Here is a 72,089-nt window from a genome sequence, read left to right on the forward strand (position 1 = left end):
TCAGGCAGCATGAATGTAATGATAGGTTCCCTTTCATTTGGACCCTGAACCAGACTGTACATTCACCCCCCCAATCCTCGCGGTCTGAGGAAAATAAATCTCCAGGAAATCCAAATCTCTGAGGAAAATTGCATGCTCCAATTTCATTCGATAGTCGGATCACACTCAGTCATGCAAGTAAATTAGTTCATGGGAAATATTGGACTGCACTGGGAAGACATCTGAATGCAGTCCGATTTCTGCGCACTGACACAATGGAGAAGATGGAGAAATTTTGTTTTCCATCTTCTCCTCAGTGTGTTCAGATACTCTTATCAGAGAGAATTGGGTAACACTATGCTGAGTATCAATTGTATAATCGGCCTGATTTTCGCAGATAAGAGAATGAGAGAATCTAGGGCAATCTGCATGAGCCCTTACAAGTATCCATCACTTCATCAGCCAAGACAGCGACCACATTTGAACAAAAGTCACATGATTCTGTACTATTAAAGTGTGGTACGAGAGATGAGGGGAGTCATATTCATTTTGGGACACTCTATGGTCAAGAGGGCACAGCTAACCCTCTTCTGGTCATGTGGTGGAACTACAGGTGACAGCTTTTCCTGCTGACTTCAGGTGAGGCAGTTGAATAGCACAGCATACCAAGGTTTAATGATGCACATGGCTTCATACACAATCTAGGCTTCTGCTGCTGACGGACAAAAACAACACTAGATCCCACCAGGTATGTGGTGCCATCCTGCCCAGTGACCTTCAGTGTGGGTCTGTCACTCTCTACCTGCGCTTTTTATATTGCTGGGTCTGTTACTCTCTACCTGCCCACCATGTGTAGAGCAGGGTCTGTCACTCTCTACCTGCCCCCCATGTGTAGAGCAGGGTTTGTCACTCTCTGCCTGCCCCCCACGTGTAGAGCAGGGTCTGTCTCTCTCTACCTGCCCCCCATGTGTAGAGCAGGGTCTGTCACTCTCTACCTGCCTCCATGTGTAGAGCAGGGTCTGTCACTCTCTACCTGCCACCATGTGTAGAGCAGGGTCTGTCACTCTCTACCTGCCCCCCACGTGTAGAGCAGGGTCTGTCACTCTCTACCTGCCCCCCATGTGTAGAGCAGGGTCTGTCACTCTCTACCTGCCTCCATGTGTAGAACATGGTCTGTCACTCTCTACCTGCCCACCATGTGTGGAGCAGGGTCTGTCACTCTCTACCTGCCCACCATGTGTAGAGCAGGGTCTGTCACTCTCTACCTGCCCACCATGTGTAGAGCAAGGTCTGTCACTCTCTACCTGCCTCCATGTGTAGAGCAGGGTCTGTCACTCTCTACCTAACTACCATGTGTAGAGCAGGGTCTGTCACTCTCTACCTGCCACCATGTGTAGAGCAGGGTCTGTCACTCTCTACCTGCCCACCATGTGTAGAGCAGGTTCTGTCACTCTCTACCTGCCCACCATGTGTAGAGCAGGGTCTGTCACTCTCTACCTGCCCCCCATGTGTAGACCAAGGTCTGGCACTCTCTACCTGCCTCCATGTGTATAGCAGGGTCTGTCACTCTCTACCTGCCCACCATGTGTAGAGCAGGGTCTGTCACTCTCTACCTGCCCACCATGTGTAGAGCAGGGTCTGTCACTCTATACCTGCCCCCTTGTGTAAAGCAGGTTCTGTCACTCTCTACCTGCCCACCATGTATAGAGCAGGGTCTGTCACTCTCTACCTACCTCCCATGTGTAGAGCAGGGTCTGGCACTCTCTACCTGCCCCCCATGTGTAGAGCAGGGTCTGTCACTCCCTACCTGTCCTCCATGTGTAGAGCAGGGTCTGTCACTCTCTACCTACCCCCCATGTGTAGAGCAGGGTCTGTCACTCTCTACCTGCCCCCCATGTGTAGAGCTTTCGATCACGCTGAAGATACTCTGTGTTCGAGTCGCCGTGGTTGCATGCTTTACGGCTGTTCAACAGCTGCAACACATGTAGGGATTCCCTAACAAACAGGCAATCCCTGCATGTGTTGCGGCTGCCGAACAGCTGTGAGACATGCAACCATGGGGACTCGAACATAGTCTTCGAGCACACCGAAAATACTCTAATGGCACAAGATGATGTTCGGATAACACCTTATGTGAGCACGCTCACTCATCACTACTCTCTACCTGTCCTCCACGCCTAGTGCGAGATCTGTCACTATCTACTTACCCTCTTTTGTAGTGTTAGATCTGTCACTTTCTATCTGCCTTCCATGTATTGTGCGGGGTCTATCACTCTCTACCAGCCTTTCATGTGTAACTCAAAGTTTATCACTGTCTACCTACCCGCAATCTGTAATGCAGGGTCTACTACTCTTCACCTTCCCTCCATATGTAGTGCAGGGTATGTTAGTGTCTATCTGTCCTCCATGTGTAGTGTGTGGTCTGTCATGCTCTATCTGCCCAGCACATGTAGATACACATGTGGTGTAGTATCTGTCACTCTCTACTTGTCCTCCATTTACAGTGCCAGGTCTGTCACTCTCTACCTGCTTTCCACGTGTAGTGCAAGATCAGTCACTCTCTACCTACCCTCTTATTGTGGGTTGTGTGGCTTTGAAGGTTCTTCCTCCACTGTAGACATTTGCATAGACCTTATTTATTATTATTAGTGATGAGCACTTATATTCGTTACTCGAGATTTCTCGAGCATGCTCGGGGGTCCTCCGAGTATTTTTTAGTGCTTGGAGATTTAGTTTTTCTTGCAGTAGCTGAATGATTTACATCTGTTAGCCAGCATAAGTACATGTGGGGGATTCCCTAGCAACCAGGCAACCCCCACATGTACTTATGCTGGTTAAGGCTTCTTTCATACTTCCGTCGGTACGGGGCCTTCACAAAGCGTCGGCGCGACGTACCGACGGACAGTGGTGATTTTTTGCACAACGTGGGCAGCGGACGTGGTGTTTCAACGCGTCCGCTGCCCATTATGAAGTCCCAGGGAGGAGGGGGTGGAGTTCCGGCCGCGCCTGCGCAGTTCAAAAAAATGCAGGACCCAACGTACGAAAAAACGTTCCCTTGAACGTTTTTTCACTACGACGGTCCGCCAAATACCGACGCATCCAGTGCACGACGTATGGATCGTGTGTCCATACGTCGCGATGCGTCGGTAATACAAGTTTATGGAGAAAAAACGCATCCTGCGGGCAACTTTGCAGGATGCATTTTTTCTCCAAAACGACGCATTGCGACAGAGGCCAAACGACGCAAGTGTGAAAGTAGCCTTACAGATGTAAATCATTCAGCTGCGGCGATGAAAACTAAATCTCCGAGCACTAAAAAATACTCAGAGGACACCCGAGCGTGCTCAGGAAATCTCGAGTAACGAGTATATTCGCTCATCACTAATTATTATTGTTGTTGTTTTTTTGTTTTTTTTCATGGATTGCTGTTGTTTTTAACTTTGAGATGCCAGAAATAGAGTGACAGATATATTTCAGAGTGTCCAGATGAGGAAGAAAGCAGAAAGGGCAACTCCTTGTATAACTGGGTGAGCCGACAAGTCTGTGGCTGTGAACGCAGACACAATCCTGCACTGTAGATGAGGAGGCCATGCTGTTCCTATTAGACCCATCAATCACAGAGCAGTAGCTATATGTAATCAATCAAAATGAAACAATAGTCAAAGGAGACTGTATAATATTTCTGTATGAACAAGCTGAAATATAGAACTCAATTATTTTCCCGAGGGAGCAGAAATATGCTTGTTAAAATTTCTGAATTCAGTTCTATCATGAGAAGCATTAGGCTGCTGGCTTATTCCTAATCCCACTTAGCAACCAGATACAAACACAGTAAAAAATATAGAATCTGTGCACGATGACTGCATTGAAATATGATTGCCTGGCTTTAATCTTCAGCTTAAAGTCCTAAATGACTGTAGGAAACCACACGCAATTCAGAGGCGTCTATAGTATGCTGCAGAGCCAGTATAGACGGCACACAACCAACCATTGAGAGGACCATGAGGGCCCAACTTCATGACTGTAGCCATAAAATAATATCCACTAGAGATGTATCGGCCCAGAATCTCCATTTAAATGGACATAAAAAATAGCACTAAAACACAATGCTGTAACCCAGCACCCTCTTCCCCTCTTCCCCTCTTCCCCATGCCTGTCCGTCATATGACATACAGTGGTGACCAACCCAGGACCTCAGTGCTCCAAAGCTCTGAGCCACTATGCTGAATATCACTTTCCTTTACATATCATATTCTCTTGTCATTTTTCTGATTTATCGCTCCCTGTCTTTATTTCATAGCGTCCTCTATTGTTATAATGAAAATAAAATGACTGCCGATAGAATATGGGAAATGTTATTTTCTAGTGTAGGAGGCTAATAGCTATTCTTCTGGTCAAAGGCTGCTCAACCAGCAGTGGTTATTTTATTTATCTCTAACAGGAGATGATAGTATGTAATAAATAGAGGGTGCTATGAATAGCAAAAATAACAAGGTAATGCACTAAGTAAGGGAGGGCACTATGCATGACAATAGATGATACTATATAATAATGTGATGGTGCTGTACATAACAGCACAGAACACTATATAAAAGGGGCAGTGCCATGCATAACTATATAGGATGCTACATAATAAGAGATGGTGCTATACAAAACAAGAGATGATGCTGTGTAATAAGGGATGGTGTTATACATATTAAGAAAAAATCCGTAAATAAGGATACCACTATTCATAACAAGAAAGTAGACTATATACTAAGGGATGGTGCTGTATATAACAATATAGTATACTATATACTAAATGGCGATGCTATAAATAATCAGGCTATATTCATACATCCATGTGAAGTATCCGTGTCTTGAACGATTTTCGTTTTTGGACAGTACACAGACCCATTATGTCCTATTCTAATCCTCAGAATTGGTTCAGAATATGACATGCTCTGAGTCTGACAGATCTTATTCTCAAATCTGTGATTTTCACAAATGTGTGAATGGATTTATGAAACTCTATGAATCCATGTGCTGATCGATAAAAAAAATCTGGAAGTACGCAGACCTTTCAAATGAATGCTTGAGTGTGGCCTAAGGCTATGTTCACACGTTGCGTTTTTGATGCATCTTTTTCCTCAGGTAAAACCCGCTCTCTTGGCAGTAAGAAACTTGCTGCAAAAAAGCAGGTTTTGCTTATTTTTTGTTGCGTCTTTGTTGCTTTTTTGTCATGCTACATTTGTCTCTTGCGCATGCTGATAAAGTTTAGTGCCCCCCCAAAAAATATGATTTTACTTCATTAGATTTTGGCACCAAAAAAGCAGCAAAACCTGATATTTGCATTTTTTTCAGTGTTTTTTTCACCACCCATTGCTTTCAGTGGGTGAAATATACCTTGACAAAAACAGTGAAAGACATGACATTCTCTATTCTGTGGATAAGCCATTAAGTGTCTCAAATGGGAATATAACTTCAGGAAACGCACAGCAGGATCTGATGGTTGGGAGCTGCACACAAGAACATACTTTCTAGGCAGCATACAGACACTGTGCTGACAATCATTTCATCTGGATAGCAGTACAACAGTTATACATGTCCACAAGTTTGATGGAGCTTTGGAGATATATCGATATGTTACTTAATTTACTTGATATTATTAATGACTAGGGTTGAGCGACACGGATCAGACAAATTCTAAAATCGCCAACTTTCGGCAAAGTCAGGTTTCATGAAGCCCGACCCGATCCCAGTGTGGGATCGGCCATGCTGTCGGCGATCTTTGCGTCAAAGTCGCATTTCGTATGACGCTTTCAGCGCCATATCTCAGCTAATGAAGGAGGACGCAGAGTGTGGGCAGCGTGATGACATAGGTCTCGGTCCCCACCATCTTAGAGAAGGGCATGACAGTGATTGGCTTGCTTTCTTGGCATCACATGGGCTATAAAGGGGCGTGCATGGCAACCGCCATCTTACTTCTGCCGATCTGAGCATAGGGAGAGGTTGCTGCAGCTTCGTTAGAAGCAGGGATATTGTTAGGCAGGAAAGATTAACCCCCAAACCGCTTGCGCTGTAGCGATTTCCACTGTCCAACACCACCTTTTCTTTGCAGGGACAGTGGAGGCTAGATTTCTGTGCATCAGCTCTGTAGCTTATAAGGCTCCCTGATAGCTGCATTGCGGTTTGTACGCCTCTGTGCAAACCAACTGCTTTTTTAAAAGCAAAAATCCTGATGCTCCTTTCTGCACAGTTCTATTGTTTATTTGTCCACACTTTTGTGTGCAGCAGTCCTTTTTATTGCTGCCATACTTGTCCTGAGATCATTAAAGGGAGATTGTTATTGTAGTACGGTCCTTTTTTTTATATATCTTCCAGCCACGTTCTGCCACTTACATTGTGTAGTGTAATACAGTGGGCCTGATTTTTGCAGCAGTCTCCCACACAAAAAAGGGAGATTTAAATTGCCCGTAAGTGGATCTGCGTTAGTTCTGTTTGTCGTATATCTGCTAGCCACTTTCTACCGCTTACATTGTGTAGTGTAATACAGCGGGTGTGATTTTTGCAGCAGTCTCCCACATAATAAAGGGAGATTTACATTGCCCCTAAGTGGATCTGCGTCAGTTCTGTTTGCCGTATATCTGCCAGACACTTTCTGCCATTTACATTGTGTAGTGTAATACAGTGGGCCTGGTTTTTGCAGCAGTCTCCCACATAATAAAGGGAGATCTAGATTGCCCCTTAGTGGATCTGCGTCAGTTCTGTTTGTCGTATATCTGCCAGCCACTTTCTGCCACTTACATTGTGTAGTGTAATACAGCGGGCCTGATTTTTGCAGCAGTCTCTCACACAAAAAGGGAGATTTAAATTGCCACTAAGTGGATCTGCGTCAGTTCTGTTTGTCGTATATCTGCCAGCCACTTTCTGCCACTTACATTGTGTTGTGTAATACAGCGGGCCTGGTTTTTGCAGCAGTCTCCCAGACAAAAAAGGGAGATTTAAATTCTCAACAAGTTTATATACACCTTCTACCTTGCTTTACAGTACCATATAATGGTTGTTAGTTTGGTTACATTTTCCCAAAAATGAGGAAGTTTGGTGGAAGTGGCCGTGGGCGGTCATTGCCAGCTGGTAATGATGGTGGTGGTGGTGGTGGTGGAGCATCTGGTGGTAGTGGGAAAAGCAAAATAGCACCTAAGGCTCAAGTTGTTCAGACAGCGTCATCATCTGGCTACACAAGGCCTCGAAGGCTCCCTTATCTGGGAGTAGGAAAACCGCTTTTAAAGCCGGAGCAGCAGGAACAAGTTTTGGCTTTCATTGCTGACTCAGCCTCTAGCTCTTTCGCCTCCTCTTTCGAAAGTTCGAAATATAAAAGCAGCGAGTCGTCAGTGGATGCTCCCGGTCAGGAACAAGTCGCTTCCTTGTGTCCTTCACCCAAAGCAAAAGTGAAGGATGCGGCAGGCGACACTACAGTTTACTCCATGGAGCTCTTTACACATACCGTGCCAGGGTTAGAAAGGGAAATAGTTAACAGCCCATTACAAGATGAATCGGACATGGAGTGCACAGATGCACAGCCACAGCTAGATTATTATGCTGTTCCATTGACTCAGATCTGTTGTGTATCCGCTTTTTGGGCTCCCCTGGTGGTTGCTGGTGGTACTGGTGACTTGTTTGCACTTTGCTTCTTCTGTTCACCTGCTTCCATCAGTGTTTGGGAGTTTCCTATTTAGCCTTGCTCTCCAGTCATTTCCTTGCCGGTCATCATTGTAACCAGAGCCTTCGGTTGCATGTTCCTGCTACTAGTCTGCTGATCAGCTAAGTGGACTTTGTCCTTTTGTTTTGTACCTTTTGTCCAGTTTGCAGTTTTTGTGATTCTCTGTAGCTGGAAGCTCTTGCGGGCTGAAATTGCCACTCCTGTGTCATGAGTTGACACAGGAGTCTTAAAGTAATTTCAGGATGGTTTTTTGAAAGGGTTTTCAGTTGACCGTGAAGTCCTCTTTTGTATCCTTCTGCTATCTAGAAAGTGGACCTCTCTTTGCTAAATCTACTTACATACTGTGTATGTCTTTTCCTCTTAATTCACCGTTATTACATGTGGGGGGCTGCTATCATCTTTTGGGGTATTTCCCTAGAGGTAAGCCAGGTCTGTTTCTTCCTCTACCAGGCGTAGTTAGTCCTCCAGCTGGCGCGTGGCATATAGGAAGCCGTAGGTATGCTCCCTGGCTACTGTTAGTTGTGTGGTAGATTTAGCTCACGGTCAACTCGAGTTTCCATCACCCGAGAGCTCGTTCGTTACTTATGTGTTTTTTACGTTCCCTTGCCATTGGGAACCATGACAGTATGACCGGCCAACAAAGTGTTAATTGTTTGGGCTGAAGCAGGAGAAAAAGAAGTGTTGAAGGGATTTTTTTTTTTTTCTTTCCCTCAGAGTTTTGCTGCCTAGCCCTTAATTGCTGTCTAGCTGCTTCTTACCTCCTCTTAACCCTTGAATGGCTCTGACCTTAGCTGTTTAACATGGATGTCCAGAGTTTGGCTGCAGGTTTAAATAATCTTGCTATGAAGGTTCAAAATTTACAAGATTTTGTTATACATGCTCCTATTTCTGAACCTAAAATCCCTACACCAGAGGTGTTTTCCGGAGATAGATCTCGGTTTTTGAATTTCAAATATAATTGTAAATTATTCCTTTCTCTCAGACCTCACTCCTCAGGAGATCCTGTCCAGCAGGTTAAGATTGTAATCTCTTTGCTGCGAGGTGACCCTCAAAATTGGGCATTTTCATTGGCACCAGGGGATCCTGCGTTGCTCAATGTGGATGCGTTTTTCCTGGCTTTAGGGTTGCTTTATGAGGAACCTAATTTGGAGATTCAAGCTGAAAAAGCTTTGATAGCCCTATCTCAAGGGCAAGATGAAGCGGAGATATACTGCCAAAAATTTCGTAGGTGGTCTGTGCTTACTCAGTGGAATGAGTGCGCCTTAGCGGCAAATTTCAGAGAGGGCCTTTCTGATGCCGTTAAAGATGTTATGGTCGGGTTCCCTGCGCCTACAGGTCTGAATGAGTCTATGGCTATGGCAATTCAGATTGATCGGCGTTTGCGGGAGCGCAAACCCGTGCACCATTTGGCGGTATCTTCTGAAGAGACGCCAGAGAAAATGCAATGTGACAGAGTTATGTCCAGAAGCGAGCGGCAGAATTATAGGCGTAAAAATGGGTTATGCTTCTATTGTGGTGATTCTGCTCATGTTATATCGGCATGCTCTAAGCGTACTAGGAAGGTTGACAAGTCCATTTCAATTGGCACTTTACAGTCCAAATTTATTTTGTCTGTAACCTTGATTTGTTCATTATCAGTTATTACCGTGGATGCCTATGTGGACTCGGGCGCCGCTCTGAGTCTTATGGACTGGTCCTTTGCCAGGCGCTGTGGGTTTGATTTAGAGCCTCTGGAAGTCCCTATACCTCTGAAGGGTATTGATTCTACACCTTTGGCTTGTAATAAACCACAGTTCTGGACGCAAGTGACTATGCGTATGACTCCAGACCATCAGGAGGTGATTCGCTTCCTTGTGTTGTACAATTTACATGATGTTTTGGTGCTTGGATTACCATGGTTACAGTCTCATAACCCAGTCCTTGACTGGAAGGCTATGTCTGTGTTAAGCTGGGGATGTCGGGGGGCTCATGGGGACACTCCTATGGTGTCCATTTCGTCATCTATTCCATCTGAGATTCCGGCATTTTTGTCTGATTATCGTGATATTTTTGAAGAGCCTAAGATTGGTTCACTCCCTCCTCACAGGGATTGTGATTGCGCCATAGATCTGATTCCTGGCAGTAAATTTCCAAAGGGTCGTTTGTTTAACCTATCTGTACCTGAACATGCTGCTATGCGCGAGTATATTAAGGAGTCCCTGGAAAAGGGACATATTCGTCCTTCTTCATCACCTTTAGGAGCATGTTTTTTTCTTTGTCTCTAAAAAGGATGGCTCTCTGAGGCCTTGTATTGATTATCGTCTCCTAAATAAAATTACAGTCAAATATCAGTATCCGTTGCCTTTGCTGACTGATTTGTTTGCTCGCATAAGGGGGGCTAAGTAGTTCTCTAAGATTGATCTTCGTGGGGCGTATAATTTGGTGCGAATTAAGCAGGGGGATGAGTGGAAGACCGCATTTAATACGCCTGAGGGCCATTTTGAGTATTTGGTAATGCCTTTCGGCCTTTCTAATGCACCTTCTGTCTTTCAGTCCTTAATGCATGATATTTTCCGGGAATATTTGGATAAATTTATGATTGTGTACTTGGATGATATTTTGATTTTTCCTGATGACTGGGAGTCTCATGTTCAGCAGGTCAGGAGGGTTTTTCAGGTTTTGCGGGAGAATTCTTTGTGTGTAAAGGGTTCAAAGTGTGTTTTTGGGGTTCAAAAAATTTCATTTTTGGGGTATATTTTTTCCCCTTCTTCTATTGAGATGGACCCTGTCAAGGTTCGGGCTATTTACGACTGGACGCAGCCTACTTCTCTGAAGAGTCTCCAGAAATTCTTGGGCTTTGCTAATTTTTATCGTCGATTTATAGCTGGTTTTTCTGGCGTTGCTAAACCTCTGACGGATTTGACTAAAAAGGGTGCTGATGTTGCCAATTGGTCCCCTGCTGCCGTGGAGGCCTTTCGGGAGCTTAAGCGCCGCTTTTTGTCTGCCCCTGTGTTGCGCCAGCCTGATGTTTCTCTTCCCTTTCAGGTTGAGGTCGATGCTTCCGAGATCGGAGCGGGGGCGGTTTTGTCGCAGAAAAGTTCCGACTGCTCAGTGATGAGACCTTGTGCGTTCTTTTCGCGAAAATTTTCGGCCGCCGAGCGAAACTATGATGTTGGTAATCGGGAGCTTTTGGCCATGGAGTGGGCATTTGAGGAGTGGCGTCATTGGCTTGAGGGTGCCAGACATCAGGTGGTAGTTTTGACTGATCACAAGAATTTAATTTATTTGGAGTCTGCCAGGCGCCTGAATCCTAGACAGGCACGTTGGTCGTTGTTCTTTTCCCGGTTTAATTTTGTGGTCTCGTACTTACCGGGTTCTAGGAATGTGAAAGCAGATGCTCTTTCTAGGAGTTTTGAGCCTGACTCTCCTGGGAATTCTGAACCTGCTGGTGTCCTTAAGGATGGAGTGGTTTTGTCTGCTGTCTCTCCAGATTTGCAACGTGCTTTGCAAGAATTTCAGGCGGATAGACCTGATCGTTGTCCGTCTGGTAGACTGTTTGTTCCTGACGAGTGGACCACTAGAGTCATCTCGGAAGTTCATTCTTCTACTCTGGCAGGTCATCCGGGAATTTTTGGCACCAGAGATTTGGTGGCTAGATCCTTCTGGTGGCCTTCCCTGTCTCGAGATGTGCGTGTTTTTGTGCAGTCTTGCGATGTGTGTGCTCGGGCCAAGCCTTGTTGTTCTAGGGCTAGTGGGTTGTTGTTGCCCTTGCCTATTCCGAAGAGGCCTTGGACGCACATCTCTATGGACTTTATCTCGGATCTCCCTGTTTCTCAGAAGATGTCTGTCATCTGGGTGGTGTGTGACCGTTTTTCTAAAATGGTTCATTTGGTGCCATTGCCTAAGTTGCCTTCCTCATCTGAGTTGGTCTCTCTGTTTTTTCAAAATGTGGTTCGCTTGCATGGTATTCCGGAAAACATCGTTTCTGACAGGGGTACCCAGTTCGTGTCTAGATTTTGGCGGGCAGTCTGTGCCAGGTTGGGCATTGATTTGTCCTTTTCGTCTGCATTCCATCCTCAGACCAATGGCCAGACGGAGCGAACTAATCAAACTTTGGAGACTTATTTGAGGTGTTTTGTGTCTGCGGATCAGGATGATTGGGTTGCCTTTCTGCCGTTGGCGGAGTTTGCTCTTAATAATCGGGCTAGTTCTGCCACTTTGGTTTCTCCTTTCTTTTGCAATTCAGGGTTTCATCCGCGTTTTTCATCTGGTCAGGTTGAATCTTCGGATTGTCCTGGAGTGGATGCGGTGGTGGATCGGTTGCATCGGATTTGGGGACAAGTGGTGGATAATTTGGAATTGTCCCAGGAGAGGACTCAGCAGTTTGCTAACCGTCGTCGTCGTGTTGGTCCCCACCTTCACGTTGGGGACTTGGTGTGGTTGTCTTCCCGTTTTGTCCCTATGAGGGTTTCTTCTCCCAAATTTAAGCCTCGGTTCATCGGTCCTTATAGGATTTTGGAGATTCTTAACCCTGTTTCCTTTTGTTTGGACCTCCCGGCATCTTTCGCTATCCATAATGTGTTCCATCGGTCGTTGTTGCGGAGATATGAGGTACCGGTGGTTCCTTCTACTGAACCTCCTGCTCCTGTGCTGGTGGAGGGTGAATTGGAGTACGTCGTGGAGAAGATCTTGGACTCCCGTATTTCCAGACGGAGACTTCAATATCTGGTTAAATGGAAAGGCTATGGTCAGGAAGATAATTCTTGGGTAACTGCCTCTGATGTTCATGCCTCGGATTTGGTTCGTGCCTTTCATAGGGCTCATCCAGATCGCCCTGGCGGTTCTTGTGAGGGTTCGGTGCCCCCTCCTTAAGGGGAGGGTACTGTTGTGTATCCGCTTTTTGGGCTCCCCTGGTGGTTGCTGGTGGTACTGGTGACTTGTTTGCACTTTGCTTCTTCTGTTCACCTGCTTCCATCAGTGTTTGGGAGTTTCCTATTTAGCCTTGCTCTCCAGTCATTTCCTTGCCGGTCATCATTGTAACCAGAGCCTTCGGTTGCATGTTCCTGCTACTAGTCTGCTGATCAGCTAAGTGGACTTTGTCCTTTTGTTTTGTACCTTTTGTCCAGTTTGCAGTTTTTGTGATTCTCTGTAGCTGGAAGCTCTTGCGGGCTGAAATTGCCACTCCTGTGTCATGAGTTGACACAGGAGTCTTAAAGTAATTTCAGGATGGTTTTTTGAAAGGGTTTTCAGTTGACCGTGAAGTCCTCTTTTGTATCCTTCTGCTATCTAGAAAGTGGACCTCTCTTTGCTAAATCTACTTTCATACTGTGTATGTCTTTTCCTCTTAATTCACCGTTATTACATGTGGGGGGCTGCTATCATCTTTTGGGGTATTTCCCTAGAGGTAAGCCAGGTCTGTTTCTTCCTCTACCAGGCGTAGTTAGTCCTCCGGCTGGCGCGTGGCATATAGGAAGCCGTAGGTATGCTCCCTGGCTACTGTTAGTTGTGTGGTAGATTTAGCTCACGGTCAACTCGAGTTTCCATCACCCGAGAGCTCGTTCATTACTTATGTGTTTTTTACGTTCCCTTGCCATTGGGAACCATGACACAGATCACTACATTGCCCTCGCAGTGTACTGAGCCAGAATCTGACCCTGATGAGACTATGGTGCCCCGTCCCGAACGCTATAGCACCTTACACGGTGACACAGAGGACGGTGCACAGGATATTGAAGAGGATGTGATAGATGACCCAGTTGTTGACCCAGATTGGCAGCCATTGGGGGAACAGGGTGCCACTGGCAGTAGCTCTGAACCGGAGGAGGATGATCCGCAGCAGGCATCAACATCGCAACAGCTTTCATCTGGCAGGCCCGTATCAGGCCCAAAACGTGTGTCAAAAACAAAAACAGTTTTAGGACAGCGTGGCCATCCGGTGAAAGTAGCACAGCGTGCAATGCCTGAAAAGGTATTCGATAGTAGGAAGAGTGCAGTGTGGCAATTTTTTAACCAAGATCCGAATGATCTGTGCAAAGTTATCTGTAAGAAATGCTCAAAGACCTTTAGCAGAGGGAAGAATCCCCTAAATTTAAATACAACGTGCATGCATAGACATTTAACCAGAATGCACTTGCAAGCCTGGACTAACTACCAAACGTCCCGTAACGTTGGTGCCCCCGCTCAGAATGAAGGTAGTTAGCAACGCTACATTGCTTCCCTCACTGTAAGCCCACCATTTAGGACACCACCTGCAGCAAATGTGGAGGTATCGTCGCAAGGCCAAGGCAGTCAGGGAATCACCAGGTTCTTGGGAGGAAACATTGCATGTAGGCCAACATCAAGAATACCATCACCAACCCTCTCTCAATCTGCTATGTCCACCACCACCCCCGCTAGTTCCACCATATGCAGCTCTCCAGTCCAGCTCACCCTACAAAAGACTCTCGTTAGGAAAAGGAAGTACTCATCCTCTCGCATACACAGGGTTTGAATGCCCACATTGCTAGACTAATCTCGTTAGAGATGATGCCCTACCGGTTGGTTGAAAGTGAAGCTTTCAAAGCCCTGATGGCCTATGCAGTACCATGCTATGACCTACCCAGTTGACCCTTCTTTGCGAGAAAAGCCATCCCAGCCCTCCACCAGCATGTCAAAGACCGCATTGTCCATGCACTCAGGCAATCAGTCAGTAGAAAGGTGCACCTCACAACAGATGCATGGACCAGTAGGCATGGCCAGGGACGTTACTTGTCCATCACTGCGCACTGGGTTAATGTGGTGGATGCAGGGTCCACAGGGGACAGCCATAGTGGGACAGTTCTGCCTAGCCCACGGTCTAGGAAACAGTTGGCAGTAGGCGTTCGACACCTCTCCTCCTCCTCCACCACCTCCAGAAGCGAAAGCTCGTCAACAGAGCGCTGTCGCCCTACCACTCCATCTGCAGCTGCCAGTGTTGCACACGAGGTGTCCCATTATGGAACAGATAGTGGTAAGCGTCAGCAGGCTGTGTTGGAAATGAAGTGTTTGGGCAACAACAGACACACCGCGGAAGTACTGGCAGAGTACTTTCAGCAAGAAACTCAGTCATGGCTGGGCAGTGTACATCTTGAGGCAGGCAAGGTAGTCAGACGATGCCATCATAAGCATGAGCATCCCACTAATGCGTCTGCTGATGCAAAGTTTGACGCACATTAAGGAGCAGGTGTCTGCAGCCGAGGATGAGGGAAGCCTTGATGACAGTCAGCCATTGTCTGCTCAGGGAACTCTCCTGGACGAGGTGGCGGACGAAGAGGAGGAGTAGGATGATGGGGATGAATATTTATGGGAGGAGGATGCTTCTCAGGGGGCAATAGAAACTGGTAACGTTGCAAGGTCAGGTACAGGGTTTTTGCGGGAGACAAGTGATGTTGATTTGCAAGAAAGTGCTCCTCAGCCCAGCACAAGCAGTGAATTGACAACTGGAACATTGGCCCACATGGCTGATTATGCCTTGTGTATCCTAAAAAGGGACCCCTGCATTATAAAAATGATGACCGATGATGATTACTGGTTGGCCTGCTTCCTGGATCCACGCTACAAAGGGAAATTACAAAATATCATGCCACATGAGAACCTTGAGCAAATATTGGCTACCAAACAAGCAGCTCTTGTAGACCGTTTGGTTCAGGTATTCCCAGCACACAGCGGCGGTGATGGTTCTCACACGAGCAGCAGGGGGTAACATGGCAGAGGTGTTAGAGGTGCACAAATCGGAAGTGGCGTTGGACAGAGGGGTTTTATGACCAGGATGTGGAGTGATTTCGCAATGACCGCAGACACGACAGCTACTGCTGCATCAATTCAAAGTAACAGGAGACAACATTTGTCCAGTATGATTACAAACTATTTTTCCTACCTTATCGATGTTCTCCCTCACACATCATTCCCCTTTGATTACTGGGCATCTAAAATAGACACTTGGCCTGAATTGGCAGAATATGCATTACAGGAGCTCGCTTGCCCAGCTGCTAGTGTGCTATCAGAAAGAGTCTTCAGTGCTGCTGGTTCAATACTGACCGAAAAAAGGACTCGTCTGGCTACCCAAAATGTTGATGATCTAACCTTCATTAAAATGAACCAATCATGGATTTCAAATTATTTTGCCCCACCTTCCCCTGCTGACACGTAGCTTGCCTGAAAAATGTTTTGCTTTTGGCCTCCTCTTACTGACTGCTCCAATTCCTCCATTTGCAGCTGCTGAATGTCCACCATAGGCCATTTTTTTACCTCCCTAAATGGGCTGACTCCCCCCACAGGGCCGTAGTCACCACCTAGCGCAAGCACCCGTGCGAGTGCCGTTTGCCTGGACAGGTGGGTGTGCCCACTCTTGGGCGACGGCACTGGCACAGGGTCCCTCATAGTACAATGAAGTGTCTCTGACGGTGGTGGTGCACAACCAACGTCAGACACACCGTCGTAATATGAGGGGCCCTGTGCCAGTACCGCCGCCCACGAGAGAGTGTTCCCCCCAGGTCGAACAGTGCTCTACCACTTGCAATACTTACCTCTCCCTGCTCCACCACTGTGTAGTCTGTGCTGATAAATCCTTCAATGGCACTGCCAATACAAATTTGTTTAAATGATAGATGATAGTTAAAATATACAAGGGCCCTGGCCTCCATTTAGACCATTTAATACTTTGCGCCAACTACCACTGTCTGCTACTCAGCAGAGGAGCCCACCCCTGGACGTAGCTATGCCACCTGTTTATTTTTGAAAATTTTTTTGGCAGACATTTACCTCACTTTATTATTTTTGCCTACTAACTGTGTCAGACACACCTTACAATCGTCCTCCGTTGAACAACGCTATGCCGCCTGTGTACCCCTGTAACCAATTTTAAACTGCATTGAGCCTACTTTTTTATTTTAGGCCTACTAAGTCTGTCTGCGCCACTCATTACAATCATCCTCCGCTGAACAACGCTATGCCGCCTGTGTACCCCTGTAACCAATTTTAAACTGCATTTGCCCTACTTGTTTGGTTGGGCCTACTAGCGGTGTCTGCCGCCCTTTGCTTTTCTCCTCCACTGAACAAAGATGAGCTTCAATTTTCAGCCTATATCAGATATTAAACTGTATTTGGCCTACTTGTTTGGTTGGGCCTACTAACGGTGTCTGCCGCTCCTTGCTTTTCTCCTCCACTGAACAAAGCTGAGCTTCAATTTTCGACCTATATGAACTATGAAACTGCATTTGGCCTACTTGTTTTGTTGGGCCTACTAACGGTGTCTGCCGCTCCTTGCTTTTCTCCTCCACTGAACAAAGCTGAGCTTCAATTTTCAGGCTTTCAGCCTATATGAACTATGAAACTGCATTTGGCCTACTTGTTTGGTTAGGCCTACTAACGCTGTCTGCCGCTCCTTGCTTCTCTCCTCCACTGAACAAAGCTGAGCTTCAATTTTCAGGCTTTCAGCCTATATGAACTATGAAACTGCATTTGGCCTACTTGTTTGGTTGGGCCTACTAACGGTGTCTGCCACTGCTTGTTGTTCTCCTCCACTGAACAAAGCTGAGCTTCAATTTTCAGGCTTTCAGCCTATATGAAATATGAAACTGTATTTGGCCTATTTGTTTGGTTGGGCCTACTAACGGTGTCTTCCGCTGCTTGTTGTTCTCCTCCACTGAACAAAGCTGAGCTTCAATTTTCGACCTATATGAACTATGAAACTGCATTTGGCCTACTTGTTTGGTTGGGCCTACTAACGGTGTCTGCCGCTGCTTGTTGTTCTCCTCCACTGAACAAAGCAGTGCCGCCTGTTTACTCCTGTTACCATTTTTGAACTTCATTTGGCCCACTTTATTACTTGGGCCTACTAACTGTGTCTGCCACTCATTACAGTTTTCCTCCACTGAACAAAGCAATGCCGCCTGTTTAGTCCTGTTACCAATTTTGAACTGCATTTAGCCTACTTTATTATTTGGGCCTATATCTGTGTTTCCTCCTCATCCTGCCCATTGCCCAGCCACTGCTAGATAAGTCTGCTGGTACATTGACCCAGACCACTACATTCCCCTTGCACTCTACACAGCCAGAATCTGACCCTGCTGAAAGTCAGGTTCCCCTTCCCGCATACTATAGCACCTTACACGGGGACAAAGAGGAAGGTGCAGATGAAAGTGCAGGTTCTTTCATCAGGTGGGGGGCATACTCGTTGGCGACGTCACTGGCACAGGGCCTCTCATAGTACGCAAAAGTGTCTCTGCCAATGGGAGGCGCCCCCGCCGTCAAACACACCGCCGTACTTTGAGGTGCCCCCCCGCTTGCTCAGGATCACAGCACTTGCAAAGTTGAAATACTTACCTCTCCCTGCTCCATCGCCGTGACGTAGTCCGCGTTTCCTGGGCCCACTGAAAACTTGAGCCAGCCCTACCCCTCCCACAACTTTAGCCAAATGACCCCCAATTTTCAATGCCTAACTATTATTATAAGGTAAACTAAGATTGACAAGCTTAAGTAACAAGAATTGATGTTTTTGCCATTAAAATGGGCACTGTAGGTGTTTTCCTGTCCTCCACTCACTGCCGACTTTGATTCCCCATTGACTTGCATTGGGTTTCGTGTTTCAGTCGGATCCCCGACTTTTCGCAATAATCGACCTATTTCACCCGACCCGACTTTTGACAAAGTCGGGTTTCACGAAACCCAACTCGATCCTAAAAAACTTAAAAGTCGCTCAACTCTATTAATGACAGTAACATACATTTTTGAAAATTCTTAGTTGAAGTGTTCAAAAAGTATTGAATGAACCTCTTATGTATCTACACTGACAGCTGAAAAACATCTGAGCCAAGAAGACGGAACATATTACAATATTTTCTTTTGGGCATTTGCATTTAGCACATTGTCATGCTTCTGTGACAATGGCAATGGTAGAAACTCGGTGCCAACTCCATTACATAGCCTAACTATAAATCATTTATTCATTTCATAGTCAGTAATAAAAAGCTTACTGTAGTTGTGGATAAAGGACCATTTGGTATATGTGCTTTCTCTTTGTTCTCTGGAAATAGAGGCAGTAGTGTTCTATCAGCTCCACTGATTTACTAGACCATGTCGGCCACAATGCACAATATTTGATTACCATCTTAAAATTATTTAAAGGGCATCACTTAACAGGACCTGGTCCAGCAACCACATCAGAAATCTGTGGCTCCTGGATAGGAGCAAAGCAAACTGCCTAATACCTGATGACTTTTTCTGCTCTTCTTTTTATTAGCTGGACTAGCGCAACATCATCATTCTATCTTGAAGCACATGGGATGTTGCACCAGGCTGGCTAATCAAAAGAAGAGCCAGTAGTATTAGCAATTCGCTGGGCTACCATCCAGCAGCCATAGATTATTAACATGGCCGCACAATCGGGTCCTGGAAATTGATTTCAATCATGTCTTGTCACCACACACATTAAAGAGAACCTGTCACCCCCAAAATGGAAGATGAGGTAAGCCCACCGGCATCAGGGGCTTATCTACAGCATTCTGTATTGCTGTAGATAAGCCCCCGATGTTACATAGTTACATAGTTACATAGTTATTGAGGTTGAAGGAAGACTTTAAGTCCATCTAGTTCAACCCATAGCCTAACCTAACATGCCCTAACATGTTGATCCAGAGGAAGGCAAAAAAAACCCATGTGGCAAGGAGTAACTCCACCATGGGGAAAAAAATTCCTCCATGTAACCTGAAAGATAAGAAAAATAGGTTAGATTATACTCACCCAGGGGCGGTCCTGCTGCGGTTCAGTCAGATGGGTGTCGCGGTCCGGTCCGGGGCCTCCCATCTTCTTACGATGACGTCCTCTTCTTGTCTTCAGGCTGCGGCTCCTGCACAGGCATACTGATTTGCCCTGTTGAGGGCAGAGCAAAGTACTGCAGTGTGCAGGCACCGGGAAAGGTCAGAGAGGCCCGGGCGCCTGCGCACTGCAGTACTTTGCCCTCAACAGGGCAGACAAAGTACGCCTGCGCCGGAGCCGCAGCATGAAGACCAAAAGAGGATGTCATCCTGTGAAGATGGGAGGCCCCGGACCGGAACGCGACGCCCATCGGATCTGACCACCCGCCCAGGTGAGTATAATCTAACCTCTTTTTCACATCTTTCAGGATACATCGGGGGCTTATCTAGAGCATTACAGAATGCTGTAGATAAACCCCTGATGCCGGTGGGCTTAGCTTATCTTCCATTTTGGGGGTGACAGGTTCCCTTTAACACAAAGCCTTATGAGTACTGGTAGTCATGTGATGTCAACCATTGGCAGCATCATTTAAATGTAATGGATTCATGAGAACCATTGTCCATTGTCACAATCACTAGGTGTTGATAGATTGCCATAGCAGTTGGGACTTGATGAAGACTCCCATGGCTGCCTTCTATGAAGCCCAGCATGCGGGTGGACTTCATAAGAGAGTTTGAATTAAACTTTATTGCTCAAAAAAATAACACTTAAAGAACACAACGTAATTCCAAGTCAATCACACTTCTGAGAAATCAACCTGTCCAGTTATGAAGCAACACTGATTATGAATCAATTTATGCTGCTGTTGTGCAAATGGAACAGACAACAGGCAGAAATGATATGCAATTAGCAAGGCAACCCCTATAACGGAGTGGTTCTGCAGGGGGTGACCACAGACCATTTCTCTGTTCTCATCCTTTTTGGCTGTTGGTTTGGTCACTTTTCCATTTTGTCATTGCAGTAACAACACACAGAAGTTGCTCAGGTAGTGCAGCTCATCAAGAATAGCACATCAATGCGAGCAGTGGCAAGAAGGATAGCTGTGTCTGCCGGCACAGTATCCAGAGCATGAAGCAGATGCCAGGAGACAGGCCAGTACACCAGGAGATGTGGAGGGCAACAATCCAGCAGCAGGATCGCTACCTCCTCCTTTGTACAAGGAGGAACAGGAGGAGCAGTGCAAGAGTCCTGCAAAATAATCTCCAGCAGGCCAGTAACATCCATGTGTGTGCTCAAACTGTCAGAAACAGACTCCATGAGTGTGGAATGAGAGACCTGCATCCACAAGTGGGCATTGTGCTTGCAGGCAAACACCATGATGGGCGATTGGCATTTGCCAGAGAACACCAAAATTGGCAGATTCGTCATTGGCACCCTGTGCTCTTTATGGACGAAAGCTGGTTCACACTGAGCACATGTGACAAATGTGACAGATTCAGGAGATGGCATGGAGAACATTCTGCTGCCTGCAATATCCTCCAGCATGACTGATTTGGCAGTGGGTCAGTAATGGTGTGGTGAGGTATTTCTTTGGAGTGCGCACAGCCCTCCATGTGAGACAATAGGAAGTTACAGATGCATAACAATGCTAGGCCTCATGAGACTTAGGTGTGTCAGCTGTTCCTGCATGATGAAGGCATTGATAATTAGTCTGGCCTGCCAGTTCCCCAGACCTGAATCCAATCGAGCACATCTGGGACATTATGTCTCGTTCCATTCACCAACAGACTGTCCAGGAGTTGATTGATGCTTTAATCCAGGTCTGGGAGGAGATCCCTCACATCCACCGCCTCACCAAGAGCATGCCCAGACATTGTAGGGAGGTCATACAGGCACTTGGGGACCACACACGCTACTGAGCATCATTTCCACTGAAGTTGAATAAGCCTGTAATTTGATTTTCCACTTTGATTTTGAGTATCATTCCAAATCCAGACCTCCATGAGATATAAATTTTGATTTAGATTCATCATTTTTATGTTTTATTGTTCTCTTATCAACGCATTCCACTATGTAATGAATAAAGATTTGCAACTGGAATATTTCATTCAGAGATATCTAGGATGTGGTATTTTAGTGTTCCTTTTATTTTTTGAGCAGTGTATATACTGCAATACCAAATATTTGCGTTATATAGTATATGCAATCAAATGATCACAAGTTTAATCCCATATAGGGATAAAAAGTTTAAATGACCCTCCTTTTTCAAGTTAAGCAATGAAAAAATAGAACAGTAAACCTATTTGGTTTCATTGTGTCCATAAAAGACCAATCTATTAAAATATAAAATGATTCAAATCGTAAGTTAATCATATAGAAGAGAAAAAAATTAAAATTCCAGAATTGCCGCTTTTAATTTGCCTTAAAAATGCAATAAAAATCAATCGATACATCGTATGTACCCTAAAATAGTATCAATAACACTGCTCAACGCAATTTTTCTGGCAAAAGGTTTTAAAACAAATTTTAAGTCATTTTTGGCTGCTGATTACGAATATGAACTCCGTTTTTGGCTATCACATCAGGATTTCGAGATATTTTCAATTTTTGATGAAAATTACTAATGTTTTATGATAAAAACACATGATTTTCAGTACTATATTTTGTATATTTTTAATCAAGGAATAACAAAGATTACAAAGTCTATGTACAGCAAATCAAATATACTTACAGAATTAAACTACAAAATATAAAAACACATATATATGGCACACAGATGAATGACACATGGCAATTATTTGAACTTTCTTTTCTTGGCTGATCTGTGATGTACAGCTTCTGGGTTGTCTCTCATCAAGCTCCAGCAATAGTCAGCCATCATATGCGAGTCCCACAGGCTTTGATACCGTTCTTCCATTGTTTTAATGTCCTGTTGAAAACGCTTCCCTTGTTCCTCGCTCACATCCCCAAGGATCTCTGGAAAAAAGTCCAAATGGCTGTGTAAATAGTGAATCTTGATACTCATTGTACATCCAAGATTTCGCAGACTGATTAGTAGCTCTTCCACAATCTCTTCATAGTTGTCTGCTTTCTTATTCCCTAGAAAATTCTGCACCACATTACAAAATGCATTACAAGCTGTTTCTTCTGTCTCATTCATTGATGTGTGTAACGCCGCTGGGTTTATACCTTGTTTCTTCGGCGTTACTTTTGCATGTCTCTGCTTTAACCCTTGCTCCTCTCCCCCCTAATGTGCAGGGATACTGTTGTCTGTTACCTGTATGGATGCTGCTCAGTTCCCTGCCACCGCTGCGTAGCTGTACATGTGCTGTGATGACTTTGCTCTGCTGCATGGCCACTCGCATGTGCGGTCCCTGGCTGCTGCTTGGAAGCTAGCCATGGCTTGCGAGGTCCTCTGCAGCTGTGCATGGCTTTCCGCATGTGTCCAGGCTAGCAGCCGCTGCCAGGTGCCCTAAGCCACAGTTCCTGTTGCTGTCAGTGCTATAATGGTTTCTGTTTGTGCTTAGGGTGCGCGCGGCCACACCTACCCTGCTTTTATCAGGGTTTGAGTGTGCACCTGTGTTGCTTCCTCAGCCTATTGCTGAGGAGCAGCTCCTATATAAATTTCATCTTTGCTACTGGGCGGGGCCAGAGCATTGTATTGTGTTTCTGTGTCTTGCCTTGTGAGGTACCCAGCTCCCTTTCTGTCTGCAGTATGTTCTGGGAGATGTGATACCTGTCTCACGCCTGTTCTGGGGGCAGAGTACCCAGATCCGCCTATCCTGGAGGCTGCATATCCAGTACCTGATCCTGTCTGAACCTGTCTGTGTTATGTTTCTGAAGTCCTATTGTGTCTGACACCCCGCACCCAGTGACTGAACTTTCCGGGCTCATCTTTTAAAGATGGAGTTCGGTGTTCTTGCTGAGCGCTTACTATTCTGTGCTCAGCCTTCCTTACGGTGCTAACCCTGTCTGGCCCAGTTCCAGTCCAGCGGAGCTAGCACCATCACGCTTGAGTTCCTTCCTAGGTCTGATGTCCGGAGCCTGACGGCCGAAGTTATGAACCTGATGACCTCCGCTACCTGGTCTTGTGCCCTCCGTGTCCCAGCCAATGACCTGGGCTGCCACGCCAGTGTCCAGCCTGTGTCTGATGTCCTTCCAGTGTCCGATGTCCTGATTCCTGGGCTGCCACGCCAGTGTCCCAGCCGATGACCTGGGCTGCCACGCCAGTGTCCCAGATGTCTTTCCGGTATTCCCGATGTCCTTTCCTTGTCCGATGTCCTGATTCCTGGGCTGCCACGCCAGTGTCCCAGCCGATGACCTGGGCTGCCACGCCAGTGTCCCAGATGTCCTGCCTGTGTCCAGATTTCCTGCCTGTGTCCTGAGGTCCACCCTGAGATGACGTCCTTCTGGGATCGGTGTCTGATGTTCTCCTGCTGAGCCTGTGCAACGCCTGAGGCCTGAGAGATTGGCTGTCCTAGTATGCCCGTGCCAGATGACCCTGGACTGCATCAACCCGTGATGACTCCTGCTATCGTCAGACGTCTATCTAAACCTGTGTTCCTGATGTCCTGCCTGTGTTCCTGATGTCCTGCCTGTGTTCCTGATGTCCTGCCTGTGATCCTGATGTCCTGCCTGTGATCCTGATGTCCTGCCTGTGATCCTGATGTCCCGCCTGTGATCCTGATGTCCTGAGGTTCACCCAGTGAAGACGTCCTTCAGGGATCGGTATCTGATGTTCTCCTGCTGAGCCTGCGCTATGCCTGAGGCCTGAGAGATTGGCTGTCCTAGTATGCCCGTGCCAGATGACCCTGGACTGCATCAACCCGTGATCACTCCTGCCATCGTCTGACGTCTGAGTCGTGTACCCTTCCTTGACATGTGGAATCGGGATCCTGACATCATTATGTTTTGTTATGTACTGTGCTATCATTTAAGTAAACTTTGTTTCTTCATACCTAAAGTTGTGCGGTGTAGTCTAGTTCTGCATCTCTACATCTTGTTCACATGCTCAGCTGCCACAGACCCTGCTCGCTGCCGTTCCCTAGTCTGGGTAGGTCCAGGTTACTCTGTGGTCCAGTGGGTCCACATTGCGTTCCTTTTTGGGACGCTCGCCCACATCGGCATGGTCTGGCGACGCGGAGGTGTCGGCTCGACCACGTTTTGTGGCCGCAGCAATGTGATAAAATTTGGGACTCTCATAAGTGTTCTTATTTGAGGTCCATCAAATATTCCAGCCTTTTTCTTCTCTTCACTAAGACCAGGAAAAGTTGAACTTATATAGTTAAAGCATTCTCCACTGTGATTGAGAGCTTTGACGAACTGCTTCATCAATCGAAGTTTTAGGTGTAAGGGAGGAAAGACAATGTCCTTCCTATTCACTAGAGGATCATGGATGACATTCTTATCGCCAGATGCCAAACTCTGTCGCTGAGGCCATTCAGTTTTTACCCAATGCTCTGCTGTAGCTCTACTGTCCCAGTAGCACAGAAAACAAGGGTGTTATAATAACACATGGGAATTATGCATGTTCAAAGAAAACAATGATATTCTCACATTTATTGGGAGACTAAATGAAAACTTAATTTACCTTAGTGAACCGTATAAACCGGCACTTTTCATACAATACTTATATTTATCATGGAATTCAGGAAAATGGGCTATATACCTATAGCGCAAAAACTTGATGTGATAGAGAAATTATAAGATCAGATTTGAATTCAGCACCCTCAAATTAGTCTAAAACTGTTCTTAAAGTCCATGCCAGAATTTTTTTTTTTTTTGTAGACCAGTGTAATAACATCAGCTTGCCATAGAAAAGATAAGCTAATTGACAGAAAAAAATGCAAAACAGCTCCATTAACAGAGAAATAGAAAAGTTATGGGTCTCAGAAAATGGCAACATAAAAATAAAAAATTTTTTTTCTGAAGTTCTGAAAATATTTCTTTAACCACTAAAATAAATATAAAGTCTACACGTTGTGAACACTGTAATTGTATTGGCCGGAAGAATCACATTGCCAGGTCCTTTTTACTGCACAATGAATACCGTAACAACAAGACCCAAAAATCAATGGCAGAATTTTTTTTCACTATTTCACATAAAAAATGTGTTTTCCCATTACTCAGTAAATTACATTGTAAGGTGAATGGTGTAATTTAAAACTACAACTTGTCATGTAAAAGACTGGCCCTCATACCACTATGTCGATGGAAAAAGAGAAAAATGGCCCTTGAAGATGGGTATGAAAAACAAGTGCAAAACTAGAAGATTGCCCAATCACAAAGGGGTTAATATTATGCATTGTGAACTCTTGGCCCCCATCTCTGGTTTTCCTTATTTTTTGTGCATTTAACCAGTGTTGTTGTTAGGGCTGGCGGAACGAACTGAGTAAATATAGAGATGTTATTTGGTGCGTTCGCAGCCCGGGGTCCACCGTGCAGGAAAATAACCTGCTGCTGGCAAACGGCGGCACTATATGGCGGTAGAAGCGATCTCTGTTGCTTCACAGAGTCGCTATAAAGAAAGGACTGTGTCCCGTTAACCCCTTAAGCCCCGAGGGTGGTTTGCACGTTAATTTTTACAATTCTGACCACTGTCTCTTTATGAGGTTATAACTCTGGAACGCTTCAACGGATCTTTGCGATTCTGACATTGTTTTCTCGTGACATATTGTACTTCATGATAGTGGTAAAATTTATTCGATATAACTTGCGTTTATTTGGAAAAAAATGGAAATTTGGCGAAAATTTTGAAAATTTCGCAATTTTCCAACTTTGAATTTTCATGCCCTTAAATCACAGAGATATGTCACGCAAAATACTTAATAAGTAACATTTCCCACATGTCTACTTTACATCAGCACAATTTTGGAACCAACATTTTTTTTGTTAGGGAGTTATAAGGGTTAAAAGTTGACCAGCAATTTCTCATTTTTACAACACCATTTTTTTTAGGGACCACATCTCATTTGAAGTCATTTTGAGGGGTCTATATGATAGAAAATACCCAAGTGTGACACCATTCTAAAAACTGCACCCCTCAAGGTGCTCAAAACCACATTCAAGAAGTTTATTAACCCTTCAGGTGTTTCACAGGAATTTTTGGAATGTTTAAATAAAAATGAACATTTAACTTTTTTTCACACAAAATTTATTTCAGCTCCAATTTGTTTTATTTTACCAAGGGTAACAGCAGAAAATGGACCACAAAAGTTGTTGTACAATTTGTGCCTAAACATTGAAACCCCCCACAAGTGACAACATTTTGGAAAGTAGACCCCCTAAGGAACTTATCTAGATGTGTGGTGAGCACTTTGACCCACCAAGTGCTTCACAGAAGTTTATAATGCAGAGCCGTAAAAATGAAAAATCATATTTTTTCACAAAAATGATCTTTTTGCCCCCAATTTTTTATTTTCCCAAGGGTAAGAGAAGAAATTGGACCCCAAAAGTTGTTGTGCAATTTGTCCTGAGTACGCTGATACCCCATATGTGGGTGTAAACTATTGTTTGGGCGCATGGTAGAGCTCGGAAGGGAAGGAGCGCCATTTTACTTTTCAATGCAAAATTGACTGGAATTAAGATGGGACGCCATGTTGCGTTTGGAGAGCCCCTGATGTGCCTAAACATTGAAACCCCCCACAAGTGACACCATTTTGGAAAGTAGACCCCTTAAGGAACTTATCTAGATGTGTGGTGAGCACTTTGACCCAACAAGTGCTTCACAGAAGTTTATAATGCAAAGCCGTAAAAATAAAAAATCATATTTTTTCACAAAAATGATCTTTTTGCCCCCAATTTTTTATTTTCCCAAGGGTAAGAGAAGAAATTAGAACACAAAAGTTGTTGTGCAATTTGTCCTGAGTACGACGATACCCCATATGTGGGGGTAAACCACTGTTTGCGCGCATAGCAGAGCTCGGAAGGGAAGGAGCGCCATTTTACTTTTCAATGCAAAATTGACTGGAATTAAGATGGGACACCATGTTGCGTTTGGAGAGCCCCTGATGTGCCTAAACATTGAAACCCCCCACAAGTGACACCATTTTGGAAAGTAAACCCCCTAAGGAACTTATCTAGATGTGTTTTGAGAGCTTTGAACCCCCAAGTGTTTCACTACAGTTTATAACGCAGAGCTGTGAAAATAAAAATTCTTTTTTTTTTCAGAAAAATGATTTTTTAGCCCCCAGTTTTGTATTTTCCCAAGGGTAACAGGAAAAATTGGACCCCAAAAGTTGTTGTCCAATTTTTCCTGAGTACGCTGATACCCCATATGTGAGGGGGAACCACTGGGCGCATGGCAGAGCTCGGAAGGGAAGGAGCGCCATTTGGAATGCAGAGTTAGATGGATTGGTCTGCAGGCATCACGTTGCATTTGCAGCGCCCCTGGTGTACCCAAGCAGTACAAACCCCCCACAAGTGACCCCATATTGGAAACTAGACCTCCCAAGGAACTTATCTAGATGTGTTGTGAGAACTTTAAACCCCCAAGTGTTTCACTACAGTTTACAACGCAGAGCCGTGAAAATAAAAAATCTTTTTTTCCCACAAAAATGATTTTTAGCCCCCAAATTTTTTTTTTCCCAAGGATAACGAGAACTTCGACCCCAAAAGTTGTTGCCCAATTTATCCCGAGTACGCTGATACCCCATATGTTGGGGTAAACCCCTGTTTGGGCGCACGGGAGAGCTCGGAAGGGAAGGAGCACGGTTTTACTTTTTCAACGCAGAATTGAGATCGGACTCCATGTTGCGTTTGGAGAGCCCCTGATGTGCCTGAACAGTGGAAACTCCCTAATTCTACCTGAAACCCTAATCCAAACACACCCCTAACCCTAATCCCAACAGTAACCCTAACCACACCCCTAACCCTGACGCACCCCTAACTCTAATCCCAAACCTAATCCCAACCGTAAATGTAATCCAAACCCTAACCCTAACTTTAGCCCCAACCTTAACACTAACTTTAGCCCCAACCCTAACCCTAACTTTAGCCCCAACCCTAACACTAAATTTAGCTCCAACCCTAGCCCCAACCCTAGCCCCAATCCTAACCCTAACCCTAACCCTAACCCAAACCCTATCCCTAGCCCTAACCCTAGCCCTAACCCTAGCCCTAACCCTAACCCTAACCCTAGCAATAACCCTAACCCTAGCCCTAACCCTAGCACTAACCCTAACCCTAACACTAGCCCTAATGGGAAAATGGAAATAAATACATTTTTTTAATATTATTATTTTTCCCAAACTAAGGGGGTGATGAAGGGGGGTTTGATTTACTTTTATAGCGTTTTTTATATCGGATTTTTATGATTGGCAGCTGTCACACACTAAAAAACGCTTTTTATAGCAAAAACGTTTTTGCGTTTCCACATTTTGAGACCTATAATTTTTCCATATTTTAGTCCACAGAGTCATGTGAGGTCTTGTTTTTTGCGGGACAAGTTGACGTTTTTATTGGTTACATTTTCGGACACATGACAGTTTTTGATCACTTTTTATTCCGATTTTTGTGAGGCAGAATGACCAAAAACCAGCTATTCATGAATTTCTTTTGGGGGTGGCGTTTATACCGTTCCACGTTTGGTAAAATTGATGAAGCAGTTTTATTCTCCGGGTCAGTGCGATTACAGCGATATCTCATTTATATCATTGTTTTATGTTTTGCGCTTTAATACGATAAAAGCTAATTTATAGAAAAAATAATTATTTTGGCATCACTTTATTCTGAGGACTATAATTCTTTTATTTTTTTGCTTATGATGCTGTATGGCAGCGCATTTTTTGCGGGACAAGATGATGTTTTCAGCGGTACCATGCTTATTTATATCCGTCTTTTTGATCGCGTGTTATTCCACTTCTTGTTTGGCGGTATGAAAATAAAGCGTTTTTTGGCTTGTTTTTTTTTTTTTTCTTATGGTGTTCACTGAAGGGGTAAACTAGTGGGACAATTTTATAGGTTGGGTCGTTACCGATGCGGCAATACTAAATATGTGTACTTTTATTGTTTTTTGGGTTTTTTTAGATAAAGAAATGTATTTATGGGAATCATATTTTTTTTTCTTTATTTAGGAATTTTTTTTTTTTTTACACATGTGGAAATTTTTTTTTTTTACTTGTTTACTTTGTCCCAGGGGGGACATCACAGATCGCTGATCTGACAGTTTGCACAGCACTCTGTCAGATCAGCGATCTGACATACAGCCGTGCAGGCTTACCAGCGCCTGCTGTGGACACGGAAGTACTCCCTGCAGGACCCGGATGCAGCCCCGCGGCCATTTTGGATCTGGGGACTGCAGGGAGGAAACGCTCGGTACAAGGTGAGTACATCGCCTTGTACCGATCGTCTCAGGGAAGCACACAGGGAGCCCCCTCCCTGCGCGATGCTTCCCTGTACCGCCGGTACACTGCGATCATGTTTGATCGCAGTGTGGCGGGGGTTAATGTGCCGGAGGCGGTCCGTGACTGCTCCTGGCACATAGTTCCGGATGTCAGCTGCGATAGTCAGCTGACACCAGGCCGATCGCATATGATGTACTATCCCGTCACTGGGAATTAAGTCCCAGGTCACCTCGACGGGATAGTACATCATATGGGATTAAGGGGTTAAACTCCACAGGAATACACAGTAACTGCTGAGCAGATAGCAGCTTGTGGTCATGCAGTCAAGGAGGCAAACATACAATCTCCTCACTGGAGGTGCCGGTATTCTAAGTGGCTTATTTCAGCCGGGTCCCTGAATCCACACAAGCGTGACCACATTGGCGCAAAACTCATAACATGCATTGATACTAGCACATGGCCGTGCGGCCATGCAAACCTTATATAGCTGCAGCAAGTACAAGACTTTCCTAGAAGGACCAATGAGAGGCTGCCACAGAGCCTGAGCACCTTAAGGACCTTCCTGGAGAACCAATGGGCTTTGCTGCAGTATCCAAGCATGTGACCCTCGATCTCCAATGAGAGATCTTACCCTGGGCATGCTTAGAAGGTGAAAAGCAGGACTTAGTCCCAAAAGCGTCTGCTCGCCGCTGCCCAGCACTGGCTTCAATGACAGAAGCTGGAAAAGCAGCAGTAACCCTTTGCACAGGGTTAGAGTCAGAGTCAGACTGAGCGAGATGCTGGGACTGACGTCTCCCCTGAGCAGGCTCCACTGCAGCAGGAGAAGAATGGGAGACCGCAGCGGAGATGGCCCGAGATTCCCCCTGTGCAGAGGTGGGAACTCGACCCCTAACGTTACCGCCCCCCTAGGGCACCCCTCCTTGGACCTCGCTACGCTCAAAGGCAGCAATGAGCTGCGGAGCCTGAATGTGCTCAGCAGGCTCCCAGGACCTGTTCTCAGGACCATAACCCTTCCAGTCCACCAAATAAAATTTTTTGCCACGTACCACCTTGCACCCCAAAATAGCGTTCACCTCATAATCGTCCGTAGACGAACCCGATGTCCCGGCAGATGACTCGGAAAACCGAGACATGTATACGGGTTTCAAGAGGGACACATGAAAGGTGTCGGTGATACCCAGGCGTGGTGGAAGGGCTAAACGGTAGACCACAGGGTTAACCTGTTTGAGGACCTTGAAAGGGCACAAGTAGCGAGGTGCAAACTTAGTGAACTCAACTCGCAGCCTGATGTTACGGGCGGAGAGCCACACCAAGTCACCAGAAGCAAAGGTCGGAGTGGGGTGCTGATGTGCATCGGCGGAGGACCTCATTCTCTCCTTGGAGGCCCGAATAGCATCCTGAGTGCGGTCTCAAATATCCCATGCCTCCACAGCCCAGTCTTCCACCCTGGAGTCAGCGGAAGACACGGGCATAGGCACAGGTACCCGCGGATGCTGACCATAGTTAAGGAGGAATGGGGTTTGTCCAGTGGAGTTGGCTACGGCGTTGTTCAGAGCAAACTCTGCCCACGGTAGCAGGGAAGCCCAGTCATCCTGCCTGGCTGAGACAAAATGTTGCAGATATGTGACCAAGGTCTGGTTGGCCCTCTCTACCAAACCATTCGTCTCGGGATGATATGTGGAAGAGAGATTCAACTCAATGCTGAGAAGATGACAAAGCTCTCTCCAGAACCAAGACGCAAACTGGGGACCCCGGTCACTGACAATTTTGTCCGGCATACTGTATAGGCGGAAGATGTGTTTTATGAACAACGCTGCCAAGGCTCGTGCAGAAGGTAGCAGTGGAAGCGGCACCAAATGCACCATTTTAGAAAAATGATCGATGATAACCCAAATGATGGTACAGCCACGAGACTTGGGCAAACCCACCACAAAGTCCATCCCGACCATCTCCCAGGGCCTGTCTGCCACTGGCAAGGGATAGAGTAACCCAGCTGGCCGCTGTCAAGGAGACTTATTTTTGGCGCAGGAGACACACGCCCAAATATAATCCCTGATGTCACGGATCATATGTGGCCACCAGTACATCCTCGCCAGCAGCTCAGATGTCCTCTTTGTCCCAAAGTGTCCACCCACCCTGGACGAATGAGCCCAAGAGAGAACCTCCGGTCGCAAATTAATGGGTACAAAAGTCTTGCCCAGAGGCACAGACTCTAGCGAAACCGGAGCTACGGTTCTCAAGCTCTCAGAAGGGACAATAAGCCGAGGCTCCCCTTCTTCCTCCTCAGATGACACAACAGAGTGAGAGAGGGCGTCAGCACGAATGTTCTTCTCCCCAGCGAGATAATAGGGGGGGAAGTGGAACCGGGAGAAGAACAAGGACCATCTGGCCTGACGAGAATTTAGCCGCTGGGCTGTTTGTAAATAAACCAAATTTTTGTGGTCCGTGAATACCAGGAAGGGAAAGCGAGCCCCCTCCAAAAGATGTCTCCACTCCGAGAAGGCTAACTTCATTGCTAGCAACTCCCTGTCCCCGATAGAATAATTCCTCTCCACTGGTGTGAAGGCCTTGGAGCAAGGAGGCTTCCGACCTTGAGCATCCTTTTGGAAGAGGACTGCTCTTGCACCAATGGATGAGGCATCCACCTCTATTATAAACGGCTTATCAACATCGGGACGATGTAGGATGGGAGCGCTAGCAAAATGAGACTTAATAGAAGAAAAACCCTTGGAGACCTCTTCAGACCACAAGTTGGGATTTGCTCCCTTCTTGGTGAGGGCTAACAAGGGAGCTACCAAAGTTGAGAAGTGGGGAATGAACTGACAATAGTAATTTATGAACCCCATAAAGCGCTGCACCGCTTTAAGAGAATGGGGTTCTTGCCAGTCCATCACAGCCTGTAGTTTGACAGGATCCATAGCCAATCCCTGGGCGGAGATGATATAGCCCAGGAAACGTAAAGACTTCTGCTCAAACATACACTTCTCCAACTTTGCATAGAGGGAGTTTGCCCGTAAGAGGTCAAAGACTCTGCCAACATCTCTCCGGTGGGAGTCAATATCTGGAGAGAAGATGAGAATATCATCCAGATAGACTACGACCGATGTGGAGACCATATCCCGGAAGATATCGTTGACAAATTCTTGGAAAACGGCTGGGGCATTACAGAGCCCGAAGGGCATCACCAGATACTCATAGTGCCCATCCCTGGTATTAAACGCCGTCTTCCATTCGTCCCCCTCACGGATGCGAATCAGGTTATTAGCACCCCGCAGATCTAATTTGGTAAATACCCTTGCTCCCCGTAGCCTATCAAAGAGCTCAGAAATCAGGGGCAACGGGTATTTATTCTTAACGGTAATGGCGTTAAGACCACTGTAATCTATGCAAGGATGTAATTCTCCATTCTTCTTCTGCATGAAGAAGAACCCCGCCCCTGCAGGTGACACTGACTTCCTAATGAACCCTCTTGCCAAATTCTCCTGGATGTATTGGGACATAGCCTCCATTTCCGGGAGAGAGAGGGGATAGACCCGTCCTCGAGGAGGTTCTGCTCCAGGAAAGAGATCAATAGGACAGTGTTAGGGACGGTGAGGCGGAAGGGTCTCCGCAGCCTTTTTGGAGAAGACGTCTGCATAGGACCAATGGCACCTGGGAAGGGAAGAGAGATCTGCGGGTATCTCAGTAGAGGAAACCTGTACGCATTCCCTCACACATCTGCCCTTACATGAATCACTCCAACCTAATATCCTCCCAGAGGTCCACTCAATATGTGGGGAGTGGAAACGGAGCCAGGGTATTCCCAGCAGAATCTCGTCCATTCCCTCGGGAAGAACAAGAAGGGAAATAATCTCCTGGTGGGAAGGGGACATAGATAACGTGAAAGGGACAGTCTGGTGTGTGATTTGTGAGGGAAGTGTCGACCCATTCACTACTCTAACTGTCACCGGTTTGGCGAGCATCACCAGAGGTATTGCATGGCGCAGAGCAAAAGCAGAGGACATGAAATTCCCCTCTGCTCCAGAGTCCACACAAAGCTCGACTGTTAGAGAGGATGAGCCTAACATGATTGTCCCTTTGAAGGACAGCTTGGAGGAAAATGCCGCTGTGTCTAGTGAACCTCCTCCAATGGTTACTAGACACGATCGTTTACCCGACCACCGTGGACTTTTATTTGCATAATGTCCTTGTTGTTGGCAACTTCTACAAACCACGGGTACTCGAGTGGTCCGAGACTTAGGTCCCGCTCGAGAAACCTCTATGGCCTCATTAGAGTCGGACGCCTGAACGGAAGATTCTAGAGGTCTGGCGAAGGGGGGAGCCAGCCGAAACCTCTGCCTACACTGGGTCCGCTCTAACCTCCGCTCGTTAAAACGGAGGTCAATGCGGGTAGATATAGTAATGAGCTCCTCCAGTGTGGCGGGAATCTCCCTGGTGGCCAAGGCGTCCTTCACATGGTCTCCCAGTCCTTTCCAGAACACCGGAATAAGGACTTTATCCGGCCACTCCAGCTCAGAGACCAGAGTCCGGAATTGGACGGCGAACTGGCTGACCATGGACGAACCCTGTGCTATTGCCAACAATTGGAGTTCGGTATCATGGGTGACACGAGGTCCCAAAAAGACCTGCTTCAGAGCATCCAGGAAGAGAGGAGCACTCTGCACCACATGATCATTACGCTCCCATAGCGGCGTTGCCCACTCCAACGCCCTGCCCGACAAAAGGGATTAAATAAATCCCACTTTCGCCCGTTCCGTAGGAAAACGTGCAGCCAGGAGCTCAAGATGTATGGAGCACTGACTCGCGAATCCCCGACATAGCTTACTGTCACCAGCAAACTTGTCTGGAAGTGGGAGATGGGATAAAGTCGGAGCAGGGGTGGAAGAGGACAAACTGGCTGCAGCTACATTTGCAGCCTGAGCAGCAACTGCGGTAACATCCACAGTTGGGGTTGTGCGCTCAAGAGCCGCCAACCTACCCTCCAGCTGCTGGATGTACCGCTGTAGACGCTGATCATCTGCCATTTACCAGCCAGACCCTGGCGCTAGTATACTGTTAGGGCTGGCGGAACGCACCGAGTAAATATAGAGATGTTATTTGGTGCGTTTGCAGCCCGGGGTCCACCGTGCAGGAAAATAACCTGCTGCTGGCAAACGGCGGCACTATATGGCTGTAGAAGCTATCTCTGTTGCTTCACAGAGTTGCTATAAAGAAAGGACTGTGTCCTGTTAAACTCCATAGGAATACACAGTAATGTAATAATTATAGGGGATAATTCAGGAGACTCTTTGCGTGGAACAAGACAACAGGACACAGTTTTATAAGTGGTAAAGTTTATATTATCACACGGTGATTCAAGCAGGTGCAGAGAGAAACTCAAGTCCACAACACTTGGTGCAAATAATAAACGCAGCTTAGCAGTCAATAGGAAACTTCAGAGGTAGATGCAAACAAACAGAAAGTCTATGAAGCACGGTTATTCTTGAGGAAACTTGACTTAGTCCAGACACAGATAGATATGCTATTAGGCAGTTCAAATCATATCTTAGCTCAATCAGGGAGGCCTGGTTAATAGTCTCAGGTTTTGCAGAGCAGAAACAGCTTACATGTCCAGCAAATGCAGATGGAAGTAACACGAGCAGCAGAAGAAGGAGGATTACTGAACACTGGTGTATGCAGCAGGAACTCAGAGCAGAGTGGCAGGATCTCCAACACAGGTTCACAGGAGCAGGTGCAGGTGCAAGGCCAGGAGCATGGAGTAATCAGGAGCTGGATGCAAAGCAGAATAATCTAGCACAGACTGAAGGCTGGGGTGGAGTTTTATAGCAGGAAGACAAGTGCACATGAGACCATAGACACCATGTTGGAAAAGGGCAGTAATGCACAAAAGGTAAAAAATGTTCAGAGTCCTGACATTACTCCCTCCTTAGAAGCGGCCTCAGGACGATCCTGAACCTGGTTTCTCAGGGAATCTCTGATGAAAATGAGAAATCTTCTGTTGGGCATTGATGTTTTCCACAGGTTCCCAAGAGTCTTCCTCAGGGGGATATCCCTGCCATCTTATCAGATATTGGAGCCGATTCCTGCGAATCCTGGAATCAATAATTTCCTCCACCACGTATTGTTCTTGCCCATCAATCACCACAGGCTGCGGAGGTGGCACAACACGTCCCTGGAAGGTATTAGCAGATACAGGCTTTAGTAAAGATACATGGAAAACTGGGTGTACCTTCATTGTCCTAGGTAGCTTCAGCCGGCAGGCCACAGAGCTCACAATACCGTTGATCTTGAAAGGGCCAATGAATTTCTGTCCATGTTTTTGTGAAGGAACATTCAACTTCAGATTCTTAGTTGCTAACCACACGGAATCTCCTACCTTGAACTTGGGTGCAGGTTTACGGAATCTATCAGCCGATCTCTTATAACGTTCTTGAGCCTTGGTCAGGGATTCCTTCAGAACCTCCAGATTTTGTCTCATCGCAGTCAGCCTTTCCTCCACTGCTGGAACCGGAGAATTAATTGGAGACCTAGGTAAAATACACGGATGATAACCCAGATTGGCAAAGAAAGGTGTAAATTTAGTGGAGGCGCTCTGAGAATTATTATATGAAAATTCGGCTAACGGCAACAACTCCAACCAATCATCCTGGAGATGGCTGACATAGCATCTTAGATATTGTTCCAGCATCTGGTTGGTACGCTCAGTCTGACCATTTGTCTGGGGATGGTAAGCAGAAGAGAGACAGACATTAATATTGAGTGCAGAGCAAAACCCCTTCCAGAATCTTGAAGTGAACTGTACTCCACGGTCAGAGATGATCTCATCCGGCACCCCATGCAACTGAAAGACATTCTGTATAACCAAGTTCACTGTATCTTTAGCAGAGGGGAGGCCGGTGCACGGAACAAAATGAGCAGCTTTAGTCAGGCGATCAACTACCACCATGATTGTATTCATGCCCCCCGATGTAGGCAGCTCCACAATAAAGTCCATTGATATAGACCCCCAAGGGCGGGTTGGAACAGGTAATGGTTGTAGAAGACCCGTAGGTGGCACATGAGGAGTCTTGTAACGGGCACATACCTCGCAAGAGAGAACATAGTCCTTGGTATCCTTCAGGCAAGTTGGCCACCAGAAGAATCGGCTCAGGAACTCTTGTGTCTTCTGTACCCCCCTGTGACCAGCCAACTTGGAGTCATGTACCAACTTGAGGATCTGCAGACGGACGACCTCCGGGACATAGACACGTCGATCTCTGAACCACATGCCACCCTTAAAGACAAGATTAATATCCACAGGTGGGTTGGCCAGAAATAAATCACCTTCATAGGCCTCCCTGCACTCCTTCCACAAGTCTTGTTTGTGGATACCTCCGATGAAATTGGCATCAGATAGAATGGTCTTGGACGGGGCTCCAGGTACGGAATCCGCAGCATGGATTCGGGATAAAGCATCAGCCTTCCCATTAAGAGAACCTGGACGGTATGAGATAACAAATTTAAATTGATTTAAGAATAAGTTCCAACGAGCCTGACAAGGAGAAAGACATCTAGTGGATCTAAGGAACTCTAGATTGCGATGGTCAGTTAGCACTATGATCTGTTGTGCAGCTCCTTGCAGATGATGCCTCCATTCTTTGAAAGCCGCAATAATAGCCAGCAACTCCTTGTCTCCCACGTCATAATTCTTCTCTGCTGAGGTTAGTCTACGGGAAAAGAAAGCACAAGGATGTAGCAGACCCTTCTCTCCAGTTCTTTGGGAGAGAATAGCCCCCAAAGCATTATCAGAAGCATCCACCTCCACAATGAAAGGATGTGTTGGATCTGGGTGTATCAACAGCGGTGCTGATGTGAAACAGATCTTCAGCCGATCAAAAGCTTCTTGAGCCTGTGATGACCAGTTAAAGGGCTTTTCCTTCTTTGTCAAGGAAGTAATGGGACGGACAATATCAGAAAAATTTTGAATGAAGCGTCTGTAGAAATTTGCAAAACCAATAAAACGTTGGACCTCCTTAACGTTCTTGGGTACCGGCAAGTCAATGATAGCCTGAATCTTACCAGATTCCATGTTCAGCCCCTGGGGAGAGATGATATAACCCAAGAACTGTATCTCAGAAAGATGGAACTCGCATTTCTCCGGCTTGATATACAGTTGGTTCTCTTTCAGACGTCTTAAAATAGTTTTGACATGTTCTTCATGTTCCTGTAGAGAGTCAGAAAAGAATAGTATATCGTCCAAATAGATCACCACAAACTGGTCCAACAAATCTCTGAAGATGTCATTAACAAGGTGTTGAAATACTGCAGGGGCATTACAAAGCCCGAAGGGCATCACAAGAGATTCAAAGTGTCCATACCGGCATCTGAATGCTGTCTTCCACTCATCCCCTGGACGAATACGCACCAAATTATAAGCCCCACAAAGATCCAGCTTAGAGAACACCTTAGCATGGTGGACTCTTTCCAGTAATTCGGGAATCAGAGGCAAAGGGTAACAGTTTCGTACGGTTACCTTATTGAGTTCCCGATAGTCAACACAGGGTCTCAGGGTCCCATCCTTCTTCTTTACAAAAAAATGGGTGCCCCTGCTGGTGAGGAAGAAGGACGTATGAAGCCTTTGGCCAGATTTTCATCAATATACTCCTTTAAGGCTTGAAGCTCAGGTGCCGCCAAAGGGTATACGTGACCAAAAGGAATATCTGCCCCAGGAAGCAACTCAATGGAACAGTCATAATGCCTGTGTGGAGGAAGTTGATCTGCATTCTTCTTGTCACAGAGGTCAGAGAACTCTTTATATGCTGGAGGTAAAGAAGATACCTGTACATGTGGTTCCGTAGCCGTGGACTCAGGGACAGCTTCTGTTAACGCTGAGTTGCTCCTTGTTGGAAAGATAATCTCCTTTGTCTCCCAGTTGATAATTGGATTCTGAGAACGCAACCAAGGAATGCCTAAAATCACAGGAAAATGAGGAGAAGAAATTAGCAAGAAAGAAAGTTGCTCCTGATGATTAGGCTCCAACAAAATTTCAAGGGGTACGGTCTCCTCATCCAGAGGCCCAGAGATTAAAGGTGACCCATCCACTGTTTCCATGGTAATTGGAGAGGCTCTTTGCTGAATTTTAATACCATGTTCCTTGGCAAATGCGATATCCATGAAATTGCCACCTGCACCAGAGTCAATTATAGCTGAACTGGAAATCCACTTTCCTGAACACAGGATCTTAATAGGGAGAGAACAGTGATAGTTCTTTTCCTTCAGCTCCTTGGGGGGTGAAGTCATAGAAAGTGAATGGAATACAGCGTTTAAAGGCAGGCTACATTCAGAGATGTCAGATTCATCATCACAGTTGTTATACTCCCCTATTGCTGCTAGCACCTTGTTAGGCCGTCTAGGACACTTAGGACAATTGATCAAGAAGTGGTCAGACTGGCCGCAGTAGAAACATAGACTTTCACGAAGGCGATGCTCCCGGCGCTCATTGATCTTGTGTCTCTGAACGGAATCAATTTGCATGGGCACCTCCTCCACTTCCCGAGATGTTTTACCTGCAGGCTCTTTGGAAGGAAGGGAAAAGTTAGAAATACGGTTATATGCAGCAAATTTCTCCTGCCTATGCTCAGTAAGGCGAATGTCTATGCGCACACAATGCTGTATAAATGTCTGTAGTTCTTGTGGTGACTCTGAGCGAGCTAGTTCATCTTTTATAACACTAGACAGACCCCTTTTAAAAATAGGCAATTGTGCATAACTGTCCCAATTGGTATCTACCGCCAATCTCCTGAATTCAGTGGCATACTCAATAACAGAACGTTTAGCCTGGCGTAAAGACAACAAAGCAGATTCAGCGGTTGCACGGCGATTAGGGTCATCAAACATTAATGCCATAGCGGCCAAGAAATCATCCAAGACATTTAACCGTGGGTCACGAGACTCAATCATCGGATTCGCCCAGGCGAGCGCTCGTGAGGTCAGTAGCATTATTACACACAATACTTTGGATCTATCAGTAGGAAAACAGTCAGCATGCACATCAAAATATAGCATACATTGATTCACAAAGCCACGAAATTTGTTGCGATCATCATTAAATCTGAATGGGGGCAACTTAGGTGGGCTAGCTGGTGGCGGTTGCCCAGAGGGTAAAGTCACTTGTGCAGCTATTTGCGTGCTTATGTCCTGAAAAGCCCATCCATACTGGGACTCTATGCCAGCAAGTTTGTTTTCCTGGGCTGCCATGCGATTGCTTAAGTCCTGCAAAGTTTGTCCAAACACTTGTTGATTGTGTTCAAAGCTTCCAAACTTCTTTTGTAGACCTTCCACATCTTTCTGCAGTGATCTAATTATGGAAAACACCTGCTCTAATCTGCTCTCTGCAGTCATTGTTCCAGCAGTCTCCTTTTTTTTATGGCTAGATTGTCCTGTAATAATTATAGGGGATAATTCAGGAGACTCTTTGCGTGGAACAAGACAACAGGACACAGTTTTATAAGTGGTAAAGTTTATATTATCACACGGTGATTCAAGCAGGTACAGAGAGAAACTCAAGTCCACAACACTTGGTGCAAATAATAAACGCAGCTTAGCAGTCAATAGGAAACTTCAGAGGTAGATGCAAACAAACAGAACGTCTATGAAGCACGGTTATTCTTGAGGAAACTTGACACAAATAGATCCTTGACTTAGTCCAGACACAGATAGATATGCTATTAGGCAGTTCAAATCATATCTTAGCTCAATCAGGGAGGCCTGGTTAATAGTCTCAGGTTTTGCAGAGCAGAAACAGCTTACATGTCCAGCAAATGCAGATGGAAGTAACACGAGCAGCAGATGAAGGAGGATTACTGAACACTGGTGTATGCAGCAGGAACTCGGAGCAGAGTGGCAGGATCTCCAACACAGGTTTACAGGAGCAGGTGCAGGTGCAAGGCCAGGGAGTAATCAGGAGCTGGATGCAAAGCAGAATAATCTAGCACAGACTGAAGGCTGGGGTGGAGCTTTATAGCAGGAAGACAAGTGCACATGAGACCAAAGACGCCATGTTGGAAAAGGGCAGTAATGCACAAAAGGTAAAAAATGTTCAGAGTCCTGACAAGTAACTGCTGAGCAGATAGCAGCTTGTGGTCACGCAGTCAAGGAGGCAAACATACAATCTCCTCACCGGAGGTGCCAGTATTCTAAGTGGCTTATTTCAGCCGGGCCCCGGAATCCACACAAGCGTGACCACATTGGCGCAAAACTCATAACATGCATTGATACTAGCGCATGGCAGTGCGGCCATGTGAACCTTATATAGCTGCAGCAAGTACAAGACCTTCCTAGAAGGACCAATGAGAGGCTGCCACAGAGCCTGAGCACCTTCAGGACCTTCCTGGAGAACCAATGGGCTTTGCTGCAGTATCCAAGCATGTGACCCTCGATATCCAATGAGAGATCTTACCCTGGGCATGCTCAGAAGGAGAAAAGCAGGACTTTGTCCCAAAAGCGTCTGGTCGCCGCTGCCCATACTGTCTTCAATGGCAGAAGCTGGAAAAGCAGCAGTATCCCTTTGCACAGAGTCAGACTGAGCGAGACGCTGGGAACGATGTCTCTGCTGAGCAGGCTCCACTGCGGCAGGAGAAGAATGGAGATGGCCCGAGATTCCCCCTGTGCAGAGGCGGGAACTCGACCCCTAACAGTTGTATCTTTGTATACCTTGTAACTGACGAAGGTGCAGGTTTGTGTTGTGAATTCCGCTCTTGGGCTCCCTCCGGTGGTTGTAAGTAGCACTTTTGTGAGTTCTGCTCTTGGGCTCCCTCCGGTGGTTTTGAGTGGTATGGCTGCTTCTTGGATTTAGCATCAGCAGCTGCTTCCACTGATCGTCTTTCTGGCTCGGCTATTTTAGCCTGGCCTTATCCCTCAATCAATGCCAGTTGTCAATTGTTCCTGCTTGGAGTCACGGCTCTTTTGGATTTCCCTAACACTCTGACCTGTTCAGCAAAGATAAGTCCTTGCTTGTCCTTTTGCAGTCCTCTTGTTGTGGACTTTATTGTTTAGCACATTCTATGTTTTGCTCATTTGTCCAGCTTATCAGTATGGATCTATTCAGCTAAGCTGGAAGCTCTGGGCAGCAGATTTTGCCCTCCACACCTTTAGTCAGGTGTGGAGATTTTTGCATTTCTCTGCGGTGGACTTTTTCTAGTTTTTATTACTGACCGCACAGTGTTCTATCCTGTACTATCTATCTAGCTAGACTGGCCTCCTTTGCTAAATCTTGTTTCATTCTACGTATGTCATTTCCTTCTCCACTCACAGTCATTATTTGTGGGGGGCTGTCTATCCTTTCGGGGTATTCTCTGAGGCAAGATAGCTTTCCTGTTTCTACCTTTAGGGGTAGCTAGTTCTCCGGCTGTGACGAGGTGTCCAGGGAGTGACAGGAACATCCCACGGCTACTGCTAGTGTTGTGTTAAGATCAGGAACTGCGGTCAGTATAGTTACCACCTGCTCAGAGCTAGTCGCATGTCGCTCCTAAATCACCAGTCCATAACAGGTTTGGCACTGAAACGCGTTGTAAACCATGATGGATTTTCATTGATATCTCTGGCTCCTGAACATTTTTTACCAATGATTATTAGATCAGCATTGTTTCCCTATCTTAAACAGGTATTCTCTAGTTCGGAAGTTATCCCCCATCCATAGGAAAGGGGATAACTTCCAGATTGCTGGAGGTCCAACTGGTAGGACTCCACCAATCCTGAGAACCAGGGCTCTGATGAGTCCCATGTGAATTGAGCACAGATCAATCATGCATACTAATGCTCCATTCATTGTTATGGGAGTGCTAAAGACCAGCCGAGCATAGCGCTCAGGTATCTTTAGTGGTTGCTTAAAGACTGAATGGAGCTGCAGTATGCATGATCGATCTCCGCTCCATTCACATCTGCCTTTTCAGAATAAAAAGTTTCCACTTCTTAGAAAGCAATGGAAGGATGGAAAACTTCAGCCCTGAAGCCTGCAGAAGAAAAAGTGGCTCTGAACTACAGTATAATACAGGTGGAAAACAATAAAATAAACACTTATGGAATTATAGCAACTTCATGTCAATGCAGTCTGATCACCACTTGGGATAAGAAGGAAATTTCTCCTAATTTTAACATGCTGGCTCATGCTTGGTGTTTTTTTTCTGACTTCCTGTGGATTATTCAGAGGAAACAAATTCCTAAAATTTATCTCTGCCTTTTACCTCCATCCACATACCGTAATTTCCCTTTCCTGGGTTGAATTTTATGAACATATGGCTTTTTTCATTATTTTATGTAATTCAGGATCAACACCTCCAGACTGACATTTCCGTCTCTTGACCCAAGTATTTTTCTCCCTCTTTATCCCAGAATGGTCTCTTTCTTTAACCCCTTTACCCCCAAGGGTGGTTTGCACGTTAATGACCGGGCCAATTTTTACAATTCTGACCACTGTCCCTTTATGAGGTTATAACTCTGGAACGCTTCAACGGATCCTGGTGATTCTGACACTGTTTTCTCGTGACATATTGTACTTCATGATAGTGGTAAAATTTCTTTGATATTACCTGTGTTTATTTGTGAAAAAAACAGAAATTTGGCAAAAATTTAGAAAATTTCGCAATTTTCCAAATTTTTATTTTTATACAATTAAATCACAGAGATATGTCACAGAAAATACTTAATAAGTAACATTTCCCACATGTCTACTTTACATCAGCACAATTTTGGAACCAAATTTTTTTTTTGCTAGGGAGTTATAAGGGTTAAAAGTTGACCAGCAATTTCTCATTTTTACAACACCATTTTTTTTTTAGGGACCACATCTCATTTGAAGTCATTTTGAGGGGTCTATATGATAGAAAATGCCCAAGTGTGACACCATTCTAAAACCTGCACCCCTCAAAGTGCTCAAAACCACATTCAAGAAGTTTATTAATCCTTCAGGTGTTTCACAGGAATTTTTGGAATGTTTAAATAAAAATGAACATTTAACCTTTTTACCCCCCAAAATTATTCATCTCCAATTTGTTTTATTTTACCAAGGGTAACAGGAGAAAATGGACCCCAAAAGTTGTTGTATAATTTGTCCTGAGTACGCTGATACCCCATATGTGGGGGTAAACCACTGTTTGGGCGCATGGCAGAGCTCGGAAGTGAAGGAGCACCATTTGACTTTTCAATGCAAAATTGACTGGAATTGAGATGGCACACTGTTATGACCCCAATGGCAGAGGGTCTCAAAAGTACATACCAAGTCTGCAAACACAAAAAACCAGCTCATAGGGCAGTGGTAACTGGGCTGACCATATATCTAATCCTAGCACCACAAATAGCAGCAGCCGGGGAACGTGCCTACGTTGGTTCTAGACGTCTCGCGCCAGCCGGAGAACTAACTAACCCTAGAAGGGAAAAGATAGACCTTTCTTGCCTCCAGAGAAAAGACCCCAAAAGTTGGATACAAGCCCCCAACAAATAATAACGGTGAGGTAAGGAGAAAAGACAAACATAAGAATGAACTAGATATTTAGCAAAGAGAGGCCCACTGACTAATAGCAGAATATAGTAAGATGACTTATATGGTCAGCAAAAACCCTATCAAAATTTCCACGCTGGATATTCAAGAACCCCCGAACCGTCTAACGGCCCGGGTGGAGAACATCAGCCCCCTAGAGCTTCCAGCAAAATCAGGAATCACATTTAGTACAAGCTGGACAAAAAATAAGAGCAAAGCAGATAACCAAAAAACAAGGAAGCAGGACTTAGCTTAATTTTGCAAGATCCAAGACCAGCAGACAGGAGCAAACAGAAAGGAACTGATTACAACGATGCCAGGCACTGGACTGAGAAACCAGGAAGTTTATATAGCAACACCCCTGGACTAACGACCCAGGTGGGTGCCAAACTGAGGAAAGACAATCCCAGAGTCATATCACTAGTGACCACAAGAGGGAGCCAAAAAAGTCTAATTCACAACAGTACCCCCCCTTTAAGGAGGGGTCACCGAACCCTCACCAAGACCACCAGGGCGATCAGGATGAGCAGCGTGAAAGGCACGAACTAAATCGGCCGCATGCACATCAGAGGCAACCACCCGGGAATTATCCTCCTGACCATAGCCCTTCCACTTGACCAGATACTGAAGCCTCCGCCTGGAGAGATGAGAATCCAAGATCTTCTCCACCACGTACTCCAACTCGCCCTCAACCAACACCGGAGCAGGAGGCTCAACAGAAGGAACCACAGGTACAACGTACCGCCGCAACAAAGACCTATGGAACACGTTGTGAATGGCAAACGACACCGGAAGATCCAAGCGAAAGGACACAGGATTAAGGATTTCCAATATCTTGTAAGGACCGATGAAGCGAGGCTTAAATTTAGGAGAGGAGACCTTCATAGGAACAAATCGAGAAGACAGCCATACGAAATCCCCAACACGAAGTCGGGGACCCACACCACGGCGGCGGTTGGCAAAACGCTGAGCCTTCTCCTGTGACAACTTCAAGTTGTCCACCACATGATTCCAGATCCGCTGCAACCTATCCACCACGGAATCTACCCCAGGACAGTCAGAAGGCTCCACATGTCCCGAGGAAAAACGAGGATGGAAACCAGAGTTGCAAAAAAATGGCGAAACCAAAGTAGCGGAACTAGCCCGATTATTAAGGGCAAACTCAGCCAACGGCAAGAAGGTCACCCAATCATCCTGATCTGCAGAAACAAAACACCTCAAATAAGCCTCCAGAGTCTGATTAGTACGCTCCGTTTGTCCATTAGTCTGAGGATGAAAGGCAGACGAAAACGACAAATCAATGCCCATCTTAGCACAAAAGGATCGCCAGAACCTGGAAACAAACTGGGATCCTCTGTCAGACACAATATTCTCAGGAATGCCGTGTAAACGAACCACATTCTGAAAGAACAAAGGAACCAGATCGGAAGAGGAAGGCAGCTTAGGCAAAGATACCAAATGGACCATCTTGGAAAAGCGATCACATACCACCCAGATGACAGACATGCCCTGAGACACCGGAAGATCTGAAATGAAATTCATGGAAATGTGTGTCCAAGGCCTCTTCGGGACAGGCAAGGGCAAGAGCAACCCGCTGGCACGAGAACAGCAAGGCTTAGCTCGAGCACAAGTCCCACAGGACTGCACAAATGACCGCACATCCCGTGACAAGGAAGGCCACCAAAAGGACCTAGCCACCAGATCTCTGGTGCCAAAAATTCCCGGATGCCCTGCCAACACCGAGGAATGAACCTCGGAAATGACTCTGCTGGTCCACTTATCAGGAACAAACAGTCTGTCAGGTGGACAAGAGTCAGGTCTACCAGCCTGAAATCTCTGCAACACACGTCGCAAATCCGGAGAAATGGCTGACAGGATAACTCCCTCTTTGAGAATACCAACTGGTTCTGCGACTCCAGGACAGTCAGGCACAAAGCTCCTTGAAAGAGCATCAGCCTTCACATTCTTTGAACCTGGTAAATACGAGACCACAAAGTCAAAACGGGAGAAAAACAATGACCAGCGGGCCTGTCTAGGATTCAGGCGTTTAGCAGACTCGAGATACATCAGATTTTTGTGATCAGTCAAGACCACCACACGGTGCTTAGCACCCTCGAGCCAATGACGCCACTCCTCAAATGCCCACTTCATGGCTAACAACTCCCGATTGCCAACATCATAATTCCGCTCAGCAGGCGAAAACTTCCTAGAGAAAAAAGCACATGGTCTCATTACAGAGCAACCAGGGCCTTTCTGCGACAAAACGGCCCCTGCCCCAATCTCAGAAGCATCCACTTCAACCTGAAAGGGAAGTGAGACATCAGGCTGGCACAAAACAGGCGCCGAAGTAAACCGGCGCTTCAACTCTTGAAAGGCTTCCACAGCTGCAGGAGCCCAGTTAGCAACATCAGAACCTTTCTTGGTCATATCCGTCAAAGGTTTAACAACGCTAGAAAAATTAGCGATAAAACGACGGTAGAAGTTAGCAAAACCCAAGAACTTCTGAAGACTCTTAACTGACGTGGGTTGAGTCCAATCATGAATAGCTCGGACCTTGACTGGGTCCATCTCCACCGCAGAAGGGGAAAAAATAAAACCCAAAAAGGGAACCTTCTGTACTCCAAAGAGACACTTTGAGCCCTTAACAAACAAAGCATTCTCACGCAAAACCTGAAACACCATCCTGACCTGCTCTACATGCGAGTCCCAATCATCAGAAAAAAACAGAATATTATCCAGATAAACAATCATAAATTTATCCAGATACTTCCGGAAAATATCATGCATAAAGGACTGAAATACTGAAGGAGCATTAGAGAGCCCGAAAGGCATCACCAAGTACTCAAAATGACCTTCGGGCGTATTAAATGCAGTTTTCCATTCATCTCCTTGCTTAATGCGCACAAGGTTGTACGCACCATGAAGATCTATCTTGGTGAACCACTTGGCACCTTTAATCCGGGCAAACAAGTCCGACAACAGAGGCAAAGGATACTGAAATTTAACAGTGATTTTATTCAGAAGCCGATAGTCAATACAAGGTCTCAAAGATCCGTCCTTCTTGGCCACAAAAAAGAATCCCGCACCAAGAGGGGAAGAGGATGGACGGATATGCCCCTTCTCCAGAGATTCCTTGATATACGAACGCATTGCGGTATGCTCAGGTACAGACAGATTAAATAATCTTCCCTTAGGAAATTTACTACCTGGAATCAAATCTATAGCGCAGTCACAGTCCCTATGAGAAGGAAGAGCACTGGACCTGGACTCGCTGAATACATCCTGGTAATCAGACAAATACTCAGGAACTTCCGAAGGAGTAGAGGAAGCAATAGACACTGGCGGGGAATCACCATGAATTCCCTGACAGCCCCAACTTGACACAGACATTGCCTTCCAATCCAAGACTGGATTATGGGTCTGTAACCATGGCAGACCCAAAACGACCAAATCATGCATTTTATGCAGAACAAGAAAACGAATCACCTCCCGATGTTCAGGAGTCATGCACATGGTTACCTGTGTCCAAAACTGCGGTTTATTTTCCGCCAATGGCGTAGCATCAATACCTCTAAGAGGGATAGGATTTACCAACGGCTCAAGAACAAAACCACAGCGCTTGGCAAACGACAGATCCATAAGACTCAGGGCAGCACCTGAATCCACAAACGCCATAACAGGGTAGGAGGACAATGAGCAAATTAAAGTCACAGACAAAATAAATTTAGGTTGCAAATTACCAATGGCGACAGGACTAACAACCCTAGTTAGGCGTTTAGAGCATGCTGATATAACGTGTAGAATCACCACAGTAAAAACACAACCCATTCTGACGTCTATGATTTTTCCGTTCATTTCTAGTCTGAATTCTACCACATTGCATTAAATCAGGTGTTTGTTCAGACAACACCACCAGAGGATTCGCGGCTTTGCGCTCCCGCAAACGCCGGTCAATTTGAATAGCCAGCGCCATGGAATCATTCAGACCTGTAGGAATGGAGAAACCCACCATCACATTCTTAATGGCTTCAGAAAGGCCATTTCTGAAATTTGCGGCCAGAGCACACTCATTCCACTGAGTAAGCACGGACCATTTCCGAAATTTTTGGCAATACACTTCAGCTTCATCCTGACCCTGAGAAATAGCCAGCAAGGCTTTTTCTGCCTGAATTTCAAGATTGGGTTCCTCGTAAAGCAATCCGAGCGCCAGAAAAAACGCATCAATATTTGCCAATGCCGGATCTCCTGGCGCTAGCGAGAAGGCCCAATCCTGAGGGTCGCCCCGTAAGAAAGAGATAACAATTTTTACTTGCTGAGCTGAGTCTCCAGATGAACGGGGTCTCAGAGATAAAAACAATTTACAATTATTCCTGAAATTCCTAAACTTAAATCGGTCTCCAGAGAACAGTTCAGGAATAGGTATTTTAGGTTCAGACATTGGACTACTGGTAACAAAATCTTGTATGCCCTGCACACGAGCAGCAAGCTGATCCACACTTGTAATCAAAGTCTGGACATTCATGTCTGCAGCAAGCACAAGCCACTCAGAGGTAAAGGGGAGGAAAAAAGAGAGGAAAAAAAAAAAAAAAAAAACTCAGACTTTCCTTTCTTATAATCCCACTTCTGCAATGCATTAAACATTCAACCTTGGCCTGGCATACTGTTATGACCCCAATGTCAGAGGGTCTCAAAAGTACATACCAAGTCTGCAAACACAAAAAAACAGCTCATAGGGCAGTGGTAACTGGGCTGACATATATCTAATCCTAGCACCACAAATAGCAGCAGCCGGGGAACGTGCCTACGTTGGTTCTAGACGTCTCGCGCCAGCTGGAGAACTAACTAACCCTAGAAGGGAAAAGATAGACCTTTCTTGCCTCCAGAGAAAAGACCCCAAAAGTTGGATACAAGCCCCCAACAAATAATAACGGTGAGGTAAGGAGAAAAGACAAACGTAAGAATGAACTAGATATTTAGCAAAGAGAGGCCCACTGACTAATAGCAGAATATAGTAAGATGACTTATATGGTCAGCAAAAACCCTATCAAAATTTCCACGCTGGATATTCAAGAACCCCCGAACCGTCTAACGGCCCGGGGGGAGAACACCAGCCCCCTAGAGCTTCCAGCAAAATCAGGAATCACATTTAGTACAAGCTGGACAAAAAATAAGAGCAAAGCAGATAACCAAAAAACAAGGAAGCAGGACTTAGCTTAATTTTGCAAGATCCAAGACCAGCAGACAGGAGCAAACAGAAAGGAACTGATTACAACGATGCCAGGCACTGGACTGAGAAACCAGGAAGTTTATATAGCAACACCCCTGGACTAACGACTCAGGTGGGTGCCAAACTGAGGAAAGACAATCCCAGAGTCATATCACTAGTGACCACAAGAGGGAGCCAAAAAAGTCTAATTCACAACAGGACACCATGTTGCGTTTGGAGAGCCCCTGATGTGCCTAAACATTGAAACCCCCCACAAGAGACACCATTTTGGAAAGTAGACCCCCTAAGGAACTAATCTAGATGTGCTGTGAGAGCTTTGAACCCTCAAGTGTTTAACTACAGTTTATAACGCAGAGCCGTGAAAATAAAAAATCCTTTTTTTTCCACAAAAATTATTTTTTAGCCCCCAGTTTTGTATTTTCCCAAGGGTAACAGGAGAAATTGGACCGCAAAAGTTGTTGTCCAATTTGTCCTGAGTACGACGATACCCCATATGTGGGGGGGAACCACCGTTTGGGTGCATGGGAGAGCTCGGAAGGGAAGGAGCGCCATTTGGAATGCAGAGTTAGATGGATTGGTCTGCAGGCGTCACATTGCGTTTGCAGAGCCACTGATGTAACTAAACAGTAGAAACCCCCCCATAAGTGTCCCCATATTGGAAACTAGACCCCCCAAGGAACTTATCTAGATGTGTTGTGAGAACTTTGAACCCAAGGGTAACAGGAGAAATTGGACCCCAAAAGTTGTTGTCCAATGTGTCCTGAGTATGCTGATACCCCATATACTGGGGGTAAACCCCTGTTTGGGTGCACGGGAGAGCTCGGAAGGGAAGGAGCACTGGTTTACTTTTTCAACACAGAATTGGCTGGAATTGAGATCGGATGCCATGTCGCGTTTGGAGAGCCCCTGATGTGCCTAAACAGTGGAAACCCCCCAATTATAACTGAAACCCGAATCCAAACACACCCCTAACCCTAATCTCAATGGTAACCCTAACCACACCCACAACCCTGACACACCCTTAACCCTAATCCCAACCCTATTCCCAACCGTAAATGTAATCCAAACCCTAACCCTAACTTTAGCCCCAACCCTAACTGTAGTCTTAACCCTAGCCCCAACCCTAACCCTAGCCCTAACCCTAGCCCTAGCCCTAACCCTAGCTCTAGCTCTAACCCTAACCCTAGCACTAACCCTAATGGGAAAATAGAAATAAATACATTTTTTTAATTTTTTAATTTTACGCTAACTAAGGGGGTGATGATTTATTTTTATAGTGGGTTTTGTAGCGGATCTTTATGATTGGCAGCCGTCACACACTGAAAGACGCTTTTTATTGCAAAAAATATTTTTTGCGTTACCACATTTTGAGAGCTATAATTTTTCCATATTTTGGTCCACAGAGTCATGATAGGTCTCGTTTTTTGCGGGACGAGTTGACGTTTTTATTGGTAACATCTTCAGGCACGTGACTTTTTTGATCGCTTTTTATTCCGATTTTTGTGAGGCAAAATGACAAAAAAAACAGCTATTCATGAATTTTTTTTGGGGGGGCGTTTATACCGTTCCGCATTTGGTAAAATGGATAAGGCAGTCTTATTCTTCGGGTCAGTACAATTACAGTGATGCCTCATTTATATCATTTTTTTATGTTTTGGCGCTTTTATACGATAAAAACTATTTTATAGAAAAAATAATTATTTTTGCATCGCTTTATTCTAAGGACTATAACTTTTTTATGTTTCCGCTGATGATGCTGTATTGTGGTTCGTTTTTTGCGGGACAAGATGACGTTTTTAGCGGTACCATGGTTATTTATTTCCGTCTTTTTGATTGCGTGCTAGTCCACTTTTTGTTCAGCGGTATGATAATAAAGCGTTGTTTTTTGCCTCATTTTTTTTTTTACGCTGTTCACTGAAGGGGTTAACTAGTGGAACAGTTTTATAGGACGGGTCATTACGGACGCAGCGATACTAAATATGTGTACTTTTATTGTTTTTTTTATTTAGATAAAGTAATGTATTTATTGGAACAATATTTTTTTTTTTTATTATTATTATTTACTTAGGATTTTTTTTTTTTTTAAACATGTACATTTTTTTTTTTTTACATTTTTACTTTGCCCCAGAGGGGGACATCACTGTATACTGACAGATCGCTGATCTGGCACTTTGCTGTGCACTGTGTCAGATCGGCGATCTGAAATGCCTCCGTCCTCCCTGCAGGACCTGGATGCAGCCCCGTGGCCATTTTGGATCCGGGGCTTGCAGGGAGGAGACGCTCGGTACAAGGTGAGCATATCGCCTTGTACCAATCGTCTCAGGGAAGAACGCAGGGAGCCCCCTCCCTGTGCGATGCTTCCCTATACCGCCGGAACACTGCGATCATGTTTGATCACAGTGTGCCAAGGGTTAATGTGTTGGGCGCGGTCTGTGACTGGATGTCAGCTGCGATAGTCAGCTGACACCCGGCCGCGATCGGCCGCGCTCCCCCCGTGAGCATGGCTGATCACGCTGGATGTACTATTCCATCCTTGGGAAGTAGGGCCCACCCCACATTGATGGAATAGAACATCCAATGGCAGAAAGGGGTTAAATTAGTCTGGTTTCATCGCACAACGCCCGGATCATGCATGTGCAGTCCAATTTTTACGAACCCATCTTCTAAAAAAAACTACATTTCATAAGCCGAGTACAGTAAATTCACTGTGTGACCCATCAGAATAGAACAAGTTTCATAGATATATACATAGAATAGAGAGATAGAAAGATGTCATTGACATATATAATTAGTGCAGTGCATGTGTAGTTTAATTTTCATGAATTTTGTTAATAATTCAATAACTTAAAGAAAAAAATGCTGTGGGGTCCCTGATTTTAATAATCAGCTGAGGGAAAGCAGACAGCTGCGGGCAGATGTTTGTAGTCAAGGAAGAGGGTAATAAACATTGAGCTTCCCAGGCTATAAATATCAGCTCACAGATATATACTTAGCCTTTACTGGTTATGAAAATGGGGGGCCCTCAAAAAATTATGTGGGGCCCACCTATATTTAATAGCCAGCAAAGGCTAGGCAGACAGCTGCAGGCTAATTGTCATGGTTAGGACATGGTTAATTGTTATAATCTGGTGGCCTAGGAGCAGCATGGGACGTACTCTGGAGAAGGTGGAACCTGTACTGACCGCAGACCCTGAACTTAACACCGCAACTAGAAGTAGCCGTGGAATGTACCTAACACTCCCTAGACATCTCGACACAGCCGGAGGACTAAATACCCCTAGAGATAGAAAAGAGAAAACTATCTTGCCTCAGAGAAAATCCCCAAAGGATAGACAGCCCCCCACAAATATTGACTGTGAGAGGGGAGGGAAATAACATATGCAGACTGAAATCAGGATTTAGCAAAGGAGGCCGATCTAGCTAAATAGAAAGGATAGGACAGAGTACTATGCGGTCAGTATTAAAACACTAGAAAATATCCACCACAGAAAATACAAAATCTCCACATCTAATTAAAGATATGGAGGGTATATCTGCATCTCCAGAGATACCAGCTTGGCTGAACAAATCCTTATACAGACCAAGCTGGACAAGACAAAACATGGAAAAGAACTGAACAATAAGGCCCACAGCATGTGGACTGCAAAAACAAGGCCAGAACTTATCTTTGTTGAAATGAACAGCAAAGCAGGAGAGACCAGGCAGGGATGTGAATCCTCCAGGAACAATGGACAACTGGCACTGACCAAAGGGTCAAGCAAGACTAAATAGCCCAGTCAGAATTGCAATAAGTGGACACACCTGATGAATGCAGCGATCCAAAGACAGCAGCGCTACCACTTATAACCACCGGAGGGAGCACAAGAGCAGAATTCACAACAGTACCCCCCCCCCTTGAGGAGGGGTCACCGAACCCTCACCAGAGCCCCCAGGCCGATCAGGACGAGCCAAATGAAAGGCACGAACCAAATCGTCAGCATGAACATCGGAGGCAACAACCCAAGAATTATCCTCCTGGCCATAACCCTTCCATTTGACAAGATACTGAAGCTTCCGCCTCGAAAAACGAGAATCCAAAATCTTCTCAACCACATACTCCAACTCCCCATCAATCAACACCAGGGCAGGAGGATCAACAGAGGGAACGACGGGCACCACATATTTCCGCAACAAAGATCTATGAAAAACATTATGGATGGAAAAAGAGGCTGGAAGGGCCAAATGAAAAGACACTGGATTGATAATCTCAGAAATCCTATAAGGACCAATAAACCAAGGCTTGAAATTAGGGCAAGAAACCTTCATAGGAACATGACGGGAAGACAACCAGACCAAATCCCCAACCCAAAGCCGGGAACCAACACACCGACGACGGTTAGCAAAACGCTGAGCCTCCTCCTGAGACAACACCAAACTGTCCACAACATGAGCCCAAATTTGCTGCAACCTGTCAACCACAGAGTCCACCCCAGGACAATCAGAAGGCTCAACCTGCCCTGAAGAAAAACGAGGATGAAAACCAGAATTACAAAAGAAGGGTGAAACCAAGGTAGCAGAACTAGCTCGATTATTAAGGGCAAACTCGGCCAATGGCAAGAAAGCCACCCAATCATCCTGATCAGCAGACACAAAGCATCTCAAATAAGTTTCCAAAGTCTGATTAGTTCGCTCGGTTTGGCCATTTGTCTGAGGATGAAATGCGGAAGAAAAAGACAAATCAATGCCCAGCCTAGCATAAAAGGCCCGCCAAAACCTAGAAACAAACTGGGAACCTCTATCGGACACAATATTCTCCGGAATGCCATGCAAACGAACCACATGCTGAAAAAACAACGGAACCAAATCAGAAGAGGAAGGCAATTTAGGCAAAGGTACCAAATGAACCATCTTAGAAAACCGGTCACAAACCACCCAGATAACCGACATCCTCTGGGAAACCGGAAGATCTGAAATAAAATCCATAGAAATATGCGTCCAAGGCCTCTCAGGGACCGGCAAAGGCAAAAGCAACCCACTAGCGTGGGAACAGCAAGGCTTGGCCCGCGCACAAGTCCCACAGGACTGCACAAAAGAACGCACATCCCGTGACAAAGAAGGCCACCAAAAGGACCTACCATCCAAATCTATGGTACCAAAAATCCCAGGATGGCCAGCCAACACAGAACAATGAACCTCAGAAATCACTTTACTAGTCCATCTGTCAGGAACAAACAGTTTCCCCACTGGACAGCGGTCCGGTTTATCAGCCTGAAATTCCTGAAGAACCCGTCGTAAATCAGGGGAGATGGCAGAAAGAATCACCCCTTCCTTCAGAATGCCGACCGGCTCATGGACCCCAGGAGAATCAGGCAAAAAGCTCCTAGAGAGGGCATCAGCCTTAACATTCTTAGAACCCGGAAGATACAAGACCACAAAATCAAAACGGGAGAAAAACAGGGACCATCGGGCCTGTCTGGGATTCAACCGTTTGGCAGACTCGAGGTAAATCAGATTCTTATGATCGGTCAAGACCACAATACGGTGCTTGGCCCCCTCAAGCCAATGTCGCCACTCCTCAAATGCCCACTTCATAGCCAACAACTCACGATTGCCGACATCATAATTGCGTTCCGCAGGCGAAAACTTTCGAGAAAAGAAGGCACACGGTTTCATCAAGGAACCATCAGAATTCCTCTGAGACAAAACGGCCCCTGCCCCAATCTCAGAAGCGTCAACCTCAACCTGAAATGGAAGAGAAACATCCGGCTGACGCAACAGAGGGGCAGAAGTAAATCGGCGTTTAAGCTCCTGAAAGGCAGAAACCGCCGCAGAGGACCAATTCGTCACATCAGCGCCTTTCTTCGTCAAATCGGTCAGGGGTTTAACCACACTGGAGAAGTTGGCAATGAAACGGCGATAAAAATTAGCAAAGCCCAAAAATTTCTGAAGGCTCTTCACGGATGTGGGCTGGATCCAATCATGAATGGTCTGAACCTTAACCGGATCCATTTCTATAGATGAGGGAGAAAATATGAAGCCCAAAAAAGAAACCTTCTGTACTCCAAAGAGGCACTTAGACCCCTTCACAAACAAAGCATTATCATGAAGGATCTGAAATACCATCCTTGAATTGTTTCACATGAGACTCCCAATCATCTGAAAAAATCAAAATATCATCCAAATATACAATCATGAATTTATCAAGATAATTCCGAAATATATCATGCATGAAGGACTGAAACACAGATGGAGCATTAGAGAGCCCGAATGGCATCACAAGGTATTCAAAATGGCCTTCGGGCGTATTAAACGCAGTTTTCCATTCGTCACCCTGCTTAATACGAACAAGATTATATGCCCCTCGAAGGTCAATCTTAGTAAACCAACTAGCCCCCTTAATCCTAGCAAACAAATCAGAAAGCAAAGGCAAAGGGTATTGGAATTTGACCGTGATCTTATTCAAGAGGCGATAATCAATACAGGGTCTCAAGGAGCCATCCTTCTTGGCAACAAAAAAAAAACCTGCTCCCAATGGTGAAGAAGATGGCCGAATATGCCCCTTCTCCAAAGATTCCTTAACATAACTCCGCATGGCGGCATGTTCTGGCACAGACAGGTTGAAAAGTCGGCCCTTAGGGAACTTACAGCCTGGAATCAAGTCAATAGCACAATCACAGTCCCTATGCGGTGGAAGGGAACTGGATTTGGGCTCATCGAATACATCCTGGAAATCTGACAAAAACTCAGGAATTTCAGAAGAGGGGGAGGAGGAAATTGACATCAAAGGAACGTCACCATGAACCCCCTGACAACCCCAACTAGTCACAGACATAGATTTCCAATCTAATACCAGATTATGCACCTGTAACCATGGGAAACCCAGCACAATAGCATCATGCAAATTATGCAACACCAGAAAACGACAATCTTCCTGATGGGCTGGTGCCATGCACATGGTCAGCTGTGTCCAAAACTGAGGTTTATTTTTAGCCAACGGTGTAGCATCAATGCCCCTCAAAGGAATAGGACTCTGCAAAGGCTGCAAGGGGAAACCACAACGTCTGGCAAATTCTAAGTCCATTAAGTTTAAAGCTGCGCCTGAATCCACAAATGCCATGACAGAAAATGACGATAATGAGCAGATCAGGGTCACAGATAACAGAAATTTAGGTTGTACAGTACTGATGGTAACGGAACTAGCGATTCAATTGGTACGCTTAGGGCAATCAGAAATAACATGAGCAGAATCGCCGCAGTAAAAACACAACCTATTCTGACGTCTGAATCCTTGTCGTTCAGCTCTAGACACAATCCTATCACACTGCATAGGCTCAGGACTCCGCTCGGAAGACAACTCCATAGTGTGCACAACTCTGCGCTCGCGCAAGCGCCGATCAATCTGAATGGCCAGAGACATAGAATCACTCAGACCAGCAGGCGTGGGAAACACCACCATAACTTCTTTAACGGATTCAGAAAGACCCTTTCTGAAAATTGCCGCCAAGGCATCCTCATTCCATTTTGTCAGCACAGACCATTTTCTAAATTTCTGGCAATACAATTCTGCCGCTTCTTGACCTTGACACAGGGCCAACAAGGTCATCTCAGCATAATCCACTGAATTACGTTCCTCATACAATAACCCTAGCGCCTGAAAAAAGGTGTCTACATTAAGCAAAGCCGGATTCCCAGATTCCAGGGAAAATGCCCAATCCTGAGGATCACCACGCAGCAGAGAGATGACAATTTTAACTTGCTGGATGGGATCACCAGAGGAACGGGGCTTCAGAGCAAAAAACAGTTTACAGTTATCTTTAAAGCTCAAAAATTTGGACCTGTCCCCAAAAAACAAATCAGGAGTTGGAATTCTAGGCTCTAAAACCGGAGTCTGAACGATATAATCGGAAATACCCTGTACTCTAGCAGCAAGTTGATCCACACGAGAAGCCAATCCCTGAACATCCATGCCAGCGCCAAACTCCTGAGCCACCCAGAGGTAAAGAGGGAAGAAAAGACACAACAGACTACAGAAAAAAAAATGGCTCAGCACTTTCCTTCCCTTCTTCTGAGATGCGATTAACTCATTGTTGGCCAGTTGTACTGTTATGATCTGGTGGCCTAGGAGCAGCATGGGACGTACTCTGGAGAAGGTGGAACCTGTACTGACCGCAGACCCTGAACTTAACACCGCAACTAGAAGTAGCCGTGGAATGTACCTAACACTCCCTAGACATCTCGACACAGCCGGAGGACTAAATACCCCTAGAGATAGAAAAGAGAAAACTATCTTGCCTCAGAGAAAATCCCCAAAGGATAGACAGCCCCCCACAAATATTGACTGTGAGAGGAGAGGGAAATAACATACGCAGACTGAAACATGTACATTTTTTTTTTTTTACATTTTTACTTTGCCCCAGAGGGGGACATCACTGTATACTGACAGATCGCTGATCTGGCACTTTGCTGTGCACTGTGTCAGATCAGCGATCTGAAATGCATAGCTGGGAGGCTTCCCGGCGCCTGCTCTGAGCAGGCGCTGTGAAGCCACCTCCCTGCAGGACCTGGATGCAGCCCCGTGGCCATTTTGGATCCGGGGCTTGCAGGGAGGAGACGCTCGGTACAAGGTGAGCATATCGCCTTGTACCAATCGTCTCAGGGAAGAACGCAGGGAGCCCCCTCCCTGTGCGATGCTTCCCTATACCGCCGGAACACTGCGATCATGTTTGATCACAGTGTGCCAAGGGTTAATGTGTTGGGCGCGGTCTGTGACTGGATGTCAGCTGCGATAGTCAGCTGACACCCGGCCGCGATCGGCCGCGCTCCCCCCGTGAGCATGGCTGATCACGCTGGATGTACTATTCCATCCTTGGGAAGTAGGGCCCACCCCACATTGATGGAATAGAACATCCAATGGCAGAAAGGGGTTAAATTAGTCTGGTTTCATCGCACAACGCCCGGATCATGCATGTGCAGTCCAATTTTTACGAACCCATCTTCTAAAAAAACCTACATTTCATAAGCCGAGTACAGTAAATTCACTGTGTGACCCATCAGAATAGAACAAGTTTCATAGATATATACATAGAATAGAGAGATAGAAAGATGTCATTGACATATATAATTAGTGCAGTGCATGTGTAGTTTAATTTTCATGAATTTTGTTAATAATTCAATAACTTAAAGAAAAAAATGCTGTGGGGTCCCTGATTTTAATAATCAGCTGAGGGAAAGCAGACAGCTGCGGGCAGATGTTTGTAGTCAAGGAAGAGGGTAATAAACATTGAGCTTCCCAGGCTATAAATATCAGCTCACAGATATATACTTAGCCTTTACTGGTTATGAAAATGGGGGGCCCTCAAAAAATTATGTGGGGCCCACCTATATTTAATAGCCAGCAAAGGCTAGGCAGACAGCTGCAGGCTAATTGTCATGGTTAGGACATGGTTAATTGTTATAATCTGGTGGCCTAGGAGCAGCATGGGACGTACTCTGGAGAAGGTGGAACCTGTACTGACCGCAGACCCTGAACTTAACACCGCAACTAGAAGTAGCCGTGGAATGTACCTAACACTCCCTAGACATCTCGACACAGCCGGAGGACTAAATACCCCTAGAGATAGAAAAGAGAAAACTATCTTGCCTCAGAGAAAATCCCCAAAGGATAGACAGCCCCCCACAAATATTGACTGTGAGAGGGGAGGGAAATAACATATGCAGACTGAAATCAGGATTTAGCAAAGGAGGCCGATCTAGCTAAATAGAAAGGATAGGACAGAGTACTATGCGGTCAGTATTAAAACACTAGAAAATATCCACCACAGAAAATACAAAATCTCCACATCTAACTAAAGATATGGAGGGTATATCTGCATCTCCAGAGATACCAGCTTGGCTGAACAAATCCTTATACAGACCAAGCTGGACAAGACAAAACATGGAAAAGAACTGAACAATAAGGCCCACAGCATGTGGACTGCAAAAACAAGGCCAGAACTTATCTTTGTTGAAATGAACAGCAAAGCAGGAGAGACCAGGCAGGGATGTGAATCCTCCAGGAACAATGGACAACTGGCACTGACCAAAGGGTCAAGCAAGACTAAATAGCCCAGTCAGAATTGCAATAAGTGGACACACCTGATGAATGCAGCGATCCAAAGACAGCAGCGCTACCACTTATAACCACCGGAGGGAGCACAAGAGCAGAATTCACAACAGTACCCCCCCCCTTGAGGAGGGGTCACCGAACCCTCACCAGAGCCCCCAGGCCGATCAGGACGAGCCAAATGAAAGGCACGAACCAAATCGTCAGCATGAACATCGGAGGCAACAACCCAAGAATTATCCTCCTGGCCATAACCCTTCCATTTGACAAGATACTGAAGCTTCCGCCTCGAAAAACGAGAATCCAAAATCTTCTCAACCACATACTCCAACTCCCCATCAATCAACACCGGGGCAGGAGGATCAACAGAGGGAACGACGGGCACCACATATTTCCGCAACAAAGATCTATGAAAAACATTATGGATGGAAAAAGAGGCTGGAAGGGCCAAATGAAAAGACACTGGATATTGATAATCTCAGAAATCCTATAAGGACCAATAAACCAAGGCTTGAAATTAGGGCAAGAAACCTTCATAGGAACATGACGGGAAGACAACCAGACCAAATCCCCAACCCAAAGCCGGGAACCAACACACCGACGACGGTTAGCAAAACGCTGAGCCTCCTCCTGAGACAACACCAAACTGTCCACAACATGAGCCCAAATTTGCTGCAACCTGTCAACCACAGAGTCCACCCCAGGACAATCAGAAGGCTCAACCTGCCCTGAAGAAAAACGAGGATGAAAACCAGAAATACAAAAGAAGGGTGAAACCAAGGTAGCAGAACTAGCTCGATTATTAAGGGCAAACTCGGCCAATGGCAAGAAAGCCACCCAATCATCCTGATCAGCAGACACAAAGCATCTCAAATAAGTTTCCAAAGTCTGATTAGTTCGCTCGGTTTGGCCATTTGTCTGAGGATGAAATGCGGAAGAAAAAGACAAATCAATGCCCAGCCTAGCATAAAAGGCCCGCCAAAACCTAGAAACAAACTGGGAACTGTTATGGTTCTCAATGGCAAGAGAACATAGCCCAGCAAACATACGAACTAGCTCTTGGAAGGATGGAAACTAAACTGACCATGAACTAAACCTGCCGCACAACTAACAGTAGCCGGGTAGCGTAGCCTGCGTTTTATCCCTAGACGCCCAGCGCCGGCCGGAGGACTAACTAATCCTGGCAGAGGAAAATATAGTCCTGGCTCACCTCTAGAGAAATTTCCCCGAAAGGCAGACAGAGGCCCCCACAAATATTGGCGGTGATTTTAGATGAAATGACAAACGTAGTATGAAAATAGGTTTAGCAAAATTGAGGTCCGCTTACTAGATAGCAGGAAGACAGAAAGGGCACTTTCATGGTCAGCTGAAAACCCTATCAAAATACCATCCTGAAATTACTTTAAGACTCTAGTATTAACTCATAACATCAGAGTGGCAATTTCAGATCACAAGAGCTTTCCAGACACAGAAACGAAACTACAGCTGTGAACTGGAACAAAATGCAAAAACAAACAAGGACTAAGTCCAACTTAGCTGGGAGTTGTCTAGCAGCAGGAACATGCACAGAAAGGCTTCTGATTACAATGTTGACCAGCATGGAAGTGACAGAGGAGCAAGGCTAAATAGCGACTCCCACATCCTGATGGAAACAGGTGAACAGAGAGGATGATGCACACCAGTTCAATTCCACCAGTGGCCACCGGGGGAGCCCAAAATCCAATTTCACAACAGTACCCCCCCCTCAAGGAGGGGGCACCGAACCCTCACCAGAACCACCAGGGCGATCAGGATGAGCCCTATGAAAGGCACGGACCAAATCGGAGGCATGAACATCAGAGGCAGTCACCCAAGAATTATCCTCCTGACCGTATCCCTTCCATTTGACCAGATACTGGAGTTTCCGTCTGGAAACACGGGAGTCCAAGATTTTTTCCACAACGTACTCCAACTCGCCCTCAACCAACACCGGAGCAGGAGGCTCAACGGAAGGCACAACCGGTACCTCATACCTGCGCAATAATGACCGATGAAAAACATTATGAATAGAAAAAGATGCAGGGAGGTCCAAACGGAAGGACACAGGGTTAAGAATCTCCAATATCTTGTACGGGCCGATGAACCGAGGCTTAAACTTGGGAGAAGAAACCCTCATAGGGACAAAACGAGAAGACAACCACACCAAGTCCCCAACACAAAGCCGAGGACCAACCCGACGCCGGCGGTTGGCAAAAAGCTGAGTCTTCTCCTGGGACAACTTCAAATTGTCCACTACCTGCCCCCAAATCTGATGCAACCTCTCCACCACAGCATCCACTCCAGGACAATCCAAAGATTCCACCTGACCAGAAGAAAATCGAGGATGAAACCCCGAATTACAGAAAAAGGGAGACACCAAGGTGGCAGAACTGGCCCGATTATTGAGGGCAAACTCCGCTAAAGGCAAAAAAGCAACCCAATCATCCTGATCTGCAGACACAAAACACCTCAAATATGTCTCCAAGGTCTGATTCGTCCCCTCGGTCTGGCCATTAGTCTGAGGATGGAAAGCAGACGAGAAAGACAAATCTATGCCCATCCTAGCACAGAATGCTCGCCAAAATCTAGACACGAATTGGGTACCTCTGTCAGAAACGATATTCTCCGGAATACCATGCAAACGGACCACATTTTGAAAAAACAGAGGAACCAACTCGGAAGAAGAAGGCAACTTAGGCAGGGGAACCAAATGGACCATCTTAGAGAAACGATCACACACCACCCAGATGACAGACATCTTCTGAGAAACAGGAAGATCCGAAATAAAATCCATCGAGATGTGCGTCCAGGGCCTCTTCGGGATAGGCAAGGGCAACAACAATCCACTAGCCCGAGAACAACAAGGCTTGGCCCAAGCACAAACGTCACAAGACTGCACGAAGCCTCGCACATCTCGAGACAGGGAAGGCCACCAGAAGGACCTTGCCACCAAATCCCTGGTACCAAAGATTCCAGGATGACCTGCCAACGCAGAAGAATGAACCTCAGAAATGACTTTACTGGTCCAATCATCAGGAACAAACAGTCTACCAGGTGGGCAACGATCAGGTCTATCCGCCTGAAACTCCTGCAAGGCCCGCCGCAGGTCTGGAGAAACGGCAGACAATATCACTCCATCCTTAAGGATACCTGTAGGTTCAGAATTACCAGGGGAGTCAGGCTCAAAACTCCTAGAAAGGGCATCCGCCTTAACATTCTTAGAACCCGGCAGGTAGGACACCACAAAATTAAACCGAGAGAAAAACAACGACCAGCGCGCCTGTCTAGGATTCAGGCGTCTGGCGGACTCAAGATAAATTAGATTTTTGTGGTCAGTCAATACCACCACCTGATGTCTAGCCCCCTCAAGCCAATGACGCCACTCCTCAAAAGCCCACTTCATGGCCAAAAGCTCCCGATTCCCAACATCATAATTCCGCTCGGCGGGCGAAAATTTACGCGAGAAAAAAGCACAAGGTCTCATCACGGAGCAATCGGAACTTCTCTGCGACAAAACCGCCCCAGCTCCGATTTCAGAAGCGTCGACCTCAACCTGAAAAGGAAGAGCAACATCAGGCTGACGCAACACAGGGGCGGAAGAAAAGCGGCGCTTAAGCTCCCGAAAGGCCTCCACAGCAGCAGGGGACCAATCAGCAACATCAGCACCCTTCTTAGTCAAATCAGTCAATGGTTTAACAACATCAGAAAAACCAGCAATAAATCGACGATAAAAGTTAGCAAAGCCCAAAAATTTCTGAAGACTCTTAAGAGAAGAGGGTTGCGTTCAATCACAAATAGCCTGAACCTTGACAGGATCCATCTCGATGGAAGAGGGGGAAAAAATATATCCCAAAAAGGAAATCTTTTGAACCCCAAAAACGCACTTAGAACCCTTCACACACAAGGAATTAGACCGCAAAACCTGAAAAACCCTCCTGACCTGCTGGACATGAGAGTCCCAGTCATCCGAAAAAATCAAAATATCATCCAGATACACAATCATAAATTTATCCAAATAATCACGGAAAATGTCATGCATAAAGGACTGAAAGACTGAAGGGGCATTTGAAAGACCAAAAGGCATCACCAAATACTCAAAGTGGCCCTCGGGCGTATTAAATGCGGTTTTCCACTCATCCCCCTGCTTAATTCGCACCAAATTATACGCCCCACGAAGATCCATCTTAGAGAACCACTTGGCCCCCTTTATGCGAGCAAACAAATCAGTCAGCAGTGGCAACGGATATTGATATTTAACCGTGATTTTATTCAAAAGCCGATAATCAATGCACGGCCTCAAAGAGCCATCTTTCTTAGCCACAAAGAAAAAACCGGCTCCTAAGGGAGATGACGAAGGACGAATATGTCCCTTTTCCAAGGACTCCCTTACATATTCTCGCATAGCAGCATGTTCAGGCACAGACAGATTAAATAAACGACCCTTAGGGTATTTACTACCCGGAATCAAATCTATGGCACAATCGCACTCCCGGTGCGGAGGTAATGAACCAAGCTTAGGTTCTTCAAAAACGTCACGATATTCAGTCAAGAATTCAGGAATCTCAGAGGGAATAGATGATGAAATGGAAACCACAGGTACGTCCCCATGCGTCCCCTTACATCCCCAGCTTAACACAGACATAGCTTTCCAGTCAAGGACTGGGTTATGAGATTGCAGCCATGGCAATCCAAGCACCAACACATCATGTAGGTTATACAGCACAAGAAAGCGAATAATCTCCTGGTGATCCGGATTAATCCGCATAGTTACTTGTGTCCAGTATTGTGGTTTATTGCTAGCCAATGGGGTGGAGTCAATCCCCTTCAGGGGTATAGGAGTTTCAAGAGGCTCCAAATCATACCCACAGCGTTTGGCAAAGGACCAATCCATAAGACTCAAAGCGGCGCCAGAGTCGACATAGGCATCCGCGGTAATAGATGATAAAGAACAAATCAGGGTCACAGATAGAATAAACTTAGACTGTAAAGTGCCAATTGAAACAGACTTATCAAGCTTCTTAGTACGCTTAGAGCATGCTGATATAACATGAGTTGAATCACCGCAATAGAAGCACAACCCATTTTTTCGTCTAAAATTCTGCCGTTCACTTCTGGACAGAATTCTATCACATTGCATATTCTCTGGCGTCTTCTCAGTAGACACCGCCAAATGGTGCACAGGTTTGCGCTCCCGCAGACGCCTATCGATCTGGATAGCCATTGTCATGGACTCATTCAGACCCGCAGGCACAGGGAACCCCACCATAACATCCTTAATGGCATCAGAGAGACCCTCTCTGAAATTCGCCGCCAGGGCGCACTCATTCCACTGAGTAAGCACAGCCCATTTACGGAATTTCTGGCAGTATATTTCAGCTTCGTCTTGCCCCTGAGATAGGGACATCAAGGCCTTTTCCGCCTGAAGTTCTAACTGAGGTTCCTCATAAAGCAACCCCAAGGCCAGAAAAAACGCATCCACATTGAGCAACGCAGGATCCCCTGGAGCCAATGCAAAAGCCCAACCTGAGGGTCGCCCCGGAGCAAAGAAATCACAATCCTGACCTGCTGAGCAGGATCTCCAGCAGAGCGAGATTTCAGGGACAAAAACAACTTGCAATTATTTTTGAAATTTTGAAAGCAAGATCTATTCCCCGAGAAAAATTCAGGCAAAGGAATTCTAGGTTCAGATATAGGAACATGAACAACAAAATCTTGTAAGTTTTGAACTTTCGTGGTGAGATTATTCAAACCTGCAGCTAAACTCTGAATATCCATTTTAAACAGGTGAACACAGAGCCATTCCAGGATTAGAAGGAGAGAGAGAGAGAAAGGCTGCAATATAGGCAGACTTGCAAGAGATTCAATTACAAGCACACTCAGAACTGAGAAAAAAAAAAAAAAAAATCTTCAGCAGACTTCTCTTATCTCTCCTTTCTCTGTCAATTAATTTAACCCTTTTAGGGCCGGTCAAACTGTTATGGTTCTCAATGGCAAGAGAACATAGCCCAGCAAACATACGAACTAGCTCTTGGAAGGATGGAAACTAAACTGACCATGAACTAAACCTGCCGCACAACTAACAGTAACCGGGTAGCGTAGCCTGCGTTTTATCCCTAGACGCCCAGTGCCGACCAGAGGACTAACTAATCCTGGCAGAGGAAAATATAGTCCTGGCTCACCTCTAGAGAAATTTCCCCGAAAGGCAGACAGAGGCCCCCACAAATATTGGCGGTGATTTTAGATGAAATGACAAACGTAGTATGAAAATAGGTTTAGCAAAATTGAGGTCCGCTTACTAGATAGCAGGAAGACAGAAAGGGCACTTTCATGGTCAGCTGAAAACCCTATCAAAATACCATCCTGAAATTACTTTAAGACTCTAGTATTAACTCATAACATCAGAGTGGCAATTTCAGATCACAAGAGCCTTCCAGACACAGAAACGAAACTACAGCTGTGAACTGGAACAAAATGCAAAAACAAACAAGGACTAAGTCCAACTTAGCTGGGAGTTGTCTAGCAGCAGGAACATGCACAGAAAGGCTTCTGATTACAATGTTGACCGGCATGGAAGTGACAGAGGAGCAAGGCTAAATAGCGACTCCCACATCCTGATGGAAACAGGTGAACAGAGAGGATGATGCACACCAGTTCAATTCCACCAGTGGCCACCGGGGGAGCCCAAAATCCAATTTCACAACAGGGAACCTCTATCGGACACAATATTCTCCGGAATGCCATGCAAACGAACCACATGTTGAAAAAACAACGGAACCAAATCAGAAGAGGAAGGCAATTTAGGCAAAGGTACCAAATGAACCATCTTAGAAAACCGGTCACAAACCACCCAGATAACCGACATCCTCTGGGAAACCGGAAGATCTGAAATAAAATCCATAGAAATATGCGTCCAAGGCCTCTCAGGGACCGGCAAAGGCAAAAGCAACCCACTAGCGTGGGAACAGCAAGGCTTGGCCCGCGCACAAGTCCCACAGGACTGCACAAAAGAACGCACATCCCGTGACAAAGAAGGCCACCAAAAGGACCTACCATCCAAATCTATGGTACCAAAAATCCCAGGATGGCCAGCCAACACAGAACAATGAACCTCAGAAATCACTTTACTAGTCCATCTGTCAGGAACAAACAGTTTCCCCACTGGACAGCGGTCCGGTTTATCAGCCTGAAATTCCTGAAGAACCCGTCGTAAATCAGGGGAGATGGCAGAAAGAATCACCCCTTCCTTCAGAATGCCGACCGGCTCATGGACCCCAGGAGAATCAGGCAAAAAGCTCCTAGAGAGGGCATCAGCCTTAACATTCTTAGAACCCGGAAGATACAAGACCACAAAATCAAAACGGGAGAAAAACAGGGACCATCGGGCCTGTCTGGGATTCAACCGTTTGGCAGACTCGAGGTAAATCAGATTCTTATGATCGGTCAAGACCACAATACGGTGCTTGGCCCCCTCAAGCCAATGTCGCCACTCCTCAAATGCCCACTTCATAGCCAACAACTCACGATTGCCGACATCATAATTGCGTTCCGCAGGCGAAAACTTTCGAGAAAAGAAGGCACACGGTTTCATCAAGGAACCATCAGAATTCCTCTGAGACAAAACGGCCCCTGCCCCAATCTCAGAAGCGTCAACCTCAACCTGAAATGGAAGAGAAACATCTGGCTGACGCAACAGAGGGGCAGAAGTAAATCGGCGTTTAAGCTCCTGAAAGGCAGAAACCGCCGCAGAGGACCAATTCGTCACATCAGCGCCTTTCTTCGTCAAATCGGTCAGGGGTTTAACCACACTGGAGAAGTTGGCAATGAAACGGCGATAAAAATTAGCAAAGCCCAAAAATTTCTGAAGGCTCTTCACGGATGTGGGCTGGATCCAATCATGAATGGTCTGAACCTTAACCGGATCCATTTCTATAGATGAGGGAGAAAATATGAAGCCCAAAAAAGAAACCTTCTGTACTCCAAAGAGGCACTTAGACCCCTTCACAAACAAAGCATTATCATGAAGGATCTGAAATACCATCCTTGAATTGTTTCACATGAGACTCCCAATCATCTGAAAAAATCTAAATATCATCCAAATATACAATCATGAATTTATCAAGATAATTCCGAAATATATCATGCATGAAGGACTGAAACACAGATGGAGCATTAGAGAGCCCGAATGGCATCACAAGGTATTCAAAATGGCCTTCGGGCGTATTAAACGCAGTTTTCCATTCGTCACCCTGCTTAATACGAACAAGATTATATGCCCCTCGAAGGTCAATCTTAGTAAACCAACTAGCCCCCTTAATCCTAGCAAACAAATCAGAAAGCAAAGGCAAAGGGTATTGGAATTTGACCGTGATCTTATTCAAGAGGCGATAATCAATACAGGGTCTCAAGGAGCCATCCTTCTTGGCAACAAAAAAAAAACCTGCTCCCAATGGTGAAGAAGATGGCCGAATATGCCCCTTCTCCAAAGATTCCTTAATATAACTCCGCATGGCGGCATGTTCTGGCACAGACAGGTTGAAAAGTCGGCCCTTAGGGAACTTACAGCCTGGAATCAAGTCAATAGCACAATCACAGTCCCTATGCGGTGGAAGGGAACTGGATTTGGGCTCATCGAATACATCCTGGAAATCTGACAAAAACTCAGGAATTTCAGAAGAGGGGGAGGAGGAAATTGACATCAAAGGAACGTCACCATGAACCCCCTGACAACCCCAACTAGTCACAGACATAGATTTCCAATCTAATACCGGATTATGCACCTGTAACCATGGGAAACCCAGCACAATAGCATCATGCAAATTATGCAACACCAGAAAACGACAATCTTCCTGATGGGCTGGTGCCATGCACATGGTCAGCTGTGTCCAAAACTGAGGTTTATTTTTAGCCAACGGTGTAGCATCAATGCCCCTCAAAGGAATAGGACTCTGCAAAGGCTGCAAGGGGAAACCACAACGTCTGGCAAATTCTAAGTCCATTAAGTTTAAAGCTGCGCCTGAATCCACAAATGCCATGACAGAAAATGACGATAATGAGCAGATCAGGGTCACAGATAACAGAAATTTAGGTTGTACAGTACTGATGGTAACGGAACTAGCGATTCAATTGGTACGCTTAGGGCAATCAGAAATAACATGAGCAGAATCGCCGCAGTAAAAACACAACCTATTCTGACGTCTGAATCCTTGTCGTTCAGCTCTAGACACAATCCTATCACACTGCATAGGCTCAGGACTCCGCTCGGAAGACAACTCCATAGTGTGCACAACTCTGCGCTCGCGCAAGCGCCGATCAATCTGAATGGCCAGAGACATAGAATCACTCAGACCAGCAGGCGTGGGAAACACCACCATAACTTCTTTAACGGATTCAGAAAGACCCTTTCTGAAAATTGCCGCCAAGGCATCCTCATTCCATTTTGTCAGCACAGACCATTTTCTAAATTTCTGGCAATACAATTCTGCCGCTTCTTGACCTTGACACAGGGCCAACAAGGTCATCTCAGCATAATCCACTGAATTACGTTCCTCATACAATAACCCTAGCACCTGAAAAAAGGTGTCTACATTAAGCAAAGCCGGATTCCCAGATTCCAGGGAAAATGCCCAATCCTGAGGATCACCACGCAGCAGAGAGATGACAATTTTAACTTGCTGGATGGGATCACCAGAGGAACGGGGCTTCAGAGCAAAAAACAGTTTACAGTTATCTTTAAAGCTCAAAAATTTGGACCTGTCCCCAAAAAACAAATCAGGAGTTGGAATTCTAGGCTCTAAAACCGGAGTCTGAACGATATAATCGGAAATACCCTGTACTCTAGCAGCAAGTTGATCCACACGAGAAGCCAATCCCTGAACATCCATGCCAGCGCCAAACTCCTGAGCCACCCAGAGGTAAAGAGGGAAGAAAAGACACAACAGACTACAGAAAAAAAAATGGCTCAGCACTTTCCTTCCCTTCTTCTGAGATGCGATTAACTCATTGTTGGCCAGTTGTACTGTTATGATCTGGTGGCCTAGGAGCAGCATGGGACGTACTCTGGAGAAGGTGGAACCTGTACTGACCGCAGACCCTGAACTTAACACCGCAACTAGAAGTAGCCGTGGAATGTACCTAACACTCCCTAGACATCTCGACACAGCCGGAGGACTAAATACCCCTAGAGATAGAAAAGAGAAAACTATCTTGCCTCAGAGAAAATCCCCAAAGGATAGACAGCCCCCCACAAATATTGACTGTGAGAGGAGAGGGAAATAACATACGCAGACTGAAACATGTACATTTTTTTTTTTTTACATTTTTACTTTGCCCCAGAGGGGGACATCACTGTATACTGACAGATCGCTGATCTGGCACTTTGCTGTGCACTGTGTCAGATCAGCGATCTGAAATGCATAGCTGGGAGGCTTCCCGGCGCCTGCTCTGAGCAGGCGCTGTGAAGCCACCTCCCTGCAGGACCTGGATGCAGCCCCGTGGCCATTTTGGATCCGGGGCTTGCAGGGAGGAGACGCTCGGTACAAGGTGAGCATATCGCCTTGTACCAATCGTCTCAGGGAAGAACGCAGGGAGCCCCCTCCCTGTGCGATGCTTCCCTATACCGCCGGAACACTGCGATCATGTTTGATCACAGTGTGCCAAGGGTTAATGTGTTGGGCGCGGTCTGTGACTGGATGTCAGCTGCGATAGTCAGCTGACACCCGGCCGCGATCGGCCGCGCTCCCCCCGTGAGCATGGCTGATCACGCTGGATGTACTATTCCATCCTTGGGAAGTAGGGCCCACCCCACATTGATGGAATAGAACATCCAATGGCAGAAAGGGGTTAAATTAGTCTGGTTTCATCGCACAACGCCCGGATCATGCATGTGCAGTCCAATTTTTACGAACCCATCTTCTAAAAAAACCTACATTTCATAAGCCGAGTACAGTAAATTCACTGTGTGACCCATCAGAATAGAACAAGTTTCATAGATATATACATAGAATAGAGAGATAGAAAGATGTCATTGACATATATAATTAGTGCAGTGCATGTGTAGTTTAATTTTCATGAATTTTGTTAATAATTCAATAACTTAAAGAAAAAAATGCTGTGGGGTCCCTGATTTTAATAATCAGCTGAGGGAAAGCAGACAGCTGCGGGCAGATGTTTGTAGTCAAGGAAGAGGGTAATAAACATTGAGCTTCCCAGGCTATAAATATCAGCTCACAGATATATACTTAGCCTTTACTGGTTATGAAAATGGGGGGCCCTCAAAAAATTATGTGGGGCCCACCTATATTTAATAGCCAGCAAAGGCTAGGCAGACAGCTGCAGGCTAATTGTCATGGTTAGGACATGGTTAATTGTTATAATCTGGTGGCCTAGGAGCAGCATGGGACGTACTCTGGAGAAGGTGGAACCTGTACTGACCGCAGACCCTGAACTTAACACCGCAACTAGAAGTAGCCGTGGAATGTACCTAACACTCCCTAGACATCTCGACACAGCCGGAGGACTAAATACCCCTAGAGATAGAAAAGAGAAAACTATCTTGCCTCAGAGAAAATCCCCAAAGGATAGACAACCCCCCACAAATATTGACTGTGAGAGGGGAGGGAAATAACATATGCAGACTGAAATCAGGATTTAGCAAAGGAGGCCGATCTAGCTAAATAGAAAGGATAGGACAGAGTACTATGCGGTCAGTATTAAAACACTAGAAAATATCCACCACAGAAAATACAAAATCTCCACATCTAACTAAAGATATGGAGGGTATATCTGCATCTCCAGAGATACCAGCTTGGCTGAACAAATCCTTATACAGACCAAGCTGGACAAGACAAAACATGGAAAAGAACTGAACAATAAGGCCCACAGCATGTGGACTGCAAAAACAAGGCCAGAACTTATCTTTGTTGAAATGAACAGCAAAGCAGGAGAGACCAGGCAGGGATGTGAATCCTCCAGGAACAATGGACAACTGGCACTGACCAAAGGGTCAAGCAAGACTAAATAGCCCAGTCAGAATTGCAATAAGTGGACACACCTGATGAATGCAGCGATCCAAAGACAGCAGCGCTACCACTTATAACCACCGGAGGGAGCACAAGAGCAGAATTCACAACAGTTAATGTCCTGTTCTCATAGGGTTAATATGGTTGGCCTCTCTTTCAAGATGGGAGGGGTATTTATACTCGCTCCCAGCTGATGTTCCTTGATAGCTATACCTTCTATTTGGTTTGTGTGCCTGACTCCTGAAGTGTATGTTCGGTCTGTGTTTACCTTGCTTTCCGTAGATTTCTCTGTTGTTTGCTATTCTGGATTCTTGACCCCTGGCTTGGCTTCTGACTATCCTCTGTCTCGTCCCTTTGGTATCTCATGATCTTCTGGCCCAGATCTCTGATTGTTTGGTATTTCTCTAAGTATTTATCTCTTCTCTGTTCCCCGGTGTCTGGCTCTGCCCCCTGACCTCCTCCCACTCTGTCACATGTCTAAGGTCCAGTTGGTTACCTGGTCACTCTGGTCACATGTCT

This window comes from Ranitomeya variabilis, chromosome 2 (assembly GCF_051348905.1).
Source record: "Ranitomeya variabilis isolate aRanVar5 chromosome 2, aRanVar5.hap1, whole genome shotgun sequence".
In the NCBI taxonomy this organism is placed as follows: domain Eukaryota; kingdom Metazoa; phylum Chordata; class Amphibia; order Anura; family Dendrobatidae; genus Ranitomeya; species Ranitomeya variabilis.